This window comes from Elgaria multicarinata, chromosome 6 (assembly GCF_023053635.1).
Source record: "Elgaria multicarinata webbii isolate HBS135686 ecotype San Diego chromosome 6, rElgMul1.1.pri, whole genome shotgun sequence".
Classification (NCBI taxonomy): domain Eukaryota; kingdom Metazoa; phylum Chordata; class Lepidosauria; order Squamata; family Anguidae; genus Elgaria; species Elgaria multicarinata.
The window spans coordinates 45,780,173-45,838,624 of NC_086176.1; the positions used below are offsets into that span (position 1 = coordinate 45,780,173).

General features: G+C 41.1%; 1 protein-coding gene across 3 annotated transcripts; it reads right to left on the reverse strand.

Annotated features, from left to right (window-relative positions):
- Positions 1 to 516: 516 nt before the first annotated feature.
- On the reverse strand, positions 517 to 56,554 carry CEMIP2 (cell migration inducing hyaluronidase 2). Of its 3 annotated transcripts, none has more exons than XM_063129331.1 (24): positions 56,425 to 56,554; positions 46,621 to 46,960; positions 43,027 to 43,167; positions 40,457 to 41,018; positions 32,026 to 32,195; positions 30,330 to 30,518; positions 24,573 to 24,742; positions 23,722 to 23,901; positions 22,008 to 22,213; positions 20,417 to 20,486; positions 19,127 to 19,255; positions 16,733 to 16,821; positions 14,661 to 14,792; positions 13,524 to 13,559; positions 12,178 to 12,333; positions 10,873 to 11,050; positions 10,545 to 10,760; positions 9,190 to 9,401; positions 8,493 to 8,666; positions 5,948 to 6,167; positions 5,081 to 5,170; positions 3,439 to 3,587; positions 1,401 to 1,504; positions 517 to 1,143 (listed from the first exon to the last, which is right to left on the reverse strand). In XM_063129331.1, exons 2-24 carry the CDS (start codon positions 46,946 to 46,948, stop codon positions 947 to 949), a joined length of 4,098 nt encoding a protein of 1,365 aa, XP_062985401.1. In that variant the 5' UTR covers positions 46,949 to 46,960; positions 56,425 to 56,554; the 3' UTR covers positions 517 to 946. The 3 variants fall into 3 exon arrangements, with proteins under 3 accessions (XP_062985401.1, XP_062985400.1, XP_062985402.1); XM_063129330.1 differs by having other exon boundaries at positions 23,692 to 23,901; XM_063129332.1 differs by lacking the exons at positions 30,330 to 30,518; positions 32,026 to 32,195; positions 40,457 to 41,018; ... (1 more) ...; positions 46,621 to 46,960; positions 56,425 to 56,554 and having other exon boundaries at positions 23,847 to 23,901; positions 24,573 to 24,660.
- Positions 56,555 to 58,452: the final 1,898 nt, after the last annotated feature.

Sequence of the window (58,452 nt, forward strand, 5' to 3'; positions counted from 1 at the left end):
TAGCCCAGAAGGGAAGGCCAATGAGAAGGCTTCACAGCAGGGAGCCCCCAAGGTGTTTCCTTCAAAACCACACTTTCTGTAAGTCCCTGGCCTACATGCCTTGGTAGGGAAGGGAAAGCGAGGAGTAACAAATAAGTATGCTAAAAACTGGGATTCAGAGGAAGCTTTATAAACACCCTCTTCCTGTCAAAAGATGAGGTTGGTCTGTATGGCTGACAGGCAGGGAGCTCCTGTCTCTGGTAAAGTCAGAAGATTGACACCTGTCCGTCCCACCCACCCCCAGTTGTAAAGAGACTGTCCTCAGGACATGCAGCAGAGAAAGCTATCCTTGTTGGCTTTTTGCTAATCTTGGTATATGTTTAGATCCAAGTTGTTTCATAAAGAACACTTGCTGGAGATGTCATATAATTGTTATCCCACTAGTCCTGTTCCACTGCCGAGCAACTGTTGGGGAAATTTCATATTCTTTCATTTCCTACCTCACATGTTCAGTGTTCATGTTGACAGACAACATGTGTGAGTTAGAAAGAAAAATAAGTAGCTAATTGCAATGTAGAAACTGGCCTCCTTATTACATAAACATATATGCAAGTGTTTTTAAAATACTTCAAGTAATCCAAGGTACAAATCTGAACAAACCCTCCAAAGCAGCATCTTCTCTTCTCAAGAATGCAACACAAAGAAAGTAGAAGACAAAAGGCTTTTTATAAGTACAAACCTTAGAAGCATCCCACCCCCAAAAATGGTATTTTTAACAAATACTTTACTTCTTTAATATTTTGTACAATCCGAAGGTGCACAGAATGGCATTCAAGCATTCAACGTAGGCATGTGTCCATATCAAAACAGCAAAGTGATGTACTTGGGATAATAGTACATTTTAAAATCCCATAAAATAAATAAATTAGTTCACATTGTCTTCAGTGCTCACAGGCACCCTTAATTTCTACTGTGTTCTTATAGCCTGCTTTAAAAGTTCCAAATCTTTCCGTCGGCTAGTGTTCACTCTGGCACAACCGTACTCTTCCAGCTGTAAAGGGATATACTTTTCAATTTGACCTAAGCCCTGCCCTGCAGGACTGGTAAAGAGCTTTATCCAAGATGGTTTAAAGTTTCCTCTGAACCCAAGAAAGCTGATGCTCCCTAAAACATAAAATGGAAGAGAGAACAAAACAAAACAAAAAAGTTATATTTTGAAACTAAATCAGTATTTTTTTTAAAAAAAAAAGTCTTTCTGTTTCAATATCATAGCAAACTTGAAAATTCTAGCATCAAGCAGATTTGCCTTGAAAATGTCAAGAACTAGTTAAACATGGAATATAAGAAAGAAATTTACACAGCTTTAGAATTCAATGTCTAAGAAAAGGAAAAGGACATCTTATATTTAAAAGAAAACAAACCCATGTTCTGAAGACTTGCTGGTTTTGCTGCTCCAAGGGTCACTAAGGCTTGCGAAATGTTAAGATTTTTTATATTCCCTGTGGTGCTTAATATAACTATAGACCTGAAAGAAAGACAATAAAGACATTAAGATGGGTAGAGAAGAACACTGATTTACGGCCACTAATACATATTATATTTTACAGAATAGGATGCTACGTATTGGATTCTGACAGCAGCATGAAGTAAAGTCAATATGCTTTGAAAATATTCTGCCTTGCAATCATTACTCTTTTTTCCAGGAAAATAAATAATTTCTCTTAAGTTTAAATTGCCAGTGTCAAAACACAGTATTTACGAAGCCACAGTGTGGTGTCAATATTTGAGCTATTTAATATTTCAATAATACCAGAAATGCCACCTGGACAAAATAATAAACCAACATCATTTAAATCAGGTGTGCTATGAAGGGTCACATTTCTTCAGGGCTAATCTGTCAGAGCCAAAAGTGAATGGAGCCATCCCTCCTCTCTCTCTCACTGGCCTGGTTCACACGATCACAGCAGCCTGCCGTGGCTTATTTAAGACACAGTGAATTGTCATAGGTGTGGGTGGCCATTTTGAATATTCAACCCCCAGTGGGGCGGGGGTTGCCATGGTTTGTTGTAGTGTCTGAACCTGGGCGGCAGGGTTTGTTTGGGGGTTAAACAACCCTCAAATAACACTACAAGAGACCATGGTGTGGCTGGAGCATGAACAGACAATTTGGCGCCTGCAGATGCTGCAACAGGCTGCGCCAATTGTGCAAACCAAGTCTCTCTCTCTTCCATCTAGCAGCCTGCTGAGGGAGGGACAGACTGCTTTTGCCAGAGGGCTTTTAAAATTAGGCCAGAGAAATTTCACCACCCCTGATTTAAATGATAGGCATAAATAAAATATGTATGAAGACAGTTATGCAAATTTGAAAATGTGCATATTCGTGACAAAATCAGTTGCAAAGTACTATAGTTCCCTTTTGCTAATCTTAATAAATCCTACTATAAACAACTGATATGAATTTACATTGAGTTATAATATCTTGCTGCCCAACTACTTTGGGAAACAGTTTAGACAATCTTAACTTTCTACTTCCTGGAAAGTATTTTCTGCAATAGTGATGGACAGTTGCCATCTTAGTCCCTCAGCCTATTATTTGACCTTCCTATCTCATGTGACACCCTCAAAGCATAGTTTGTTAAGGGAGCTGAGAGGATCCTTGATTTCTAAAGCCAGCAACAATTACTTGTTGGTATGGACCTTCTATAAGCCACATACTGCCTGCTCATGTCATCTAGGGCAATTATTAAAAGTAAGTAAAAACTTATGATTGTCGTTTTATATTTTTATTCCAAATCTGTGTCCTCTTGCATGTTAAGGCAACCACCCTAATCTCTTGGATCAGGAGTGGGCAACTTGTGTCCTTCTGGATGTTTGAGCCTGCAACTCCCATGGGTCCTGGCCAACACGCTTGTGCTGAGGTATCATGAGAGCAGTAGATTAAAAATGTCTGGAAGGCTACAAGTTGCCCACCTCTGTCTTAGATAATGAAGCCCTTTTGTTCTGATCTCATGATATTCTAACAGGCTTACCTTACTCTACGGCTGCATTTCCACACTTTGGTGTGAGATACATAAGCAGAAACAAGCTGTAGTGAGCTTTACATGATTAGCAGAAGCAAAATTACAAAACAAACAAACAAACAAACAAATCCCAAAACAAATACGTACACATCTCATTTGCATAACAGTTTCAGGTTGCAGAATCAACTGGCACAGAATTCAGATGTTACATGTAGCCATCCAGTTTTTGTGCCAGAGTAGAAAGAGTTCCTGCCATAATTTCAAGTATAAAAAGGGAAGTGCCACAAACAACTCACAGCAATAGGAGAAGTCCCTTAAGCACTATTCTGTAACTATTATGACAAAGCTCCTTTGTGCATTTTAAAATGAAAGGCAAGACAGCCTACATGCAATGCTCAGAGTCTTAGCAAGCGGATGGGTTTTTACTGTATTAATATACCTCTGGGGAATTCCAGTTTTTATATGATCTTCTAGGTGCTTGATGTTCACTTCAGGGAAAAATGTTTCTTTTGTTACTTTGCCAGTACAGGCATCAATGGCTAGGCTGAGTACACCCACACCTCTCAATGGAAACTTAACACCGTTGACCTGAAATGAGAGACCTCATAAATCACACTCCCCCTTTCCCTGCAACAGTAATTTGTAATCTGCTGTAACTAATGGTTCCGCTGCATTTGTCGTCATTTGGCTTAAAGATGGCAGAAGTGCCTTTCTGGCAGTGAACAATTCGCTTACAATTTGTCTTTTTTTTTTCCTTTCAAAATTATGTTGATATGATTTCCATGGTCCTCAAGGAACTTTGGTTAGGCCAATTCTATTCCCTTTGCATTACTGATGCTGTTAGGTAAACATGCCAATTCAACAGACACTACTTGAATCCTGTAATAATGGTGTTGATCCAATAATTATAGGGTTCCAGCCACTCTTTTAGTTGGCTTTATGAAAAGGGAAGTTACCACAACCTCCAGTGAAAGATTTCCAACTTAACAAGCCTCCTCAATGGAAAGTTATACGAAAAAGTCTAGAACAACCACATATTAGTGTGGGGGGGAGGGGAATCACACTAACACTACTAGTCTAAAGAGGTTTTTTTTACTAGTCCACCAATACCACAGATGCAATTAAGCTACAGTATGTATTAATTAAACTCTAACCTTCAAGCTCTGGATGATGCCTACATACCTTTACTTCCCAGCCCCATTTCTGGTCCCAAAGTAGAAAAGTAGCAGCAAACTGAGAACTAATATTATTACACGGCTTGGGACCACAACACCTGATGGAACGCCTCTCCCGACATGAACCTATCCGTACACTGCGCTCAACATCTAAGGTCCTCCTCCGAGTGCCTACTCCGAGGGAAGCTCGGAGGATGGCAACAACCTTTTCAGTGGTGCCCCCCCAATTATAGAATGATCTCCCGGATGAGGCTCACCTGGTGCCAACATCGTTATCTTTTCGGCACCAGGTCAAGACTTTTCTCTTCTCCTGGGCACTTAACAACATATGCTAAGTTTGTTTGTTTTTTAATGGACCCCAGAACTGTTGTTGTTTTATAGATACTGTTGTTTTTATATTTTTGATGGTTTTAAATTTTGTATACTTTTTAATGTTTACTGTTTTTAACTTTTGTAAACTGCCCAGAGAGCTTCGGCTATGGGGCGGAATATAAATTTAATAAATAAATAAATACATACATCACCATCTTTAAACCACTAGAGTTGAAGTAAACATCAAAATCACAATGCTGCTTCTCCTCTAATCATTAACAAAACATGCAATTGTTGGGTGGGCTGGTATAGTTACATTATTGTGTATTAGTCCAGAATTTATTTCTCCCATTTAAATTTCCCTATGGTATTTTGCAAACAAGTCACAACAAACTATGTAGCAACTAACAGGAATGTCAATGATGTCAAATTCTAATAAACCTTTCTTCTACTTTTTTGCAGCCATGCTTAAAGTCCATTGATTACATACTTAGAGCCTAAAAGATCCATTTGCAAGCACCTACACAATTCAAGATGGTAATCTTGCACAATGTAAAACAGCCTGATGCACAACAAAATCACAAGACTACTTACTGAGACAGACGATCCTTGATTCCTTTGTGAATCAGGGGACTGTATTTTCACAAGGAGGTAGGTTTTATGAGGATCACTGGTAAATGCCATCTGAATATGAAGGATAAATTTATGTTCAAAAGTAGTAAGGCATTTATGGTACTATTCCATAGCTCTCTTTAGAACAGAAATGTGGAGTGACTGAAACTACTGTACTGAAGACATTTTATTGGATATTGGAAAAAGCACAAAAAGGGGGGGGGGAAGAAAAAAGAAAAAAAGCTATTCACATGTGCAACATAATAAAATGAAAAAGGGTAAATATTATATTTCTGTTGAAGTACTGCAACAGTATTAGTGTCATATGGTTCAAAGTATTTTTTTCATGTGAATGGATGAAAAGTTTAAAAACATACAGCAGAAAACAATGCAACATAGAGCAACTTGAATGTAACTATATGGGCCAAAAAACAGAAGAACAGAAGAGATGACATTAAAAGGGAATTAAATCATCCTGTTCCATTACCATCAAATAGCCTCTTTTCTTTAAGAATATTCACTTCTACTGATTGTACTTGGGACTTAACTTTCTCCAACTCTACTAAATATCAGGTGCAATCCTGAAAAGCAATACCAATAAAAATCAGAGCATAAGCGCACAATTAAGCCCTTATATTTAAATTGATTCCAATAGGATTGACACGTCCCTAATTTTCTTGGAATTGTGCCTCTCCTGTTATGCAGCCACATATCTGCCCCCTTTCCTTCCTTTAAAATCTTGCCCCATTCACCCATATCTGTAATTAACTGCCCTCTTAACATAATGGAAAACCCTAGAAATAATGGCATTGATAGTTCACATACTCTGAGCTGAGCTAATTTTCCCACCTGAGCTGAGCCACACTTTTGACATGAGCTCGTAATTTTCGTAGGCATTCTTTTCACAACACTTGGCTTCTGGAAGTACTTTGGATAAGCTTTTGTCAAGCAGTTACTGACAGGCTTTGACTGAATGGTGGCCTGAATCTTGATTCTCTCACATCCCTGAGATGAACAGTAACTGTGGCCATTCCTGGGATATTTGGTTTGAAGAAACAAAAACAGCAGCCTACACACGAAAGATACAAAAGAAGCAAACACAAAACAGAGCACATATGGTTACCAAAACAGCTGTGGGGGCACTGTTGTTTATTTCATATTCTCCTCAAGTGACATGTGTGGTTTTTCTTTTAATGCCGTTGCAATCCCAGGGTAATTCTCCATTTGAATCTACTTACCTCCCCACCCCACCTCCACCACTTTGATTGTGGGGAAGCTAGAGTAGCCACACAGTTCCAAAGTGGCTTGTGTGCAACAGATGAGCCCCTACAAGTATGATGGACCCCTAACAGATCCTCCTTCTGACTCCAGAGGGTGCTTCCATTGTGGCAGACTTTTTAATACAAAAATTCCAAGCACACTGTGTGGTTAATCCTTGCTTCATTCTTCTTCACAAGGACTCTACCATCCATCAGTTGTTATTTTACACAAGGGAGAATGTGGAAGGTCTGCATGGGATGCACATACATCGGTGGACAGTGGCCCTGAGTGAAGGGAGGCTATTTTCCCCAATGATCACTGCAGAACTTTGACTGGGAAGTGCAGTTAAAAACTTCCCCTGCCTCATTGCTTCAGTCTCCACTGCTGCTAGGAAGAGCCAGGAGCTGCACTCTACTTAGCTGCCCAAGAAGAGGTGCTCCAGACCCCGGGAGGGCAGTGAGCTATTTTCTGATGCCCCAGTGCATCACCTTTAAAGAGCAGCAGGTGGAGCACAATGCCTCCCCCACTTTTTTTTTTTTTTAACTGTCTGTTGCTTTTCTTTTACTTTGGCACCCTGCTGTCAGACAGAAGATAAATACTGTAAACAAATCTGAGGCTAAATGGTCGTTTGGACTGTATTTTCCTCAGTCCAAGTTGAACACTGTATCTACTGGACCACAACAGCCCTCTTTGTGTTTTAACTGTGTAGAAAGACACACCAAGCAGCAAAACCCACTTTAAAAGTGGTACAAATGACAGACCTGATGGGAATTAAGAACATAAGAAGTGCCATGCTGGATCCATCTAACCCAGCTCTCTGTTCACATGGTGGCCAACCAGCTGCTGACCAGGGACCACAAAGCAGGACATGGTGCACACAGCAACTGGCGCATGCAGGTTTACTGCTTTGAATATGTGAGATAGCACACAACCATCAGGGCTAGTAGCCATTGATAGCCTTCTCCTCCAACCCCCTTTTAAAGCCATCCAAACTGGTGGCCATCATCACATCTTTGATTTAACTATACGCTGTGTGAAGAAGTACTTCTTTGTCCTGAATCTCCCACCAATCAGCTTCATGGAATTATTTTGAGAGAGTGAGAAAAAATGTCTCCCTATCCACATTCTCCATAACATACATAATTTTGTACACCTCTATCATGTCTCCCCTTAGCCTCCTTTTTACCAAGCTAAATAATCCCAGCTGATGTAACCTTCCCTCATAGGGGAGATGCTCCAGCCCCTTGATCACTTTAGTTGCCCTTTTCTGCACTTTTTCCATCTCTATAATATCCTTTTTTAGGTGTGGTGACCAGAACTGTACACAGTGTGGTCACACCATAGATTTGTATAAAGGCAATATGATACTGGCCATTTTATTCTCAATTCCTTTTCTTAAAATGCCTAACATGGAGTCTGCCTTCTTTACAGCGGCCGCACACTGGGCGGACATTTTCATCGAGCTGTCCACCACAACCCCAAGATCTCTTTCTTGTTCGGTCACTGCTAGCTTAGATCCTTATTAGGTTATACTTGAAGTTGGGTTTTTTTGCCCCAACATGCATCACCTTACACTTGCTTACACTGAACTGCATCTGCCATTTGGATGCCCAAGTTGCATCTTTGCTCAACAGTAGTTCTATTTAAGTCTGTAGAAGCACGCTTGAGCAGGTGGCCTGTATATTATGCAGTCTTCATATGTAACCATATATAGAGGAAGAAGTCCTTCCACAGAAAAAATGCATGCCATGTTTTCTGCAACTCTTCCTCTGTGCAGACTGCACCATTTGTACCAATTGCTGTGCAGACTGGTGGGGTGATAGGGCATGTAAGTCCAGGTGTGAGGGAGCCCTAGACTGAATGCCTTAAGCCAGATAATAAAATTACTTGTTGAATGGGAACGCCCATTTTTGGGGTTGACTCAGAACAGCCTACATTAGGGTAACCCTTAGAAAAATGAGAATTTCATAAACTTCTACATTCATAACCACCAATCATGGAGATTTCTCTCTTAGAATTACATCCATGGTACAACTCTCTACCATTAAAGAATCAGGCCAACCCATTCTTACAGATGCTATGAAATGAAATATTTAATTCTACTAAATATTATTCTTTTAGGGTAAATATCTACCCAGTGCTGTTATCAAAATAAAAATGTTTCTCTGTTCGATTCTTCTGTAATTCTGCCATCGAAGATACAGGAACATAGTCTTCCACATTATAGTAACCAGCCTGCTTACGGTCAAAGGTTACTTGAAAAGAGGTGTCTGGTGGGTAACAGAGGCCTACCCGAATCCAGTCATTCCTGAAAACAGAATGAGACACAAACATTACCATTCACCATGGTTTTTTTTTTTGCTGTTCACTATTATTATTGTTGTAGATTGTGATTTTGGCTTGTATGGTGTGCAATAAGCCAGGAGCCCCAGTTCTAATGGCATGGTAAGCTTTCAATTCCTGGTTAGTTCAGCCATTCCCAAGGACAAACGGAGCCAAGTGGGAGTGAATGGTCAGTGTGGACCACCAGCGTGCATCTTGTGAATGGTAAGTTATTGTTGTGTACAGTCAGTCAATTATTATTATTCTATCATATAACCATGGATTTCTTTTTTTGTTTTGTTGTTTGTCTATTTCTGATAGAGCTTTTTGTTTAGTCTATCACATTACTGTACTGCAAAAACTTAAATGAAATGAAAAATTAAATCTATGCTTCCCTTAGCTTTATCACAACATTTCATGAAGATGAGAGTTAATATAAAAAACACAGGCTGAAGTCCTACAGCAACCTATTCTTTTGAATCAAAATTGGACATTGAAAGGGAACATACATGTTGAAGTTAATGAGGTAAAGAGATGTCGACTGAGGGGCTTGTCCATTCCAATGTATCGTATAGCCCTTTTGAAGCATCACAACAGGCTGGTATTGCTGGAAATCAGCTTTCTGATTATTAATTCCTCTCAGTATCATAGGGTTGGAAGGATATTCATCCCGCACCATAGTCATGGTAAGATTCTGTGGATTCCGTGTCTGGATGTATACCTAAAAGGCAAAGAAGAAACCTAAGTACTGGAATGGATGACAACTTGATCAACAGGAAATACAAACTGAGGGAAGAGATGCAGCCTACCCTCATGTTTTTCAATGGCCCGGAGGAAATCCAAATGAGTTTTGATAACATAAAAAACTTTGGATTGAAAACAACTGCTTTTTACATTGGATGACATGATATATTGGAAGGAAAGTTTGGATAAAGAGGCATTATGAACAATGGTTCAATTAAAGCCATGGTTTGGATCCCTCCATTGCATGTGACTTCCTTCTCCATTTCCTGTTCAACAGTGCCCAAGGCTTGCCATGACATATGAATGGGAAACCAAAATTAGAGACAATAGCTGGGATTATTCGTAGTTTGAAGGGCATGCACTAACTATGGCCAATGCCAATTTGGATGCCATGGCAAGCTATGGTTAGTGCTAAAAGAGGAAATGAAGAAAGAAGCCACACACGAGAGTGGAAGAGTTCCATGAGCTCATTTCTAGTTCTCTAAGCCATAATCGCTTGACCAGAATCGGTATAAACACACTCTTTTCCTGGAGTCTGGGGCTGAATTGTACTCAATTGCAACTAAGGTAGCCCTACATTTTTTTGTAAACAAGGCAGATAAGATAAATGGGTGAAAGGAAGCATTTCTATCACAGAATGAAAGCCAAATAGCAAAGTGATATGCTTAATGCCACTCTCAATGTTTGTGCGAAATGAGAACAGGGAAATTAATTCAGAGCTTCCTGACTCCAAGAACTGGAAAGATTCTTAAGAAAGCTGTATTTCACTGGACAATTCAATGCAAAGAAGAGCTTGTTCCGTCTTGGTACACCGATTCCTACATGTCTCTCCTTTGTCCAAGCCCTCAGCATTCACTGTTTTAAAGACACTGCTTTTTCCTTTGCATTTCTTTTGATTGTTTGGGACCAGAGAGATATGTGTATGTGACTGTGCGTCAAAAAGGGGGAGGGGGAGAGGGAGGGGGAGAGAGACCAACCCCCATTGGGTAGGTTTAATATAAATACGGGCTTAAATAATTCTACCATACTTTTTGCAACAGATAGAGAAAATGGCAGACAAAAATAATGTTGTTCGTTTTATGCATATTATGGAACACAAAAAAAGGGCATCTCTTATAACCTGAGCATAGGTCCCACTGCAGGCCACACCATTCCACTTGGTAAAATTAATACAGTCTGGATGACGAATCAGGTAGTTATCCATTCTACCAACGTAAGTGTCCTTGTATTCAGTCACAGATCCATCTACGTCATGGAATATTGAGTTCTTGTCTCCATCAAGATCAGCCTCTTCAAACCAAGGGCCGGGCTTACCATAAAAGACTTTCAGAGAAACCTTACAAGACAAGAAGAACATTAGGCTTTTCCTACTAATTAGCCTGCTGTCATCTTCAAGCAGACATCCCTTCCGCAAGAGGGGAAAGCAACTTCAGTCAGTAAAAACTTACATTTTCATCAAACTTCACTAGGGAAATATTGTTCTGAGGCGTAATTTGCCAGGTGTTTTTCATCAGGAACCCAATTGCACTTGTGAATCTGTCTGGAGTTGGTACAAAGTTAATGAATGTACATTTGGTGAGACGAATAGGCCCATCGTAAATCTGAAAACCTCTGATTGGATAAGTCCTGTTAAAAGGAAAAAAAACCACATCTTTTTATTTGTACAAAGAGACACACTTGCTAATATAGATATTTGCAGAGTAATCAGACAATCCTAAATGCAATTACTAGAGAGTAAGCCCCACTGATCACAGTGAGAATTATTTCTGAGTAAATATGTTTAGGATTAAGCTGTAAATGTTAAAAATACTCATGTCTTAAAAGTTACCAAGATAGCTTTAAAATTATGGCAAATTTTGTTTTATGTATACCGTATTAAAAACACAATGCTCAGATACTATTTACAAATAGAGACTTTTAAAAATGTAGTATTTACTCTGGCCACAACCTACCTAACGGAACTTTTATTCCTGCTTTATCCCAAGGGTTCAGTACTGGTTGTAATATTTTACATTCTGTCCTATCTGTTTTAAATGAGTGTACCACAAACAATAGTTATTCGAGCCTCAGGGTTAGAATCAGACTTGTTAGTGATTTACCCTTATTTTCCACTCTCCAATTGTTCTAAAAGCAAATGCAGTGAGTGGACTCCCCTGCAGCTGTTTAAATCACAAAATGGAGGTACCGTTAGAGGTACCATTAGTAGGTGGATTTTGGCCCAGTGTTTGGACTATGCTGTTCATTTACTTCTGCTATTCAGAGCAACATGATCATCGTACTGGTAAATTAGTACAAGCAACACTTTCAAAGGGCTTGGCTTGGAAGCAGCTTTTTGATAGACAAGACAAGAACAGAGAGAGCTCTGGACACCACTATTAATGGAGCTCTAGTAATTATAGAGACTAAGGCCCTTTCTTCACCTAAGGATTATCCCAGGAAAATGGAAGGATCATCCCTGCCTGCTCCCGGGATCCCCGGTGTGTCATTTCCATGCATAGGGATGATCCTGGGACGATCCCTGGAAAAAAGGCAGGTGTAGAAACAGCCTAAGTTGTCCCAGTGTGCTACCAAGAGTTCCAAAATATATTTCAGGGCCAGATTGTAACAGGCCTCCAAACATTTGGAAAATTCTAGCTGAATGTAACTAAGAAGATTCAATGGTGATAGAAAATAACTATTTATTTGTCACCATCATTGCCACAGAATAGCCTTGATAACGAGCTATAAGCTGTGTTCAGGCCTTGTATGCTTACCGGTTTCTAGGCAGGGTACGAGTTTTATTGTTTATTCCTCCAGTTCCCCAGTATTTGTTTTGGCCACCTAAGTAGCCGTAATTCTTGCTTTCACCAACAAACAGAGAGTCCGAGACTTCCTGGCTGGAACCTTCATCACTTGGGAAGCTTCCATAACTATCAAAAAGAAAATCAGATATCACTTTCAGCAAGGGCTCTGCAGCAGCAGAACTAAGACTTTAAAAAAAATGTTTTCCCAAAAGGGAAGTAATAATTTTGTCTTTTTACATTAGGATTAGATATTATTATGGTCAGTCAAAGTCAGGGCCTAAGCTGAACACTGCAATTCACATCTCTGGCAACAATCTACGAATTCAGAAACTAGGGCCATGGCTAGACTTGCCAATATCCCGGGGATCACCCCGGGATCATCCCTGTGCATCCACATGACACACAGGGGATCCTGGAATATCCCTTGTCCTGGGATATCGGCATAGCCTTTAATCCCGCTTTTTCCACGGTCTCGGGATGATCCCAAGACTGAGGAACGTGTGAGCGGGCGTCATGGGTTGTCCTGGCTCCTTGCTAGTAACCACGAGGAGCCAGGCACGGGGCACAGAGCTCCTCAGGAGCTCTGTGCCCATAGGGGTGGGGTAGGGTGAGCGGGGATTTTTTTTTTTTTAAAAAAAAATACTCACATTTCGCGATCGAGCGCCACATCTCCTTTAAGAAAAAAATGGCGGGTGTGACGTCCCCTTCCTCCTAGGACGCTGCACTCCGCATGCAGACAGGGGGGGACATCTCGCGATAACCATATTGCGAGATCCTCCCTCCTCCGTCGCGCTAGACCCATAGGTCTAGCCATGGCGATAGGAAGCTGCCTTTTACTGAGTCAGAACATTGGTCCATCTAGCCCAGTACTGTAGACACTGACTAGCAGCGGTTCCCCAGGGTTTCAGGTGGGATTCTTTTCTTCACCTTACCTGGAGAGGTCAGGGATCGAACCTGGGACCCTCTGCACGTAAAACATGTGCTCTATCACACCGAGCTATTGGCCCTCCCCTCTGCACAACTAGCTCTCATGAAACACTTCCATGGCTTTGGCTATTGTATTTCAACTCATCCACTGTGGTATGATGGACGGGGGAAATCTGCCTACAGATCCCCACACAGCCATGAAGCTCACTGTGTCACTGTGTCTCAGCCTAACCTAGAGTTGTTCGAGAATATAAAATGTGGAGGAAGAGAACCATGGGGGTCTCCGGAAGAAAGCTGGGATGTAGATGTAAAAATAAATAAATGCTATAAAATTCTCAAATAAGCACGACTGGTGCCAAACTCTGAAATTAAAGCCAAATAGCACTAACCTGGCAAAGGTTAAACCTATTCCATTGTCAGCAAACCTAGAAGAGAAAAAAAACCAAAACTATTTATTTCTGAAAGCAGCTGCTTTTGATTACCTAAACTTCAGGGCAAACTACATATTGCAACGAACACCATTTTTGTTTTTTAAAAAAGTGCTTTAAAGTGGCCACTTTCATTTTAAAGGGGGAAAAAAACAGTTGTGGGGCTCTGATCCAAACAAGGAGCACATCCAGACCCTGTAACTGCTCTCCTCACACTTGCCCCCTCCCCGAATGAGAATGGCTAGTTCAAAGCATGTTTGTTTTTTTAAAAAGTGGGTTTTTTGTAACGTGTAGTTTGGCCCTCAAGTGGGCCAGAAAGCAAATATATTATTTAGATGGGGTGTAATTACAAGCCATGATACTATGATGACACTAAAAAAAATGTTTACAGTCAAACTAAGTTACAGAAAATTACATTTCATAAATATTTATTTTACAAAAAGCAATATGAACACTTCATTTCAAAACAAATCAGACACTAGCATCCTGATCTTATGTATGTTTACTTAGAAATAAGTTTTTCTGAATTAAGTGGTGCTTACTTCGAAGTAAGAGTGCACAGGTTTGCAGCAGTACAGTGCAATCGTATGCACGACTACGCAGAAGTAAGTCCCATTGAATTCAACAGGACTCCTGAGTAAATATGTATAGGATTGCAGTCTAATCTCTCAGGCCTTAATCCTATGCATACTTACCTGAGAGTAAGAACAAAGATGAAAAAGCACCTACCATAAATTCTAGGAAAAATACTTTGTAGGTATTCTTTTTAGAATTCTGGAAATGTTTGACATAGTTCCTAGAAACGACTGTGTTGCAATTCTAGGGCAGCCGGGGGATGGGGATTAAATTCATATAAATTCTGGACTTTTCCCCACACATTCATGGGTAAAATTCCATTGTAGGGTTGCAAAAGCATTCCATTTATTTGAATGAAGAAACACATCAGTAACCCCTTGTAGGTCAACTTTGATACTTGTTATCTTTATATTCCCAGATTTTAACACTACAAAACTTTACCAGTACAATCAACTCCTGCAGGTCCGTTCAACAGAACTATTTGCTTTAGCAACATGTCGATATTTGCCCTTGGGCACCCACCCAGAGTTCTGAATGATGATATCCCCTCCTCTGACCCAAGTCCCGTGGTCGTTGTTTTTGTAAGCAATTAGCCTGTCTATGAGAGCAGCAACTCGAGGCTTCTCTGGATTTGCATCTTCATGAGGCCGAAACCTTGTAAACAAAGAAAGAACAAAACAAAATAGAAATGACTTTGCAGCTATGAAAATCTGCATACACTTTCATAGTATCAAATGTACTCCTCAGCACATGGGTAAAAGAAATCCGCTCCAGCCACAAAGCAAGCATGCAAACACAGAAATAAGCAAAGTCTGGAAGTTTTGAATTGCGAAGTAAAAGGGGACTTATTCACACTGGCTTGACCTAAAAGAGTGGGGAACCTCTGGCCCTCCAGATGTTGTCTGACTACAAATTCCATCATCCCTGACCACTGGCCATGGTGGCTGGGGATGATGGGAATTGGTGTGGAATGTCTGGAGGACCACAAATTTCCTTCCCCGGCCCTAAGGTACACCTAATTCTCATATCACAAAGAGATCCCTTTGTCATCTCAAACTGAAAAAGGACAAGAATGGGCATGCCAAGAGAGATGTTTCTGTTCTTGGGAGAATTTCATGTCCCATCACTGCTTCTGGAGCCTTTCCCCTTTTCTGTATAGAAAGGCAAGAGAAAGTAGGAGAAAGCTGGAAATAATTGTGCACAAAGTTCAGAGGCTCTAATGCCTCTGTGTCGAGAAGAGGTGGGGGACCTCTTTCAGCCCCAAGGTCACATTCAAGGCCAGAGAAGCTCTTGGGGGCCATATTCCTGAGCTGGGCAGGGCCAAAAGTAAAAATAATAATACAGGGGGCTCATCTACACCAAGCAGGATATTCCACTATGAAAGTGGTATGGAAGTGGTATATAAAATGCAGGATCTACACTACTGCTTTATAGTGGTATTAAAGTGTACTGACAACTGTTGGGGCCCATAACACTTGCCATATACTGCTTTCATAGTATTATATCCTCCTTGGTGTAGATGTGTCATGGTCCCCAACAGTTGTCAGTGCACTTCATTTGAGAACTACAAGTTCAACCACAGCTTTTAAAGCTCAACTAAAAACTTTTCTTTTTCCTAAAGCTTTTAACACTTGATGTTGTGCAGACTTTATACTGTTAGTTTTACCCTACCCTGTGCCTCCTTACCCTACCCTGTACCTGTTTGCATTCTCTTCCCCTCCTTATTGTTTTACTATGATTTTATTAGATTGTAAGCCTATGCGGCAGGGTCTTGCTATTTACTGTTTTACTCTGTACAGCACCATGTACATTGATGGTGCTATATAAATAAATAATAATAATAATAATAATACCACTATAAAGCAGTAGTGTAGATTTTGCAGTGCACTTCAATACTGCTATAAAGCAGTAGTGTGGCTCCTGCCTTTTATATACCGCTTTCACAGCTTAGAGCTCTTATTGCCAGTAACAAAGCCTTAGGAGAGACATTCCAACCTTTTAGAATGTAGTGGAGGGTGGGGAAACCATGCAAAAGCTGGAAAGCTACCAAATAATTGGTGGTCAGGTGAAAAGGGAGACTGGAGGGCTAGACTGGGACCCCAGGTGGGCCAAATATGGTTCGCAGGACTAAGGTTCCCCACCCTTGGTGTAGAGGCTGTGCACAGGTATAGTGCAGTGCACTCCAGTGCATAGTCTGAATCCCTGGCAGTGATAGTAACTGGGACAGTGACCCACCTATTTCTATATACCCAGAAGCGAGTGTGTCCGTAGCTAGCAATTCAACAGACAGAAACACCCAAAATAGACCAGAATGGAACGAAACAGGAAGATGGCAGACCTATACATGCCCTTGGATGACAGTCTTTTTTTTGGGGTGGGGGAGTGGGGGAGAAATGGCTGGAAGTGTTTAATTATCCAACTGATCAGCAAGGCTAGAATAGTAGTGAAATTTGAAACCAACCTTGCGCACAACTGAATTATTTGAAGGGATCCAATAAGTAACGAGTGAAGATATTAAAATTCCCAACCACACAAAGATCATTCAGTATTTAATTCTTGATCATTCCCGCCCCCAACCACAGAATGAGTTCTACCTTGCATTATTGTCCAAAGACAGATATTCCCTTTTATCCTCAGCACTTGCATTGGTGGTTTTCACACCTTTATCAATGAATAAACCAGCCTGCAATAATGAAAAAGGGACAAATTAACCCTCTCCATAATCATTATCATGTCCACACTCTTGCAGGTCTTAATTAGACCATCTAATAAGGAAAGAAAAGAGGGCTTGGGAACATGTACATGGAGCTTTCTCAGATTAAAAGACATCAGGGAAATCTTACACCCTACAAGAGGCACTAAACAGTTCAGAAAATCCCAGAGTCAAGAAGTCAAAATGTATTGCCACTCCCTTTGACAGGGATGCCAGCTTGTGTCGAAAATCTGAAGGCTATGTCATCACCAAATAAAGAAACTCTTGGGAAACTCTTTTGTAGACAGAGAAGTCAAGTGTCTTTTGAACTAGCCCACTGACATAATTAACAATACAATATCTACTCAACCAACTAATCTGCCATGTTTCAACTTCTTAAAAAAGGAACATGGCCTCAAACTAAAAGATTATTTTATTTGATATCAAATTGCCACTATCGTCAATTCAGTGCCTATTCCAGAAATTAAGATGCCTCCTTTCAAAAACAAAGAGCATTTTTATTATTATTGCTTAGTATTTATACCAGCTTTGTGCAACTTGTAGCCTTCCAGATGTTCTGGTTTACAACTCCTATGTTCTTCCACCATTGGCTATGCTGTCTAGGGTTGTAGGCCAACACATCTTGAGAGTCGCAATTTGCCCAGCCTGGATTTACCCAGTGCCACCAGGGCAAGCGTATTGGCCCCTGATCCAGACACTCATACGCTTCAAGGCTGATGTCTTGGTACAAGACTGTTGTTTAGTGGGCTTGTAGGAAAGAAAACCCATCCATACCAATTAAAAACATTGTTGGCTAGCGATCAGTAGCCTAGATCACTGTTAACCAAACTCTATTTTGTTCTCAAGCAGCCATTTCATTCTAATGGTGGCATTAAGTCACCATGACTAAGGCCTGAAATGTATTTTTAGCTAAACTTCAAGGCCAAGGACAATTGATAAGATTGTCAAGTCAGCATGTAATCTTTCCATATTCAAAACCTTCCTAGGCACATCTAAAATAATATGAAACCATTCTTTGGGGTGACTGGTGTTGGAAGGGCACCAAAAGTCTCTGGAAAATCAAACACTAGCTGGAAAGATGACAAGATTATAGCCCCACTAGCCAGGAAGTCAGAGATACAGAGCAGATACAAAGAGCCAAGCAAGTCACCCAATACTTATTTATTTATTTAATTTATTACATTTCTATACCGCCCAATAGCCGGAGCTCTCTGGGCGGTTCACAAAAATTAAAACCATTCATAATATAAAACAGTATAAAACCATAATATAAAATACAATAAAAAAGCTCAACCAGATAAAAACAGCAGCAATGCAAAATTACAAATTTAAAACACCATGTTAAAATGTATTTATAGATTGTTAAAATGTTGGGAGAATAAAAAGGTCTTCACCTGGCGTCTAAAAGCATATAATGTAGGTGCCAAGCAAACCTCCTTAGGGAGCTCATTCCACAGCTGGGGTGCCACAGCAGAGAAGGCCCTCCTCCTGGTAGCCACTTGCCTCACTTACTTTGGCAGGGGCTCACAGAGAAAGACCCCTGGGGATGACCTTAGGGTCCGGGCAGGTACATATGGGAGGAGGCGTTCCTTCAGATAACCTGGCCCCAAGCCGTTTAGGCCACTCACTTATATACATATAGGCCATAATTAACTATTTTGTTTATTCCTTAACAGTGGAATAATCTATGATCTATAGCAGACATATTGGGTGGGTTTGCGTGGCTCTTTGTACCTGTTCTTCATCTCTGACCACCTGGCCAGTGGAACTAATCCTGAGTGAAAGCTTTGACTGCTTGCAACTGATATAAGATCAAATTGTAAGCCTGTATTAATAAACAAGAAGCCTTAACAGATCATCTGGGTTGGGTTTTTTTTCCCCAGTCTTTCCCGCCTTTCAATTCTACTCACTGGGAAACCTTCTTGGTAGCATTAACCAGAACATACATATGTAGCTGTGCTACATAAAGATTTAGAAGAGATGTGCATATAACTACCAAAAATTGCTAGCTCTTATAAGGTTTTAGCAGCACACCTATTCACATTTATGTGTGCATTGCAAATTGGTTGCGAAGTAAGACTCTGCCTGCAATCCTATACATACTTAGTAAGGAGCACGTGCCATTGAAACAGTGGGACTTCTTTCTGACTAAACTTGCATAGGAATGCCCCATGGTCTAAATTATTACTTGCCCTGGTTAACAACAAGCCTCATCTGTATTTACTTCAGACTACAAACCAAATGTAATCCTCAAATCATGGGCTTAATCATTTACCTTAAAGTTGGAGTGAACCTTGTTGTTATAGAAAATTCCTAGAGGTGTAAGTTCAGCTTTGGTTTCAGGAAACAATCCATGAGACTCTCCTGTAGGCACCTTGTGAAATATATACCATATTCCGGCATCCTTGAAATAAGAGGAGACAAATAAGCTTAGTAATAAATCAGTTCAGAGGCCAACATGGTGACATCATAATCACTACTTCACGACGCATTTCCTATTCCTACTGATATCTTAGCTAGAGGGAAGCGAGTTCCCCAAAGAACTGTATAAGGACCATTACTTTTAAATTTGTTCAGAAATTATGTGATTTTAGGGGTGGAGGTAGTGAGCAATGAGGTGGACAGACTGCAGATACCAGCAAATTATTCAAGATGGTAAAAACCAAAGCAGGGTATAAGGATCTTCCCATACAGGATGAATGGGCAACAAAATTCCAAATTGCTGATCAAAGTGTAAAGTAATGCACATTGAGGCCAAAAAACCCCCCTTCAAAGTCATGGTGGACAGCTCAATGAAAATGTCCACCCAGTGTGTGGCAGCTTTAAAAGAGGGGAATTTCATTCTAGAGACTATTTGCTGGCCTTCTTGGTGGTGCCCTATGGAACTCCCTATCAAGAGACATACAGTTGCTTGTCATTGAACTGTGAGTTGTTGTTGAACTGTGAGTTGTTGTTGAACTGTTGTCTGAACCTAGCTGTGATAACAAACCATGGTTTGTTAACCACAAACAACCACAGTTCACAACCCAACAACAAACCATGGGTTCTCTTCATAGGTTGTCTGTGGTCAACAAACCATTGTCTATTAGTGTGATGGGGTTCAAACAACATAATAACCCAAGTTTAACAACCACCTATGGTTGGACGACAATCCACACTCAACATATATTCAACCATTGAGTGTGGGGTGATCCTAGTAACAGCTTTATGCTTAAGTTAATGATTTTTTATTTAACTAAAAGCAATTGCTCTCTTTAGAAAAAAATCATTTCATCAGACCCAGCATTGAGATAAAAACACACATTCCTAAAACATGTTTCTACTTGAATAAATGATGGTAAAATGAAAATGTTATTCTACAAATGAGATGATTTCTGATATAGGTATTATAAACTTTTCTGAACAGAGACATTCAGATTCTTTTGTGAGTATCTAGGACTGAATGCTTTGTATCTGGGATGTTGCAATACCCGCTCAAATGCAAAATTTACAGTTACACATTATATACTATGCTTCTATCCTGTATGAAAAAGGCTAGTTTATCACAATGCAGCAGGAGCCTCACCTGTGAGCCTGCGGCTACATTATTTATTAAGTGGTTGTTAGGATGAGCAATCCAAAATGTGGAAACAGCCCTGCAAGAAATTAGTGAAACACATTGACACATTGTAAATGGCAGGTCCACAGAAAACTCATGAGTCTAGTAACAAGAAAGTACATAGTTTTATTTAAGCAATATTATTTATTATTCTGGGGGAAGAAACTTCCCATGCATTGAGCGACAATGCTTAAACAGTGCATAAACCAGTAATTCAATTTTGAGCAACAAGTTGGGTTTCTGGCTTTCACTAAGAGACATGCTTTCCTATAATGAGGATTAAGAGATTGAAATGCAATTTCATACTGTTTGAATCATATCTGGAGGAGAGGATGCGTTTTACTTGATCCTTGTGAATGAAATCCTCCTCTACACATAGTATTTGCTGCTTTTTATTATTTTATTAGTGGTTTTAGATAGTATTATTGACTTTTGGATATTGATTTTGTAATTTTGTTTGTTTTATTAGGTTTTTAGGTGATTTTAAACACACAAACATACGTAAAATAAATAAATCATCAGCACTTAAGGTAATATGCACAGATTTTGAGTGGTTCCTTGAAAAAGGAATTGCCCATGTACAGATTACCAAAATAATAAATTGGAGCATTTGCAATCTCTCGCTTTCTTTTTCTCTCATTTAAAATATTTGAAGATTGCCTTTCAGAATGAAAAACTACTTCAAGGTGGCCAATTCATATGATCAAAATAAGCCACCATGCTATTGGAGCCGCCATGCCACCCACGTTCAGATGACACAACAAGCTTGGGCGGCAATTATGGAAATTGTGCTCCGCATGCACCACAGTTTAAATAAGTCAATGTGGCCCTTTTTTGATCATGTGAACCAGATCATAAATATACAATATAACAAACTGTAAAACCATAATACTGAAATTAGTAAGTAATTTAAAAACCGGCAACAACAGTAACATAAAGATATCAAGTCCAGAAAAACATTAAAATCCAATAAATAATTACATAATATATTCAGCAACACAATAGACTCCTCTTAAGGTGATGAAATGGAAAACAAAGGAGACTACAGGGCCTTGTTAAGCTCCTGCAGTGATGGGTCCCGATATCCCCCAATTGGCAACAAGTGGGCATGTAAGTAACCCTTCTGATGCCTCTTCAAGGCGGTCCTTGAAATATCTAGGTGACAAACCTTTTAAGGGTTTAACAGTCTATTCCAGTACTTAAATTGGGCCCAGAAATGCCCCAGCAGCCAATGCAAATGGTACAATGGAGCTGCCACATGATGCAACCACCTAGCCCCTACCAGTATTTGGGCTGCCACGTTTTGCACTAGCTGAAGTTTCTGAACAGTCTTTAAAGGCAGCCAAAGTAGAGCACATTGCTGTAGTCCAGCCTGGATGTCAGTGGTTAGTGGATAACTGAGGCAAGTTTCATCCTCTCTAGATAGTGTTACAGTTGGCATACTGGCCATCACTGCCACCTGAGCTTCCCCAGCTACTGCTGAGTCCAGGAGAACTCCCAACAGGTGAACTTAGTTGTTCATTTCTTTTTTTACCCACTCATTTAGCCAACTACTCACATGCAGTCTGTGGTTGGTACTGGCTCATAGTTTCCATAGACTTTATCCCGCATGGCCGTGCACATCGTGCTATTCCTGTCTGTTGGAAGAAGTGTGCCTGGTTTGGTGACTAGTCCCAGATTATGAAACAGTGTATTCCTCTGTTCAATGCCATCCTCCATGAAAAAACAATGGCCTAGTGTGTCATAACCAATGGTGTCCTTTATCTGCAAAAATACAATTTGTTACGTCATTCCCAAATGCCTGTATTGAGACTTGAGAAGCGTGTTACATTTTCACTATCTTGGCACAGCTGCAATAAGACAGACACTTCAGTGTTAGCAATGTGACCGTTCAACCAAATAATGACCCACACAAAATATCTCCCCACAAATGCAGAACTTTTGAGATGAGGTTAAGATTCAAATTCTTGCCAGAAACATTTATATATAGTAATAGTGCCTTGCACCTCACTTTCTCCAGATGTATCTAGAAATAGGCAGCAATAGTTGTGAAGCTCAGGAGTGAAATGCAGATTTTTAAAGGGTATATAAAACATTCTTCTAGCACACAACTAAAACAAGAAAAAGCAGCAGCAACCTGATCCCAGCTTAAGCCTATTATCACCTGTAATTGTGGGACCCACATGGTTATCACTGGGAACCCAAACTGCATTGATACCTTTCTACATGGTAGCCAAGTAAACCAAGGGTAACCAATTGGTTAATTTCAATGGTGCTAGGAAAATTCTGCCCCTACAAGGGATTTCCCCGACTTGGTTAATACTTGCCTAAAATATCCACCACCACTTCACACAAGCAGTTAATGACATGGAGAGGTGTTCAAGTTTCTGTGGACAGCTACACTGCCTTTGCGAAGTAGACCTTAGTCTCAGTCATCAAAACCTAGCCCAAACAATGCTTCCATGTGGAGGTTCTACAGCTTAGGCAAAATGATGTCTCATCTTCTGTTTTTCTCTGCACCCTCTTTGCTGAAGAGGAGTGAAGGCATTGCAAGCTGTCTAAGAGATGCCCACCAGGTCCTACAGACAGGCATGAAACCACTACTTCATGGTCACTTCATGGTCAGGAGGGGATTGAAAGAGCATTAGTAAGTTCTCCTCCACCAACAATCTAGAGATTAGTGCAAATGTAACACCACTTAGCCATGATTAGATCAGGAGTGTCTCAGAGACTCTCCCCTCTAACGTCCTTCCCTTTCTTATGTAAGATTGATTAATATCATCCCTGCCCCAATGGTTTCACTAACTACAGTTTGCAACTCCACTTCTAACCATAGTTACAGACTGTGGTTTGGAGCTAATCATGGTTAGCAAAACATTGGTGCAAATGTAATACTAATCATACTTTCGTCTAAAGACATAAAGAAAAAGGGAAGCGTGCACTAGAGGAAGGAGAGAAGGAGGAAGAGGAAAGGGAATGAGAGGTTGAGCCTGCAAGAGACTCCTGATCTTTTAATCTTGATTAGACTGTACTGTGCTATGTTTTCTTTCACTCCAGTCTGTAGATTTTTAACCAAGGCTGCTAACACAATCTCAGTGCCTTGCTTTCCTCAAATGACAGATGGACTGGGTTCCTGAAAGCCCACAGTTTTACTGAAGTAGGTTAAAGAAAAAATATTTTTATTCTTCCCAGCTCCCATTTCCAAACAATAATTTCAGACTTGGCTTTTTCACTGTTCCTACCAGCAAGCCATTTGTTGCATGAATGCTCACACATCTGGAGAAACAATGATGAATTGAAAGGCCTTCCACATAAGTCTTGTAGCTGTACCCTCCTTTCTCATCTACATCTCCACAGCGGTGAAAGTGAACAGGGTAAGATCCATGCACCTGCTGACCCATTTGTTTGAGTTCCACATAGGAGAGGTGAACAGATGTGAAATTCTTCAAAATCTGGAAGAGCACAAAGGAATAATTAAACTGATTGTTCACTGATTGCACTTTTTTCCAAGTTGACATCCATTTGTCAATTTACAAGCTTTAGGAAATCCATATAATCAAGTTACAAATGTAACAATATTGAAGGCCATCTAAAGCAGTTGTATGTCCTAAGTTCAGCTCTACTTAAAAAAGGTAGTCCAGGTGGACCTTGGAGAGGAGACCTTGTTGTGCACTGGAGCAGGCAATACCAGCTAGATTTGGTATAAAGGTAGCTTCACCTGTTCATGAAACATCAAATGCCTGCATATGTAATGCAGGTGTGGGCAAACTTCTGGCCCTCCAGAACAACTCTCATCTGCCCTAGCCAGCATAGGCAATGATGAAGCATCACGGCAGCTGGAGGGCCACGTTGCCATCCCCTGATATAATAGGTGGGTTTTGTGTAGAATGGCAATTTGCTAAGACACAATAAACTATGGTATGATAATAGGTGGGCCTATGAACCCTGATGCTGCAATATGCCCAGCATCTCACACTCTCCTGGCTCAGTCCCATCCTCAATAAGCAGCAGTGGTTTAACAACTGGATGAAATTCCCACCATCAGGTATTGTCTGCAAGAGCAAAAGCTACTAGAGACGTGACAGGAAGCAATGAGCATTCCCCACCCCACCTGCCCCCATACCTTGATGTGTCCACCAAAAGTATCATAATTGAAGAACTGGCATTCTTTGCCAGTGTAACAGGAATCTTCCATCTCTCCCTTTATTAAGATGTTCCTGGTGAGAACTCCAACCTCGGCCCTCATGTCCACTCCATCAATGATTTCTCCCATATGATGGAACTGAGGGGTTTCTGTTACAAAGAGATTCACATTCAAAGAGAAACCAAATAAGAGGAATATGAGGCAGTGGATGCTTCTCTACTGTAAATATATGTAACCTGTTAGTACAGAGATCAGGCTCAGTTAGGTTTTCTTCCAAGAATTTGCCCTTGCCTGTATTCCATCCAAAATTTGCTCATAAGGATTTCATGTTTTTGGCATTGTCTGAAAAATTAATGCATCAGAAGTAGAATGGCAAGGGGGACAGTTAAACAAGACCCTCCTTCGTTTCGTACATCAACAAAAGGGGTGTTGGCATTCATCCTCCGTCACCCTTTTGAAAAGACACTTACCTGACTTATGACAGTCATTGTTTTATAATCTGACTTATTCATATTTGTTAAAATCTCTCTAGTCTATATTTGCTTTTGTTACTTGTATTTTTGCATTGCAAAGTAGATACTCGTACTTCAATCTTTTTTTAATTGCCCTTGCCTATACGTCACAAAATGCCTTAATGATGGCTCAAGCTCCAGGCTTCTGCTTGAGCTGTCGGCTGCTAGTTAGAAAGAGAGAAAACCATATGGCATGAGGAAATATCCCCTTCAGTGACAAATTATTAATACTCCTCATTCGAAAGCAGCAAAAAATCACAACTCTCCCATTAGCCAGCTGATGATGGTAGTGAGCAACAGAAGTGGCAACACTGCAACAAGCTGTGATAAGGCTATGCAAATTATGGTATGCATACACACACACACACACACACACACACACACAAGTTTAGCTATTTCTTTTTCCAAAAGGGAAAAGATTGGTTGTACAATAGCAATGAAAGCAGTGCTTAAGTTTTCTGGATCTGCCAATGCAGCAGCAGCAATTTCCTTGAGAAAGAGGGTCTATTGTAAAGGAACATGGTGAAGTTATCACAGAAGCAGAACTCTTTGGGAAAAGCAGGCTCCACCAGAGACCCTGGTGGCTTGATTGTGGAGATAGCATGATTTGCTAAAATGTCTACAATGATGATATCTAAACAAGTGTAACAAAGAGAGAGTTGCCGTTTTAATCTCTAAAAACAGAGTAGGCATTTGGCAAAGGGTAAACTTGCCATTAATTTTCCTTTTTCCTTTTACTATTCAGTTCCCTATCGGAACTGTCTTTCTTAAATACATAATGCTTAACGTAGTTTTCAAGTGTTCAAAGTGCTTCATGTGCATTATCAAGTTGTAATCCTTAAAACAACCCTGTAAGGTAAGTCAGTATTATTATCCCTCATATTGCAGATGGAGGGACCAAGGCTGAAAAAGAGTGGCTTCCCTAAAACCTCCTACTGAGTTCACGGCAAAGGCAAGATTTCAACCAGGGATTTGCAATAGCTCATTCTCTAAGCCACAATGCCATGCCAGCTCTCATATCCACTCACCAGGAAGTTCTACTGAATTTTTAACATCCTGCTGGAAGCCAAACGTCCAACAAATGCTTAAAACCCAACCTATGATATGGGGCACATGTGGAAAGGCATGGGGGATGCAGTGGCCAGACAGTCCCCAGAGGGTATCTGCCCCCAAGTGACAGCTAAGAGAAGGGCAGGGTTATGGAATAGAAGTGGGCAGCAGTCTCAATGTGATCCAGTGCCAAATCCACTTTCCAGTTACTAGTGGATGGGCCTCATGATAGAAAGAACAGAATAACCAAATAGAGCACCAAAAAGAAGAAGCTATGCTATTCTGAATCTTGGTCTAGCTTCCATAAAAACTTTAAATTCTAAGTTACTTTCCCCAAAAGTTTACATTAAACACTTTAACCTGGTTATGGACATCCTGTAAAATGTTTACTGAACACCCGTGTAATGGCTCTTTTATCATGAATTATACAAGGAATATACTTCACCCAATACACATCATATACAAGTTGTTTCAAACAACACAGATGCGGAATTAATTCATATGAACATGCAAACTATAAAAAGTAACTAAGGAGGCTGCTCCGGATGTTTAACAGTTCAAGTGAAGCTGATTTCTTGCACCGAACCCCAGCAAGACTGTATATGCTTGAGAACTAGGAAGGGATGAGGCTCTTGACAGGTTTTTGGAACACTGAAGGAAACTGGATATTAAATGAATAGAAAGCCGAGGAACTGCTTCCATATGGGAATAATTTGCTTGCTTTTCCTCATTCATGTGAGAGAGTTGGCACGAGCTTTTTGCAGATGCTGAAGTCTGAGGACTAAGAGAAGCAGAGAATAACATTTCACTAGTAAAACGATGAGATCTGTATTTCAAGCAGAAGGGGCAGCATACTGCACCAGAAAAATTTTGCCCCAGAGAATACTCAGGATTTATATGAAACTAAAGGTACAGACCGCGAACAGGAAATAGAAATTGTGGAACTTTAGGCTCTGTGCTCCTTTGCACACAACTGGAAGTGCTACAGTAGTCCCTCCTACCCTGTGTATCTTAGCTTCAGTTCTCTCTCCTTTCCTGCTACTGCTAGATTGTCCATGTTTGGATGACTCAACTCTTCCTGCCACCCCACCTCTCCAAACCTTGAAATGCCAGTATGCTCCAGCCAACCCAGTACACTCCCCATTAACTCTAATGAAGCCGCTAATCATGGCTCCTTGCTGGTGACACGTTTTCACCATTCCACTAGACTTTTTTTTAGATGGGGCGGAACAAGGCAACTGAGCAGTAGTGAGCTGCTGCCAAGCCTTACTGCTCCCTCCTCATGCCTTCCTCCTAGTAGAAGTCCATATGGGAGGTGTGTACAACTGCAGAACTTGGGGAAAGTGAGAAAATCCTTTGCCCTCTGCACTGCCTTGGGAACGTGGTTAGATTATGGATGAAGTATGAAGGCAGCAGCAGGCAGGGGCCTGTCCACCATCACAAGATTTTTAAAGTACTCCCAGCTGAGTATTGTAGTACTCCTGGGGGTTCTACTACCACACTATAAGAACCATTTAAAAGCAGCCGTTTCTCAGTTAAGCTGAAGATGATGTTTGAGTAATGAAGGCTGCAATCCTACACACACTTGACAGAGAAATCTGAGAACCCCAAAATCCCTGTCTCTCCAGTGAATATACACAAACACCCCAAAGACACACTGATGCCCTGCCACATCTTCCTAGAACAATAAAATGGAGACAAACCAGAAGAATCACCATTAGCCCTGTCCTGACTTTTCACCCATATCCGATCCCTCAGCCCTCCCCAGCCATTTGTTGCCCTTTTCCTGGAGTACATCTCCAAGAACCTTAGATTCTCGACCTGAGCTGCGTATCAGCTTAAATTGTTGATGTCACACCCAACACTTTAAGCCACAGCTACAGCCGCTAACCCTGCTACAGATGGTCTGACTGTGGTTAGAGTGTGAGCAGGGTTCAGCAAAACGCATCGCACAAGGCACCTTAAACCCTGCTGTCTTCTGAACAGCCCCAATGAGACTTGCTTCTGAGTAGACATGCAAAGGATTGCATTGTAAGCAAGACTGAATTTAACACAGAAACTATAAAAAAAATTAGTGCCAAAGCTTTTATGGAGAACTTTTCCTCAATTTGCATTTGAATTCCTTGTACATTCCAACCAAAGCTTAAATTGCAGTAGCACTTCACATGGAAATCATGCTTTCTTCAAGTACACTAATGTTACAGTGGCATTTTCTATACAGGAAACAAAGTGTAAATGAGAGAAGTCCTAATTGGGCTATAAATGTCTGGATGGAAACATGCATCTCTTGTACACACTTGCAGGAAATGCTAACATAATCCTTATGTATGCAGAGCAAGCATGATTGTTATGCGAAGCTGAAGCCAGACCAAGGGCTGCTTTTCATAAAAGCCTTGCGTAGAAAGATTACTGGAGATCTCCTAGCTAAGGTTACGAAACCAGGAGTAGCTCATGAGATTGCATAAACTTTCCCAATCTCTTGGGAAGCTAATTTCTCACTCCATCCTCAACTGTGATAAAGCATTACATCAGCATCAACCTTAACCAGGGTAAGAATAATCAGAGCACTTTCCAGATATTAACCAAACCACTGAGTTATTTGGAATGGTTATAATTTCTATGGCAACTGTTTCCCCCTGGTTGGTATAGATACATGCTCAAATGTTACCACCTCTCAGTGCATGTTCTGGACAGCTCCAGCTAGTATCTATCTTATCCACACCCCCACACACTTCAAAAGGGTATTGTGAAGTTTGAAATAAAATTAAAAAACTTAAAAATAATCAGTGACTATCCCTTTTAAACAAATTGTGTAAGCACTAATCCATGATACAATGTCATGGGTTAAAAATACACACAGATACACACACACACACACACACACTGAGGACAGTTTCCCTTCGTCTTCCATCAGTTAAATTACACATAAGTTACCAGGGGAACAATTTCTTTTTGTTCTGCACATGGCTTCCCTCACAGGTATACTGCTTCATACTTCTTCCATTCATCAGAAGAAGCCTTCAAGCAGTAACCTGGGAAGAAATGTAACAGGTAAAGACAGTCCAGTGTTCCCCTCTTAAGCAAAGTATGAAGCACAGCCTGGGTTCAGATGATACGCTAACCCACCATAGGTCACATTTGGGAGTGACCTACAAAGGGTTAACATGTTGTGGGAGAGGACATTTTCCCTGTCCACGGTAGGTACACTACCCACCCTCTGCAGAGTGGCTTACTGTGTTGTCTGTTGGGCTCCCTGTAGAGAAACAGTGGCAACCATCAAGATGGCCATCTAGAGCAGCTGGAAGCGCGGTAACACTCTAGCCCATGTGGCCGATCTCTATGCAAAGCAGGTGCAGCCAGTGCAACCCCATTCCTGCCACGGTGGCCGCTGGGATATGTGGTCGCATTGGTGGGAGGATGACAACAGGACTGTGGGTAGAGGAGAGGTTAAGGTACCATGCTGCCCAGCGTGGTTCTACAATCATTTGGGTGTGTGCTTGTTGTAGTTCCCTTAACCCTCCTCACTCTGTGGTTCTGCTACCCACCCAGCCCGATGATTGTGTGAACAGGCTCATCGATTAGCCTTAACTGGGTTCTAGTTGGAGAGGGAAATCCTAAAAGAGAGAGAGAGGGCAATATTGGGGCTGGGAGGAGAGAGAACTTGATCCCAATTGCAGTAAAGAGTTCCCTGACTTGTGTCCACACTGTTCAAGATGAGACGGTCTTGCCATGTGCCCCCATAGCAAACAGTACAGGAAGAGAGAACCGTTACACAACAAAGGATGGTGACAGCCAACATGGTTAAGAAAGCAGCTCAAAGTAAGTGAGTGCAATGAAAGTGCACAGGAAGTTAAATTTGTAAAAAGGGAAGTTGTTATGCCGCAAAAGGATGAGCTGCACTTTAATCAAGCCCAACACAAAACATATTTTAAAGATATGTTTTGCATCATGTGATCCAAACTTCCCTTCCAGAAGCATTGTGCTGACAGGAACAATGCCAGGGCAGGGTCAAATGAGGATTGGAGACAGGAGTAGATGCTGAGCAGCTGGGAAAGGTTCTCTAAGTGAGAACATCATTGTGACTGTATTAAGATAAGCGTGCAGGACCATACATCGCAAGGAAATGCAAAGCTTGCAACGTACGCTTACTTCCCCTCCCCTTTTGAGCTCTTACCTCTAACCTTGACTTGGTATCTGTTGCATTCTGGGCAAGGAAGGAGGGTGAATTCTTCTGCCTGGTACATAGAATAATCAGTGCTTGCAACAACAATCTGGTCTTCAGGCTTCCAAGTACTAATATCATCCGACAGATCCAATATCACTCCATGCACAGCTTCAACCTGGAAACCCCACTTTGGAACACCTTAGACCAATAAATAAATGATATATTTGGTTTTATTTTAGTTATGGGTGTTTTGTTTAAGGTGGCATGGATTTTTTTTCATACCATATGTCCGAAGCCAGTTTATAAAGCTAGTAGTGGGGCTCAAGGGGGTCATCTACACCAAGCAGGATATTCCACTATGAAAGTGCTATGAAAGTGGTATATAAAAGGCAGGAGCCACACTACTGCTTTATAGCAGTATTGAAGTGCACTGTAGGATCTACACTACTGCTTTATAGTGGTACTGAAGTGCACTGACAACGGTTGGGGCCCAGGACACATCTACACTAAGCAGGATATAGCACTATGAAAGCAGTATGAAAGCGGTATATGGTATATGTCAATGGGCCCCAACAGCTGTCAGTGCACTTCAGTACCACTATAAAGCAGTAGTGTAGATCCTACAGTGCACTTCAATACTGCTATAAAGCAGTAGTGTGGCTCCTGCCTTTTATATACCGTTTTCATACCGCTTTCATAGTGGAATATCCTGCTTGGTGTAGATGAGCCCCATGATTATTTGGAGGAAAGGGGGGGATGAGCTCCCACCATGTCCTCAAGGGCCGCAAACATCATTTTATTTGTTAATATTTTGTAAAATATGTGGGAAGGGGGCAAAAGAAAGAGCTTACACAACACAGATGGGAGTTAGGAACGTGACAGCACAGCTAAAGAGTTACTGAGGATCCTCCAACTGAATAACCATGTATAATGTATACAGCTTTCTATCAGAAAAGCACATGCTCTGTAATTAAATGAAATCTAGACAATGTAAATGAAAGCTACACAGTGGCCAGCTATGAGATATCATTAAGTATTTTTTGCATATGTACCCAAGGCAGAACCCTACTTTCTCTTTCATGTCAGACGGACCTCAGTAGACATGCTTCCTTTATTAAAACACTTTGGGTATCAGGTAATGTCTCTCCCAGTACATTAATGAAAGAGTTGCCAAGACCAGTTTCTTTTTCCTGCTTAAGTTTAAGAAACTGACTAAGGACACTTTGCAACTGCCGTACAATTATGCGTATAAAAAGCTGTTGCTGTTGTTTTAAACCACCTTCTGTTGCTGCGGCTAGTAAAAATACTTTACATCAAGGCATTTATTTTGTCAGAGTTACCAGGTACAGTTTCTCCAGAAACATCGTTCCAAAATGTATTTGAGAAGGTATGAAACTGATGAAAATTATTTAATATAGGTGTCTTGTCAGCAGTAGGTTGGCCTTCTCTTCCATCTTGCTGTATTTTATTATTTTTGCCTATAAGTCTACGGGCAGAATAATCTACATTCTGGATTTTTACTTTGGAGCCTATGAAACTTCTGCATTTGAACCAGATCATAGCATGCCATGAACAAAACACAGGTGCACTGCTGCAAGTTGGATTCAGAGTTAAGTAGTTCCAGCTGTACAAGATAGCTGAAAACAATTTCATTACCTGTTTTATTTTTTTTTGTTTTTTTTAAAAAAGAAGTATATATTCCTACCAGCAATCCATTCACTGAAAGCTCTCACAGCGAACTTCTGACCATCCACCGTAAAAAATTCTCTTTGCGCAAGGGCTTTGCCTCCTGTGCTGCCGTTTTCATATTCTCTCACAGACTCGTTACAAGATGAATTTCTATCACCAATTACACCAACTAAAGCCCAGGCCTGCCTGTAAAGAACAAAAGACATGTTTAGAGACAAAGCCCTCCCTGAAATACAGGTCTTGACAAGTAGCATGCAAGAAAACAGCAGGACAAAGGGAACTATTCATTTTCCGGAACACTCTTCAAAATTCCTATCTATACTTAAAGAAAGAACTTCATGATGTTGGCACCTAAACTATTAATTGTGATTGCTGGGGGGGGGGGGGATTACAAGAATCTGCAACATTAAAACATGACTAAAGTATTCCCAAGAATACTTATGGCAGTACAGAAAATGAGAACTTTAGAGCGAGTATGTTAGTTTAAGGTTCCTATAGTCTTAATTGCATGTAAAAAAAAAACCTAAACAGCTCAGCTCAAATATTAAATATTAATTAAAGCTCATAATCGTTTGCAATTATGCAAATGTACTTTCCACTTTTCCCTTTAAACTGAAGCCATATACATAATATGATAATGAATAGAAAATTCAGAGAGCTTCGGCTATTGGGCGGTATAAAAATCTAATAAATAAATAAAATAAATAAATAAAATAAAATGATGAAAGAATCAAAATATCTTATCCAAGGATAAATTATGGCTATTCATGGCTATTATGTTGCAAGGATTGTCGAAGGTGGAGTTGGTCAGAGAATTCTATCATTTTGCACAATGGAAGAACGGACTGTGTATAGAAGAACAGTAATATTAACATATAATAACCTATAATGAACAACAAGCTGCAATATCAATGTGCTAAAGAAACCAAATGTATACACTGAGCATTGCAGCCAGTAACTCATTCCATTTGGGATTTATTTTTAACAGAAATTGACAGTTAGCACACTCCCAATAACCTGTGCACCTGTGTTTTTTGTGAACCGCCCAGAGAGCTTCAGCTATTGGGCAGTATAAAAATGCAATAAATAAATAAATAACCCATCACATGGGTTTTGTGAGGGTTCTTTAACCTTCTAACAAGCCATGCTGCTTAGGTTTGGATGACATGATAAGCCATGGCAAGGTGGTGATTACATGTTGCAGCTCACAACATGGCTTGTTTTCATGCAAACTGGATCACAGAAAAAGAATAATGTATTGTGCCTTATGAAAGGGCAAACATGGGGCTCAACTACACCAAGCAGGATATAGCACTATGGAAGCAGTATATAAAAGGCAGGAGCTACACTACTAGCTTTATAGCAGTATTAAAGTGCTCTGCAGGATCTACACTAGTGCTTTACAGTGGTACTGAAGAGCACTGACAACTGCTGGGGCCCAGGACAGATCTACACTAAGCAGGATATTGCACTATGAAAGCGGTATGAAAGTGGCATATGGTATGTGTCAGTGGGCCCCAACAGTTGTCAGTGTACTTCAATATATAAAGCAGTAGTGTGGCTCCTGCCTTTTATATACCCCTTTCATCGTGGAATATCCTGCTTAGTGTAGATGAGCCCTTGATCTCAATTTCCTATCACGGTAGAACTAAATGTATGCCTTGGCATCTTTAAGAAAACTCCTAAGGTAGGCCTACACGCAGCATCAATAATAAGGGGAGAAGAAAGAAATTACAGTGCCTACACTTCCCGGGACCTGGTTGATAACAGATTGCCAGTGCTGCAGCTGGACATTCTAGCGGGCTGGCATAAAGCCCTCATTGTAGACACCCCATAAATTACTTGCTCAAGGTCAGAAAGCAAGCCAAGATCCTCCTCTGCACTTTCCTCCCCAACTCCTACTTTGAAAAGCTATACTGCTCTGACATTACATTCATGCCTTTTTGGTTAGTCCTGATTTTCCTCCTATTAGCTCTAATCTAAGCCAGCTCTGACTTAACAGTGCTGTAGCCAAGGGATTTCATTCTCTTACTACCACCCCTCTTTCCCTTCAAGTTGCATGCCAAGTGGTATCAACGTTCCAGCAATTATTTCACTTAGAACTTCCAGAAATGGACTGCTAAATGTAAGCACCACAGACCTATTCAGGAGAGCTGTTGCTTGGTATTTTGAGTCCACGTTCTGTTCCATGTACTTTTTGCAAAGTTTATACAGTCACCAGGTTTAAACAACAAACAAAAAGTCTTACTGCAATTCCAGATATGGCTGTATCACTTACTGACCAATACTCTCCAATCTCAAGAGATTTTTGAGTTGGGTAGGATGTGACGAGAGCAGTCTTGCACCATTACATTTATATCCTGACCTTTTTTTTTTTTTTTTTTTTTGCAATAAACCCAAGATGGCTTGCATGGGACTCCTCCTCTCTTATTTTATTCTTTTAACAACCCTGTGAGATTGGTTAAACTGAGAGTTTGTGACAGGCCCAAAGTCAGCCAGTGAGCTTCATGGCCATGTGCAGACTAGAATCAGGATCTCCCCAAATCACAGTCCAACACTCCAACCACTACACCATACTAGCTCACACAGACTTGTTACAAGATGAAACTCCATCTCCAGTGATGATGATGATGATAAGGGTGGGAAGGACATGGGACACGCAATGCTAGTTTGCTCTCCTTCCAAAATGAAAGGGATAAGATGGGCTCCAAAAACATGAATCTTAAGACATATTGACCCTGTTCAGATGACATGCTAAGCCATGGTGGTTATGCATTTTAAGCTAAACATTATGGATTAGTGTATCATGTGAACCATTCCTAACCATGGTGGCTACATAATCACAATTTAAACAAATTCACTAACCATTTGCTGCAAAAGGATTAGCAGCATAACTATGGCTTAGCATGTTGTCTGAACCATTCCTAACCACAGTGGCTACATAACCATAGTTTAAATGTGCTCACTAACCATTTGCTGCAAAAGGGTCAGCAGCCTAACGATGGCTTAGCATGTTGTCTGAACAGGCCCATAAACACTGCAGAAGACAACAGCAGCACACACACTCCCCATCTCACATGCAAGTGCCATGAGAGGGACGGGGGAATGTACCTCCTGCAGGCAGCTTCCATGCATCCCATCCCAGTTTACATGCCAAAAAAAACCTATCAAGACACTGCAACACTAGGGAAGGTTAGCAAACAGATATCAGTAGGAAGCACATATAGCATGAATGAAAAAGGTGCATGTCCAGCACCACCCAAGGACCATGCACAGAATAAAAAGATAGGGGCCCCACTAGTTAGAAGATACTAACTAGCATACAAGAATGTCAGTATGTGCAGCACTGGCTATTTTAAGGTGAAGACATACAAACATTCTAGAATGTGATTCAGACGGTTTGAATACACATTATTTTCAGTCTGAAGCAACTGTTTTCCAAGCAGAGAATTTGTGTTCAAGACAATGCCGCCATATTTCAACTGCATGTTTGTCTTCATCCGTTGTTGGAGCAAAGCACCAGGCTATCCGTGGGAATTATTTCTTAGGAAATAAATTCTCAATTGGAGGGTTAGTCTTGCTTATTAGATACACCCAAGTTTATTCATATTACGCCCAGAATAGTCCATGACAAATGGTCGGATTGGCAGTTCTGAATACGTCTTCATTCACCACTTTTTCATTTATTTAAAAAATGGTTATAAACTATGAATACTTGCCAGGCACATAAATGTTCCTTGGATGCATTTTGAATTATCCAGAAGTTTCAACTGACAACCTCCTCAACCCCCACACAATCCCACTAGAGAAAATAGCTTGTATATTCATCCAGTATAAGAGCGGGGCAGGACTGCAGTGGTGCCCCAAATGCACAGCCCATACAAGGCAGAATATGCAAGCAAATAGCAACGACAGAGTTCTAACAATGAGATCAGCAGGTCTGCTGATGATCCCGGGTCTGGGCTTATACTATAAATGCTTATAGTATAAACCTTATAGCATCTCCAACTGGGTAGATGAAATTACACCGTTCCCGACTCTACACCTTGCCCAGCTCAGGATCTAGGAATAGGCTTTTCAACTGATTCACTTGATTCAAGAAATCGTAATCGATTAAAATAAACAGATTTAAGTAAGCATAAAACTGCATGTGAATAAAACAATATTTCTGAAGCAAAAAGTATTCTCTTTCTGTTTTCATATGATACGTGTAGATGTCATAGCAGGAACCCAATCAGTAAAGGCATTCCTTTTATGTGAAAGAGGAGGAGGAACATCTTTTCTAAAATGGTACCTGTCCACGTACAATAAAATATATATTTAAAAAATTATAATCTGCTGCGTGGGGGCAGCTCTACTTGAAAAGCTTCTGTTCCTTTCAAAACAGAAAGGTGCAAAACCTTAATTAGGACTGAAAGAAAAACACTTTTCTCTAATCCTAATTAATCACCATCCTCCAAGGACTCTTTAAGCTCCCTAAAAGCTTATATTTGAAATGGGGGTGGGATTGAGCTGAAGTTGGGAGATGCATCCCTTGACCACAAATCTCTACAGAACTTTCATATACAGCATGGGAATGTAGAACACCCCCACATCCCTTATTCAAACTGGACCACTGGGTTTCAGGGGTGGCTGTGCAGCAAGCCTTGAACATCAATAGTTTAATACTGTTGCTCAGATTTTCGGATTTCATAAGCAGCAGCTTGCAGCACAACCATCTCCGGCCATAGCTAGATGGGGCAAAATCCTGGGGTGATCCCCGGGATTGTCCCTGTGCATCCACATGACGCACAGACAATCCCGGGATCAGGGAGGGATGATCCCTCCCTTGTCCTGGGATCTCGCCCTACCCTTTAGGCCATTTTTCCACAGTCTCGGGCTGAGCCCAAGGCCGTGGAATGTGTGGCTGGGCACCACGGTTTGTCCCGGCTCCTCGAGAGGAGCTGGGACCTGCGCATGAGGTGCAGCACTCCTCAGGAGCTCTGCGCCCATCGGGGCTGGGGTGAGCAGAGAAAGTAATTATTTTTTTAAAAAACTCACCTTTTGCACACAAGCGTTCATGCGCTGCTGGCCCTTTAACCAAAAAGAAATGGCGGGCACAATGCCTCTCCATCTGAGGTCATCGCACGCTGCGTGTGAACTGAGGGGGAGATCTCGCAATGAAAAAATTATGAGATCTTCACCCTCCATCCCACTAGACCAAGCTAAGACTCCCAAATCTGCACTGTAGTGCCATGGTCAGGTAAAATGCATTGCAGCCTTTTGTTGTGAGACTCCACTTGTCCATTATGATAGCTGCTTCACCTCTACAGCTCAACAATTCTGAACAATTGCTCATAGTTTGTTGTTGGGTTAACAATGGGTTGTTTAACCTAACAATAACCCAGGGTTTCCAGGTTCACCAACCTTAAACACACAATTTTCCTGGTTGGCAGAGAAAAGAAATAAAGCAAACATTGCCGTCTTGAAATTATAGATAAGCAACCTTAGTTTACACCATGCAGTACAATAGTGCTTATTAAATAGTGATACGTAAATATACATAGTTATGCGACCCAGTACTTCATATACATTGAACTAGTACATTTTTTAAAAAAAATAATCCTGCCTTTCCAATATAAAAAGTCCTTAAGGAAAAAATATAAAAAGTCCTTAACAAAAAAGCATCCTAAAATCTAACCTTTACAGTAGCACCATTTTATAATATCCAAAAATACCGTAACATATGGAAGCAAACAATAAAATAAAAAGTTTTAAAAATAATGAAAAGGGGTTATCTGTCTTCTAAAACCATAAGTAGCTAAGGAAATGTTACATAAGGGGTAGGGGGAAAAACACCACTGCTTTTGAAACTAACTTTATGGTTTTAGGCATTTAGCCAGCACCTGGTTGTTTAGGAAGGCCTTCAGTGGAAAATTTTCTCTCTCCTCATTATGAACATGTTAAAGCTGTTTTCCTTTCTCTATGCCTTCACTTTGGTTTTTGGGGTTGCTGTTTCTGTTGACTTTGGTGCTTTTTATGATGTCATTTTCTGATGGTTGTTTAATACATGTTGTAGATTTTGTTTTATTGTATGTCTACAATATTGGTGAAAGCTACTTTAACTTCCTTTTTTGAAAAAAAAGGGGGGCATAATCCAAGATCATGCAAGTGAACTTGTGCTCATGCAATGGAACTTCGCCTTTCTCTCCTCCCCGCCACCCCTCATATTTGCTTCAGAGGGTCCCTCAACCGTTTGGAGCAGACTGGGGGACAAATAGGAATTCCGAGGGAAGGAGTAATCCATTTCTCTCAGCAGTGTTCAGTTCCGCTGGCAGATGGACACAGCTGGATACAACTCTACATTTTAAGAACAAATAAATGTACATAAATTACAGCTTTCCAGATTTGCTCTCTTGATCGATTTCATGAGTATAAAAGCTGAAAGTAAACCAATCACAGCACGTTTCATCATTACATTTGGATTCCTTTGCCTCCTTTCCTCTCTCATGATCGCTTTTAACGCCATTCCATAACAGAGTAAAAGCACGTCAGGGGATTTTAATAGGAGAGGCATGAAAGGAACACAGTTCAAAACGTGTCTTATGGCTGCTTCTCAGAAGATGATTTTTCCTGCACAGATATACACGGGAAAACTGTGGGTACACCGCTCATACAATGTCACACGTAACAAATCTACAAGTCATTTTTGCTGTGCATGTACACTTTCGGGAACATACCACCAGCTACTGTAATGCTTGTTGCTCCAGATTCTACGAAAGAAAAGAAGTGGCTATCATAGCATCCATTGTTAAAATAGATAGTCAAAGAACTCAAGTTTGTAAAATCATTTCGTTTTCAAAAGTAATTAAATAAGAGAAAAACTGGACTTTTTTCCTGCAAACAGCCACATATTTAGACTTTGGTGGGTTACTGGGTATGGCTGAAATATGGGTTGGATCCAGATATCCACCCAAAGAAAGGGGCGGGCAGATGTTGGCTGGATCATCCCCTCCTTTCCGTCAGCCCCCACTACTCCCTAAACTTGACCCTTCTTCAAGGGTCAAGGAACTCTGCTGAGTGGAATGGGTTGTGCCATAAAGGTCTGAGAAGGAAGGGGAAGATTGCAACAAATGAGACAAAGGCACCTTCTGCTCTACATACAGAAAGTGCCTCCGCCTGGATCCCTCAACAGCCCACATCTCACTCCACTAAGCAGGGTTCCCTGATCCTCACAGGAGCATTTTCAGGGGGTGGGCAGGGAGAGGGGGAGGTGAGAAAGTCCTCTTCTACCTGCCCCCTTCTGCGGGAGGATATCTAGATCCAACCCTATATTTGTTTATACCAAATTATCAATACTAAACAACGACTGAGTTAAGACAACACAATAACCGATGGTGATTGACTGTTGGTTATTTCACCCTCTGTAGGTTATCGTGTTGTGTGTTTTAATGAATGGTTAGTTATTTGGCTGAAATAACCCACACAAAGAACCAACGCTATGCTGAGTTGGTTATTTGAACCACTGTTGGGAAACGTGTTCTGTGGAGGGAACCATTGGTTATTTCCTTGGCCACTGTTGGTTATTTCGTCAGTCACCGAGTCGCAAGGCAAGAGTGGTCAAAGCAGCAGCTGCCACTCTAGTCCAGCCGGCTGGATAGATTTTTGGCAGCAATAGCTGATGGGATACTAGCATACTTGTACCAAGTATGTAGCTTTTAATGTTCACACATAAACATATCAAGAGGACATGTGCAATAGCGTGTTCAGCATAAATATTGTACAACACCCAGTATTAACACTTGAAATAAACATCACTAAAAGAAAAAAGACTTTGATGTAGGAAGTTTGTATGCTTGAATATTAAAGTGGATGGCACATGTATAGGAATATCAAAACAAGAGGATGTGAATTTGGGGTGCTGCATTGCCATACAGTTTATTGTCATAACCTAGTGGGTGGAAAGAGATATACAGTTTTGTGAATTAGGTTAGAATTGTGTGTGTGTGTTTTTGGTGACTTTTGTAAGATTACTACCGTATTTCTTCGATTCTAAGACGCACTTTTTTCCCCATATAAACATCTCTAAAAATGGGGTGCGTCTTAGAATCGCGGGTGCGATTATTATTCTTAGAATCAAAGCTTTTTTTCTGTTGGTGGTACTGAAATTAGTGTGCGTCTTACAATCGATGGCATCTTACAATCGAAGAAATACAGTAGTTATAGCTAGGTTGTTACAATTCACAAGGTTTTACAACTACAAAATATTGCACCAAAATCTTCCTTGTGAGATATCCTCAAGATATATTCAGAAGAAAAGAGTTTATCCACTCACGTCTATCCATTTCCATTGACTGAGGACTGAGATAGAACAGCAGAAGGAAAATGGGCCTTTGAAGGAAATGTTAATATAATAACTGTTATTTTGCAAAAGCACAAAGAAGAATTAGATTTTTATTTATTTTTACCTGTAACTCAATCCTTTGACGAGCTTACTTCCCAGAAGATTCTGTATGGTTGTCCTGGTTTCATCCAGGAGGTTTTTAGCAACCGAGTCTCCCACAACAATAGCAACAATGCGCCCAAAATCTTGGCCTTTTAGAAAATCCTGAAGTCTCCTGCTATCATTTTGCGATTCATGAGTATCAAATCTCTCCATTGCCAAAACTTGTGCAGTATCTTGGTCAATAACTCTCACAATTAGGCCTCGGAAAAACTCCTTTTCAAATGTATATGAGCCAGAGGCCAGCCCTGAAGAGTACAGTGTTCTTGATAGAGACGTCCATGCTAACTTCTGAGATCCATGCAACTCCAGTGTTCCACCAGGGCCCACACCCACAAACTTTTTGCCAAATGTTGGCACATAATCACCTTGGTCCATTTTGCCATACAAGATGATTGTTGCTTTGGATTTATAACGACATTTCTCTGCTCCAATATGAAGCGCTCCACCATCCTTGATAAGGATGAAACGTGTTTGCAGTGTAATATTTCTGGATCCTGTTTCATCATCACCAAAGACAAGCAATCCTGCAAGAAACAATATTAAATAAGTAGCATCCAACTACTATTTTGAGTGTTGACATTTAACTTTGGTGTAGAAGAATCATTGTACTAACAAGAAAACTATTCAAATATTAGTGAGCATTAGATCTCAAAGTTTTCAAAAGGAAAACTGCATCGTTCAGTGTGTTATGGAGTATCAGAGCAAGTAAAATACAAAGAACAAAAAGCATATATGAGAAGCTGGACATAATGTTCTACACTGCTTTTTACAAGCCTGCTCATGTCCTTGCAAAGTTACCAACCAAATCCTGCTGTGTAAGGCTCCTAAAACATTGATGACTGAGCAGTTTTTTAATCTGTTTATATTTGATACACTTGGCACAGCAGTAGGAAATGTACAGAAAGAATCCAGACAGTAATAAAAGTTGAAAACAGACTAGATCAACAATGTAACAAAATAATCAAGACAGCTAGACAGGAAAACTATGCAGATGTATAGACTTCAGGGTTCTTTTAAAGGAGGTAGGGGAATGAGTTGAAAGTTTCCACAGTAATGTGGCCATGTTTTCTTTCTTCTGAGATCAGCAGGCATATTGTGTGTTAATTTTAAAATCGCATTATGTATTAAATATTATTTACTATTTAGTTCCTTAACTTCTTTGTTACCTACAATATGAAAAAGACAGCTACTAACATTGTGCCACTGCTGTTCTTAGCTCCAACTTCCACTGACGGTGGAATAGAGACAAAACTGGCTGTGGAATAGCTGTCTTACTGGCACACTTTTTGCAACGCTTTTGGGAGCAAAAGAGAAATAGAGGTAGGAAAATCCTCTCTCTGCATTGCAAAGATGCCAATTTTCTTAAGTTAATTTTCTTACATGGCAGTACAGCCTACTGCTATAGTTCAGTGTGCCCTCTCTCTCTTTGCTCTTTCCCAGAAATACTCTAGGTTACATCCTATGAGAATAATTGTGTTATTTTATCTCCACAGCATGTGAAAAGAATTGTGTTATTTTGTCTCCATTGCAAAGGAAGGAAACTGGGAGGAAACTTCCTTTTGGAAAAGCTGACTTCAAATATCTGTCCTGATGCTTCATTGTTATTCAGTTTGCTTTGTTCCCTGCACCAACATCACTGGCACCAAATATAAACAACTGCCAAGCAATCTCCACAAATGCAAATTTATGTCATTTGCAGGATGACAGACATCAATTCTTGGAACTCTGTTAATAGCTACAGCTATAACAATACAACATACATTTTAAGGAAAGAACATTTTTCAATGTTTCAAACAGCATTTACAATCAGAAAAAATGCTGGAACATAATTAATGGATGTATCTGTGCAGCAAACCAATTCACATCATTCAACGCTGCCCCCACCCATATAATCATCTGACACTTTGAAATGCTAAATGGTGCCAAAACTAATTGGTTTCTTTCTTTCTTTAAGAAATAAATACAACAGTATAAACAATTACAACAATGGACCATTTACGCAGATTACTAACAATAAAGTGCTCTGGCAGAAATTGTTAATTTTTGTTGGTGTTCCATACTCGTCTCATCCTCTCAATTATACCTGTCCACAACTATTAAAGTAAAGGCAAGACAGTGTTTTAAGGGACAGATCAGATATGACAGGACCAGTCACATTTGCTGCTCAAGTGCCTAACCTATTCAGATATAAAGTAGGAGCTAATTTTAATAACAGATCTGTGCATGTTAAGGGGAGCTGAGGCCTACCCATCTCTGCACATACTGTCACTGAACGCTGAGTTCTGATACTGGAAGTAAATCAGATGGGGTGGAGAGAAAAGTGCTAAGATGACTAAACACAGCAAAGTTAGGGGGTGGGGGAGACTCAGGCCCCTTCACCTATATGCATTTTAATGGAAAATGTAGTCTCCATACCCAACCTATTCTCCTTTGTATGTGAACAAGGCAAACACATGAGCAAAAAACCAAGCTACTCTCATTGTGTTCAGTTCAGCCCCAAGACATGCTAAAACTCTGATGTCGTTGACGTACCCCCGTCCTGTATAACTATAGAGTGCACTGTAGCATCCATATTCAGACGAAACAGATCTCCCTGTTGGAGGACAATTTTCTTTTCTCTATCATGTCCAGGATTCCAGTTCTTAAGGCGGGGATTCTGATCCGGACAGTTCTCTGCAACGTAAAGGGAAACATGGTGATAATTAAAGCATTAAGGTATTTAGTAAATTTCTCCAGAGCAAGGCTAGTTAGCACACACACTAGTTCAAATACATATATTTTAATGTTACCTCTCTTTTGGATATTGAATACAATTACCAGGCTGTAGCTGAACTACAGCAGTGGCAAAATACACTTCTGGCCCATGGACTCTTGCCTACAGAAGAGAGTGGTCCTTGAAAATAAACAGATCAGCTATCCCTGACTAAGTCCTCCACATACTAAGAATAAGCCAGCCTTCACCAAACAGGTGTACTCCAGATGTATTGGACTACAACACCCAACTAGCCAGAGGTTGGCTGGTAGATGCTGGGAGTTGTAATCCAACACTTCTGGAGGGTAACAGATTGGTGAAGGCAGATAGAAGCAGATAGCCTCTATAAAAGCTGCTTTCCAAACATCATAGAAAACTTTGCCATCTAATTCCAGCAGATTTTCATAGGGAAACTTCAAACTCCTCTCTGGCTTCCTCTGACTTTGAATCACATTCAAGTAAAACGATCTGTGTTTTCTCACTGACAAATCAATCGACTCTGCTGCTCTTCTTCACCATTTCATTTCCTGACAGCTTCAGCAGTTGTGGCATGTTTCAGCAAAAGCAGTTTAGCCCCTGGCAAAGAATGCCCTACAGATGTCCCTAATTACAGTCATCTTTACAGTTAGCTTTATCTATGTCGCAGTTGTTGTTTTTAAAGGCATAAAATATAAAATGCTGAACTGTATGCAGTTCATGTGTTCCCGTTCTTCAACTTGGCATAGGTTTCATAGGGGTGGCGGGGGACTCTTCAACCTCTGTGCTTTGTTAGATATTAAGACATTTTTCTAGGTACTCCAAGATTGTATCAATTCTCATTTTTTCTGCCCAAGATACCCATCTTCTGATATTGATTTAATAGAGAATGTTTGTAAGAACCCTTTGTGAAAAAAAGCTGAAGTTACAGCCAGTGTGAATCATTCCAACAGGACTTTATCAGAAAGTTACCAACTCAGTAGGTGATCCTGCCTTTTCTGTCCTCCTTCTCTCCAGCCCTCCTCCTTAGTGATTCAGCAATTCCATACTTTGCTTTGATTAACTTGTGAATGCCAAGTTAATGTTGTTTCTGCATCCCTTTGGAGTCAGTTTTGTAATTGGTTCCACTTGGCTACTAGGAATTGCTTCCTGCTATTAAACTTATTTGACTCATACTGATTGAAAAAACTCACACATTTAGATTGCTGCTCTTTCCTCCTTTGTTGTAATAGATTTTATACAGTTCTTTAGTTTCTGGGTATGTATTTACCGGAGTTAAGTTATGTACATTTGCATGTAATGTGGCTTTTACCCTGACTCCTGAATGCACAGTTTGTAAGGAAATAATGTGGCTACCTTATTTAATTTAGAGATAAAATACCTCACTCTTCTTTACAGAGGCTCCCAGTATCAGCTTACAAAGAAGAATACATGTGTCAGACAGTCACATGATTTCACAGACATCTAGAAATGAGCACTACTCATATTTGTGGCTGATCATTGTTAGAAACAGAATGCAAGACGAGACAGACCTTTGGCTCAAGCTAGCAGTGCATTTCTTACGCTTTCATCTTCTAAATGGAAAATGTAGTGCATAATTTATCCTCCAACTCTAGTGATTGCTGTATTGCAATACAGTCATGTATTCCATTCCCCTACATCCTTTCCCACTTATTTTAAGAAAGGAATTATATACCCTAAATGTCCCTTTTCCAAATACCAGTGCCAATCATTAATGCCAACAATGGTCAAAACTAAGTTACCAAATTTCATTTTAGTTATTAGAAACAACTTGATACACGAGAGTAGATACTGCCAAAATTTTCATAATAGTCATCGGGCTCATCTACACCAAGCAGGATATTCCACTATGAAAGTGGTATATAAAAGGCAGGAGCCACACTACTGCATTATAGCGGTACTGAAGTACACTGACAACTGTTGGGGCCCATGACACATCTACACCAAACATGATATAGCAGTATGAAAGTGGTATGTGTCAATGGGCCCCAACAGTTGTCAGGGCACTTCAATACCACCATAAAGCAGTAGTGTGGCTCCTGCCTTTTATATACCGCTTTCTTACCGCTTTCGTAGTGGAATAAACTGCTTGGTGTAGATGAGCCCTTAGTTTTAAACGGATGCATTTGAAGGAAAAATGCATTTATTTAGAATTCTAGGCCATTCTATGCTTTGGGGTCAACTCCATCATGCTGCCATAAAAGACACTAGAAGTTACTTTAACAGCTTGATACCAATCATATCTACTTAGAAATTGCTTCCAACTAAGTTAGAAACTCTTTTTTTCCTGTTGTTGTAATAGATTTACTTCCCAAGAATGCAGGCAAGAAATAATAACAATAGGAGTTATTTTAATTATCTTCATGGATCAAACGCCTGGTCAAGGAAGAAGCCCATTTTAGGAGTTTGTCAGCATTCTCTCTCAAAAGACGTCTCAAGAGCATGGAGCAGTTGCCAAAAAAGCCTCCCTACACACCTTTATTATTCATACTTGATAATGGAGAGCATTATCCATTCAATGAAGACTGTAGAGAGTGTGATGGAAAATTGTGGTGCTGGCAGGAATGAAACACATGTTATGAAACCCTAAAAAGCCTGATGCCCAGGTTTGGACCACAATTCCCATAATCCCTGCGACATCCCAGGAAGAAAGATGTTGTGGCCGCCATTTTTAAAAATTGAAGATGAGTACATGAGTGCTCCAACGATAAAGGCTAGTGGGTGTTTTGTTTTTTTTTAAAAAAAAAAACCCACTCCTCTCCCCACCCCCAGTAGGCACGGAGTGCCTGAGGAGCTCCATGCCCCATGGCCGGTTCCTGGCTCCTCGTGTTTACTCGCAAGGAGCCAGGATGAAGCCAGGATGGCTGCCCACACCTCCCACGGTCTCGGAACGATCCCGAGACTGCGGGAAAAGTCGGGAATAAAGCCAGCCTGGTTATCTCAGGGAAATGCTGGGATCTTCCCTCCCTGTCCTCGGGATCCCTTGTGCGTCATGTGGACGCACAGGGATGATCCCGGGGTGATACCCGGGAGAAGCCATCTTCTAGACATGCCCATGGTGTTACTACACAGTACACAATATACTCTTTTATTTCAAGTAGAGAAAATCGATCCTTTTGTGAGATTGAGTCAAACTTTCAAAACATCACTTTGAGCAAAACTATATGGACTTCAACAAATTGTTCTACTACGGTTATATACATTTTGTGATTTTGCTGTGTATCAAAATCACAAGAAGCCAGATAAGATTTTAATGTGACTTTTTCACAATCCTTAGAGGTCACCATCAGAGGCAATAGTTGCTTTTTAAAAAACATCTGTACTGCTAAGTAGTGATACTGACTAAAGACCATAGCATGTTGAAAGTGAGCACTCACCATCAGGAGCATATTTTGATGCTATTCCCAAAATAATCCCAAGTGCAAGAAAAAATGAAAAGCTAGACATGGCAAAACAAATGAGTGTATTTTTGTGCCGCTTCTTTCTGCTTGCTTCTTGAAAGCGCTGCTCATTTGCTGAGGAGGCTACTGTTGCATGAGCTTCCTGTCGTGCAGAGGTAAATTTGGCTGAAGCTTGGTTCTTTGGAGGGGGAGGAGGACGAAGGGGGACAATTCTTCCTGGGACATATCCAGAAGATTTATGGCTGCTTCCATTCTGAGGTTGAAGGAAGGCAGGAGAACTCCCCCTGGGATCAATGGCTTGCATGTTACACAGTCACTAGAACGAGAATGAAAGAGATTGAATTGCAAGGTGAGTCCACTTTTAGTTATACCCTGTATTGCTTATTTGGGCGAAGGTATTCCACAAACTTGGCTCAAAACTAATTTAGAGAGGAACATTTTGCAGATATTTTAGAGATGAAAAACTTTTGCGATTTTTACTTGTGACAAAAGCACTCAAATTCTTTGGATGAAAATTAAAAACAAATACCCCAATAACTTCAACTAAAATAATAAACAAAAACAAATATTCCAATAATTACAACCAAAACCTCTCATATTTTAATTTCTGTATGAACGTAAGCCCTTGGAATAAAATTGTGACATTTAATGCACATATTCCATATTTTGCAGTTAAAAAGCAATTAACTGGATATAAAAACAAGTGAAAAATAAGCACTTATTCAAGTTATGCTGACTTTGCCTTTTTTAAAAACAGCAACAAAGATTTGTCATTCTAATAAATAATAAAAGACCACAATTTCAACAGGCTTTTTCTGAATATTGTTTTAGTAAGGATGTGGCTGCTGCTGCTTTTAAACATTGTCAGCATTTCTGTTGTAGTCTGCTGATTTTTTATTTTACTGCTGATTTATTAGTAAGCCACCTTTATTATTTTATAGGCAGGTGTTTGGATACATAAAAGTGTTTGTATACATAAATAAAAATATCAATAAACAAATAAATATCCAATCTATTCTTTCAACATTTTGCTTTACACATTTCACAGACAACAACAGTACTTTATAACTTTAAAACATTTTCATAATCCACATACAAAAATTCAAAACACAAATATAGCTTAAATATGGATGTTAAAAATTAGAACAAAATGGTTAAATAAGCATGGAATAAGATCGACGAGAAGGAAGACAAAAATCAGTCTCCTGGTGGTAAATAAAGCAAGCTATGGACCAAAAATAAGTAAGGCACAGCAAGTACTTGAGACAGTGAAAGTAAACCACAGAACTAAGAGAAATCACAAGGCTTTGACAGATGTATATGGTTTTGTATTTTTCAGACTGTGATGCTTAACTAGCAAGATTCCTGGCATACTCAGTGAAGGGATTCCAGGTAAGTGAAAATGCTCTGCCCACACCAACTATTTTGGTGCATAATTCTCTCAGGATTGAAGAAGTACTACACTTTACGAAACCACTGAATAATGGGGAGAGAGTGGGAGGAAGAGAGCCAATGCGGTTTAGGGGTTGGGGTGTCGGACTGGGGCTCAGGAAGTCCATATTCCACTCCCCACATGGCCATGAAGCCCATTGGTTGACTTTGGGCCAGTCACCAACTCACAGAGTTGTTTTGAGGGTAAAAATGGAGAGAAAAAGGACCATGTAACCTTCCTTGGATTCCTTACAAGAGGAAAAAGGGTGGGATAAAATGTAATAATAAAATAAACATATAATCCATTCTTAAGCTAATTCTAGCTTAGCTGCCAATTAAACAAGGAAAGGGCATGGTATCATCTTATTGGTGTCAAAATACAGCAAAATATAGGTTGGTATCTGCAATATGCCAATAAGGTCTAACAAAGTAAACCAAATGTTCCGTCCAATTTCATATTCCCACCATATGTAGAAAATGCGCCCTTTTACTTACATCCCCTCCAGCATTAACCTGCCCCTAATCACGTTTTTAAAAGTAAAGTGAAGAGGGTCATCTGGATTTGGTAAAAGTACTCTTTCATATTGGCATATAATGAAATAGCTGGATAGTTCTCTCAGATTTTATGCCAGTCTTTTTTACCTCCAGCTCCATTTGCAGATCTGTTGGGCTAATCGGTTACTACATTTCTCCTCTATCAGGATATTTTATTTATTTATTTATTACATTTATATACCGCCCCACAGCCGAAGCTCTCTGGGTGGTTTACAACAATTAAAAATAGTAAACATTAAAAGTATACAAAAATTTAAAAAACATAAAAACAGTATAAAAACAACAGCATATATAACAATGGCATATATAAGAATGTAAGAGCCCTAGTGGATCAGAAAAAAGATCCATTTAGTCAAGCCAGCCTGTCAGATGCCTTCAGAAACCCCATAAGCAAGAAAGGAAATCAATAATTCTCCCCCCTACCATTGTCCTGCAACAATAGGTATACAGTGGGCTATTACTGCTGTACTTGTAACTTCCACATAGCCACCATGACTATTTAACTGGGGATGAGCTGTCTTTCATTTCCCAAGATGGAATTTTGATTCTTATAGCTTCTAACTAATCCAAATTAAATTTAAACCCAGATAGATTTCTATCATAACTCTTGTACGAAAATAGGAAGTTTGGATTTAGGGACAGTTAAAAAGACTGGAACATCATCTGCAAATAAAGTGATGAAGTGCTTAGACTAATTATTGGTATTTATTTATTTATTTATTTATTTTATTGCATTTGTATACTTCCTCATAGCTGAAGCTCTCTGGGTGGTTCACATAGAACTTAGACAAGCCTTCCCCAACCTGGTGCCTTTCAGATGTGTTCTATTACAACTTCCATCATCCCCAGCCATCATCCCCAGCCAGCATAGAGGGCACCAGGTTGGGGAAGGCCAACTTAGACAAACTGAAATCTGGTGTACTAGAAGTACAGCATACTAAGCAGAAAGAACTAAAGCAGGCCAAGCGATAAAAACAAAGGAAATCTAAGAACTAATCTTAAATATTATGTGAAAACAAAGGAAGAACTTTGTTTTTAATTTCAAAAGCCGTAAAGTCTGATAATATACTATTTCAAAGTGATAAGATCATTACGCCTCCACCCTTCCAAAGGAGACAATGCCCTGATAGGCACACATACAATGAAAGCAAACATTTAAAAAGAGACCATGTTCCTTGCACCTGTTCCCTGCATCAAGACATCAGTCAAAATGGAGCCCAGAGTGAAACCAAGTACACAACTACTTAAACCGTTTCCTTTGTTCTAAACAGGGCACAAAGCTGACACAAATGATGGAATAGTCAGTTATCTGTACAGGATTACGCATTAGAACTATCAAGAAAGTACAGCTTGCAGTCCTTAGGACACACGTATCCAACAACAGTAAGTGCTGAAAACAGGACACCCAGAACAGTCATTATGTCCTGGGATGAATTTTGGACATTTGTCTTTCAGTACAGTTGCTGCTCTTTTGGAGCCTGACAAAAGGGAGTATTGAGCCAAATCCCCACTCCAAGCCTCTAATTTGAAACAAAGGGTTTTTTGTAGCTAGATTAGTTCTTTTGACATTATTTTCTCTTTCTTCTGCTACTGTAATGTTGATGCTTAGAGTATAAGATGTTCAGTATTGGCTTCCTCTTTCAAAAGAATACCAAAATAGAAAAAAAAAGTGAAAGCATGGGGAGATGAATATTGAGCAGCTGCAGAGAATTGCTTTCAAAACATTTCTCATACTTTAACTTAACACAGATACTATTTTAACTTGAATTAAAATAGTTTAACTTGAGCTAAAATTTAGCAGTTACCAAAATTATTCTGTTTGAATAAACTAAACAGATATACACTAAGTTTATTACAGTAGCATGTTATCAAGAACTCCCTACTTCTCTAATAAAGCCAGGTCCAGGAGAACTTGCAACAATAAAATAACTCCCATACCCCACATACTAAACAGCAATAAAGACAGCTGCGAAGGGGGTTAACCATGAGTGGATTTTCGTTTGAACTTCATTTAGTTCTGGTACTCAAAACAAATTCCTGACTCAGAATTCCCCAATTCCAAGATTTTTTCTTTAGTATTTTCTTCAGGGTCCAATTGTAGATCTCAGGGTTCTAGTAGAAAACAAAGAAGACCCTGCAAGCCTGAAGTTTGCCCACCTACCTTAAAAGACTTCAGTGTTAAAAGCAGCAATTGTTGTGTGTGTTTCACTTGCTGGGAAATGCTGGGTGTTGTAGGACTTCTGTCTAAACATGCACAGGATGCACGTGCCCTAATGTTTCACATTTGTCTGTATAGCCCTAGCTCACACCTGCAGGTCTAAAACAAGGAATGTGCCTGTTCTAAGAGTTACATATCCATTCAAGAGCAAAGTGCATGGCATCCTCAATATACAGAATAGCCCTCCCCAACCACCCCAAAAAGTTTTGGAAAACAGCGCTCATCATTTCCAGCCACCATGGGAAAGTTACAAAAGCAAATTCTACTCTTCTTCCCAAACCATCAAGTGGAGAACTCTAATTTCAGCATGAAAAGGCTACTCTCATTTTGTTATTAGGTAAATCAACTAAGTACTTCGGAATTATAAAGATAAGAACAAGTTAAATATCATACATCTTACATCCTTAAGCCACTGTAACAATACAGACTTGCTCTATCATGACCTTTTGTATTCCATAAAAGTGGTGTAATTAATCAAATACGTCAGTTGCACATTCTTCCTCATGGCTCATTTTCACTACTTAGTAAGAAATGCTGTATTCAAAAGATGTTTGAAATACAACACACATAATACTTCGGGGACTAGACCAAAACTGTTTCTTGTCCCCTTACCTGCATACAGCTAGCTATGAGGTTACACATGAAAGCAAGCACAAGAGCTTCTTCAAGCTACTGTACCAGCTATTAAAAATTTGTTAGATACAATAGTGTCTTAAGTAACTATCAAACTAATAATGTGGGTGGCTTACAATACCGTATTTCTTCGATTCTAAGACGCCATCGATTGTAAGATGCACACTAATTTCAGTACCACCAACAGAAAAAAAACTTTGATTCTAAGAAATAATAAACGCACCTGCGATTCTAAGACACACCCCATTTTTAGAGATGTTTATATGGGGGAAAAAGTGTGTCTTAGAATCAAAGAAATACAGTAATAACAAGACTTCAAAACTTTATCTGACATGGTAAAAATGAATCTCATAGTTTCCACAACCTGAGGTTGCTCTCTACAAGACTTTTTATCTTGGGACAGATATCCAAGAATAAAATATATTCATGGTGTCAGTAGTGAAAAGCATGAATTAATCCATGGCTGGGATCCTGAATTTCCTTCCACAAGTGGGAAAGTCCCAAAGGGAGCACCTGCCAGTGGAAGTTGGGGAGAATATTCTTTGACCAATCCTCCTTCCCCCTATAGCCCTTGAAATACCTGTAAATCTGCTCTGGAGAAGTGGTTGGGAGGAAGGTTGCAAAACAATGAAGGGTGCTGCAGGGGGAAAGAGAAATTGCCGCCTCCTCCTCCTTCTCCAGTGGGATCTTCCACTGGATGTCAAACCTGTCTTGGAATGGAAGGAACCCCTCTGTTTGTGGCCACATAGTTAGGATCTAAGTTTATAACCTCTCTCTTTGACACAGACAGAGGCAGGAGAGTTTACCAAGTGCTACGTGCATGTATTTAGAAACACAGGAAGCTGTCTTATACAGAGTCAAAACATTGATCCATCTAGCCCAGTACTGTCAACACTCAATGGCAGCAGCAGCTGTCCAGGGTTTCAGGCAGGAGTCTTTTCCAGTGCTACCTGGAGATACTGGGGACTGATCCTGGAACCTTCTGCATGCAAAGCATGTGCTCTGTCACTGAGCTATGGCCCATGAGCTACTGACAAGTTGGTCTGGCATAAAATTATTACATTTGGTATATTAAAAGTATTCAAATAATTATTACAAATTGAACTTACTTTTTTAAATTATTACTTTTTTGGTAACTAATGGAGCTGCAGGCTCTTGAACTGTAAGGAACCTCTTTGGTTTTGCCAGTTTATAAGGAGCATGCAAAAACAATTAAAAAACAAAAAACATAAGAAGCCATCAACATTAGTAACAAAGAAAATTATTTGTGTCTCTGCTAGTCCTCCACAGTTTCACACAGACATAAAGCACCCATTCCCGTATAAAGAACTGAGAAAAAGTGGGGACCAAGATTCAATGAATATGCATGAAATTTAATCAGATTCATTTTCTGAGCTATAGCTATCACTATCAGTTTCAGTGGCTGCTTCAATGGCAGTGCCCCCTAGAGGCAGAAATGCATCTTGTTCTTGCATTTGAGAGTTGCAGTTTCAGTTTGCAACCTAGGACTTGCTTGTTCTCGGTGCAGAGAAATCATAATAATCTGATAGTGTACATAGGTTTTAGAAATCATTTAGAGAAGTAAATATATGAACACCTTGTCTTAAACATTTTATTCATCATGCTAAAATAAAACATTCCTTAATTAATTTTTCCAACTTGTCAATTTTTTTTGGGGGGGAGGCTTTGGGAAAAACAGGGAAAATGTTTCCCCCCCTGATTTTTTTTTTCTGGGCCTTCACATCTGTATTCTCAAATTACTAGCCCCTGTGGTGACAAGGGCTTTGCCTTGTTTTATAGAGCATATTAACATTAACATTGTAAACTCTCATTTCTATATCCTTGTTGCCAACATTATCCTTCATAACAGATAGAACAATATAAACATCAAGACTAGATCAAAGTTGGTAAAGCTTTTAATCCTTCTGTGTCATTTTGAGTGTGTTGTGGTGGAAAAGCAACCCAAAGAGTTGTGTAAATAACTTTCCCTTTTATTTAGAACAATTATTTTTGTAATGTCTTACCAAACACATTCTAATTCAATTTGTCATTAGGAATTCACAAAATGAGAATGTCCTATGTAGTTTCTGCAAGAATCCACTAATACCAGAGGTCAGCAAACAATACTGGCACAGATAATGAATAAATTTATGCTTACCACTAAATTAAGAATGCAAGATGCAGAGGTTTTAGCTAGATGTATCATTATGACTCGTGTAAAGTGTCACATAAAGTTATCCATGCACATTCTCCTTCTTAATATTTTCTTTGATGCAATTCATCAAGTAGGAGTTGGAGAGAAAGAGGAGGGGCTTCTATTTCCTAGTACAGCTATGACTTAATGAAGGTTGTGCTGAGTACCCCTTGTTCCTGCAGCACCACCAGCTATAACGGGGGAAGCACTGTTGGCACAGTGGCACAATGTATGGTTTGCATGCAAAAGATCACAGGCCCCGTCCCTGGCATCTCCAGGTACGGTTAGGAAAGACTCCTGCCTGGAATCTCAGTAAGCTGCTGCCAATCAGTGTAGACCAGGGGAGGGAATGCACAGTTCTCCAGATATTATTGGATTGCAACTCCCATCATCCTTCACCATTGCCTATGCTGGCTAGGGCAGATGGGAGTTGCAGTCCAACATCTGGAGGGTCACACATTCCTCACCCCTGGTGCAGACTAAGGGCAGAATCCAACAGGGTGCTTTCAGTTCCCTCGATTCCCTTCCACAAGTGTTGGGTCCCACCCATTCCACTGTGCAAGAAGGACCCATTGCTTACACATGGGAGATTTAGAACTTCCTAGGGGAAGCCCTGAAACAAGTGGAAATGCTCATTTCTGGAAGGAGGCAAGGTTGGCAGAGCTCCCTTGTGTGAACTCCACCAACCTGCCTCCTTCCAGAAACAGATGTTTCTGCTTGTTTCAAGTTGCCCCAGAAGCACTAAATTGCTATTGCACCCGCAGTGGGGGCAACTTGTGCAATGGAATTGGCAGGTTGTAAGAAATTTGGCAGGGTTGTAAGAAAATCGGTAGAGGCGTATTCCACAAAGGGTGGAAACCTGTGGCCCTCCAAATGCTGTTCATCTCCAACTCCCTTCAGCCCCAGCATCAGCATGGTCAGGGAATTGTAGCCCATAGGTCCCCCACTCCAGTGTAAACAATACTGAGCTAGATGGATCAATGGACTGTCTCAGTATTCAGCAGCTTCTTAGGTTCTTAGCAGCAGTCTGACAAGGTAACTTGTGGGCTGCTTCCTTTTTGCAATGCCAAGTAGAGTGGAATTGGCTAAAGCAGACGTCTCTAACATCTGCTTTAGCCCATGATCAATGGACTGGAGCATCTTTCCTATGAGGGAAGGTTATAATAGCTGGGATTGTTTAGCTTGGAAAAAAGGAGGCTAAGGGAAGACCTGTTAGAAGTATACAAAATTATGCATAGTGTGCAGAATGTAGGGAGGCAGACATTTTTTCTCCCTCTAAAATACTATAATCCGGGGTCATCCCATGAAGCTGATTGGTGAGAGATTCAGGACATATATTAGAAATTACTTCTTCACACAGTGCATAGTTAAACTATGGAATTCACTACCACAAGACTTGATGATGCCCACCAGTTTGGATGACTTTAAAAGGGGGGTTGGATAAATTCCTGGAGTAGAAGGCTATCAATGGCTACTAGTCCTAATGGCTAAGTGCAACCTCCAGTATCAGAGGAAGTGCCTATATACACCAGTTGCTGAGGAACATGGGTAGAGGGGTGCTGTCCCCCTTGTGGGTCCCTGGTCAACAGCTGGTTGGCCACTGTGTGAACAGAGTGCTGGACTAGATGGACCCTTGGTCTAATCCAGCGTGGCTCTTCTTATGTTCTTATGCTGCCCTCCAGATGTGTTGGATTGCAACACATGCTTCCCAGCCAGCTTGGCCAATGGTGAGGTTGGCTGGGAATGATGGGTGTTGCAGTCAAACACATCCGGAAGGTACCAGGTTGGGGAAGCCTAGGCTAAAGGTTTGATTTCATTGCTTCGTAAAACAGCAAAGAAGAGGGCATCTTTAAACCTGTGGAGGGACATGAGATATGCTGGTGGTCACTGCTGCTTGATGCAAGCAACTGTTGAGGTATATGGGAGGCTATGCGCCTCTGAGGCACTTTCTTGAGGTGATGAGCTTGTGAAAGGAGAAAGGCTTTAGGAGCAGGCTACGGTTTGAGTTTTTCGCTCTCCTCCCCACCCCCTTTAAACATTGAGGACTACATACTGATAGCCTCGCCGAACTGACAGGTAGCAGCGGTTGCGAGGAAATATTTCCGAGCTGGCAAGCAGGACCCATCCAACCAAGAGGGAGCGGCAATAGAAACTGAGCTAAGGGGGGCAGAGGAGAGGAAAAGCAACAGTGAGTGAAGGAGACCTTCGGGAAAACCTGTGGGATCCAGACTGTCCGGAAGAGAACTGGGAGGAAAGGACGGGCGTTTGGATACACAGGTTTATAGCTAGCCCCGGACGCCTCCGCTGTACTCACACCCGGGGTGATGGGGGCGGGTGGCCGCTTCCACTCTTCCAGTGGAAGCAGCAGCTTTAGTTTATACCCTTTTTCGTTCACGACTGCGAGGGTGGCTGGCAGCTACTGCGGGGTTGAAAGCAATCCTGGGTGATGCAGGGAAGGAGAGAAGGGCGCGCAGAAGAAGAACAACAACGGGAAGGCAACAATGCGAGGCACGGAGGGAGAGAACAAAAAGCCAAGGCAGAAGATAAGGCGAGATAGGAAGCCTCGACGGGGGGAGGGTGCGAGGCAGAGCGGGAAGTCCAGGGGGCGAGAGCGGGGGGCAGCCTGGGAGCGCACGCGAAGAGTATGGAACGCAAGGGCTCCCCGAGAGAGAGAGAGAGAGAGAGAGAGAGAGAGAGAGACAACGGGGGCGAGAGTCTGCCGACTAAGCATGAGCAAGGCGGCACTCACCGTGGCCTCGAGGACAGGCGGCGGCGGCGGCGAAGGAGGCGCGGTCAGGGCGGAGGCATGGTGCTCTCCCCTCCTCACGCGCGTTCGAGGCACCCGGCTCGCCCCGACTTCTGCCTTTACACAAATGGCACCAACCGCCCTCCAGCCCGCCCACCTTCCTCCCGCCCTGCTGGCGGGGAACTAGCCCTGCCCGACGCAACGCGGCTCCGCCTAGTCGGCGGCGAGCGCCTCCTGCTCCTCCTCCTCCCGCGCCTCTCCCACCTCCCCTGCCGCGTCCCGCCGCTGCGCCCCCTTCCTCTTCTTCCCTCGTCCTCACGGGGAGGAGGAGCTTCCCTCAAGTGCCGATTCCCCGCTCCGGAACGGCTCCTGGAGCAGGAACAGAGGGAAGCGGCCTCCGCGGAGGTTTCACGCCCAGCCCCCAGCAGGGCCTGGAAGGAAGCCTGGGCTGGGCTTCGGGGAAACTTTTTGCGCTGACGTGCGAATGCCCGCTTCCAACTCACATACACACACGAGGCTCGGGTTTTTATTGGAGGGGGAGGGGTATTTCTTTAGCTTTGTGCAGTTTTACTCGGAAATGTCCGGCTGAATAGAAATACAGCTAGTTGCTACGATTATGGAAACCGCATCTACTACCAAAGTAGGTCGCTATATCGCTTGCCTGCGAAAAAGCTCTTTCTAAAATAAGATCCCCAAGGCGTGTTTGGTCGGAAGACTGTGTTCAAGGGGACTTGCTTCCAAGTAAATGTACCGCCTTTCCAGTGCCAGAGTACTCTCGGGGGTTGTCTCCAACGTTAGTCCTACTTAGAACGAATCGAAACGAATGGAACTTAAGTTAGACTAACATTGGATACAACCCAGTGGAGGCTGGTGGCTCCGATTTCAGTGGGGCTCCGATTTCAGTTGGGTTTCAGTCAGAGACAACTAGAACTCTAAAGGAACAATCCAAGTTGCTGAACCCTATCTTCAAAATAGGTTCAGCACCTTGGATAGCATTGTTAGAGTTCTGGCCAGCTTTGACTGAAACCCAGAACAGATTCACAGCGCCACCGGAATCGGAGCCACCAGCCTCCACTGTTACAACCCATTGTCTTTGCAAAAAGCTGACCCCTTGCCTGGGTTCAGCACCACTTCGCTTCTTCCCATCGGCTGCAGTAGCAAAGTACGATTGTTCAGCAAAAGAATTCTTAAGTTCCCCCAAGTAAAGGCTTGCTACCTGGCTCCAGTAGCGCTACTGCCTTTCACTCATCCTTTGCCTTTTCGGGTGACGTAGTACGGCTTGGCGTACGAAAATTCAATCCGCACTATAAACCCGTTGAGGGCGCAATCCTGTGCATATTTAGACAGAAAAGAGTGCTACAACTCCCAGCATTCCCCAGGCAGCGCTGGGGGATGCAGGACTTCTTTTGCTGTCTAAACATGCATAGGTTTGCGCCTTTAGTCAGTCAGGGGGGCGGGCCTCTGTTGTTTCATCTTTGCCGCAACTGCGCCTTTGAGTCATCTTCAGCCTCAAGGCACCAGGCAAGGGCTTTGATCGGGAAGGAACGCTCCCTTGTTTGAATGTCTCTCTCTCCACCCCACCCCACTTCCATCTTTCTCGGAAGGGCTGGGCTTGGGTGCTGCCGCTTACTGCACCCATGTCTCAGCCGGCTGCCCCCTCGGCAGTGCAAGCCTCGTAATGACCTCTAGTGGCCAGATGGAGAATCTGCTTTCAAACTGGCTTGCATCGCCTTTTTTCTGTGCTGCATTGGCGGTGCAGGCTTGGGGTGGTCATGATGAGCTTCTAGAGAAGAAGAACTTCTTAACGGTGGGACGGAAATAAACAAATCATAGCAGTATAAGAGATAAGGCGAATGGACTCGCGAGACAGGGCTTTCTCTTCTGTTGCCCCCAAACTCATGCATGTCCTCAAGAACTACAACCCTCTCGCACTCTCTTGGCCTTTAGAAGGAGTGTGAAGAGAAATCTTTTCAAGTTTGCTTTCCTAAATGTGCAGTTTTAATGTTTTATTGTGCTTAATGTTGTTGTTTT

What these genes read in the sequence shown, in the direction of transcription:
- CEMIP2 (XM_063129330.1), bottom strand. Translation starts at nt 46,948, where the DNA reads ATGCAAGCCATTGATCCCAGGGGGAGTTCTCCTGCCTTCCTTCAACCT. An exon ending in ATAGGTTTAACCTTTGCCAG is followed by an intron (nt 12,334 to 13,523) that starts GTTAGTGCTATT and finishes TCTTTTTGATAG; the next exon opens with TTATGGAAGCTTCCCAAGTG. An exon ending in CGTACCCTGCCTAGAAACCG is followed by an intron (nt 11,051 to 12,177) that starts GTAAGCATACAA and finishes TCCTTTTAACAG; the next exon opens with GACTTATCCAATCAGAGGTT.